This window comes from Hordeum vulgare, chromosome 3H (genome assembly GCF_904849725.1).
Source record: "Hordeum vulgare subsp. vulgare chromosome 3H, MorexV3_pseudomolecules_assembly, whole genome shotgun sequence".
NCBI lineage: Eukaryota > Viridiplantae > Streptophyta > Magnoliopsida > Poales > Poaceae > Hordeum > Hordeum vulgare.
The window spans coordinates 317,895,368-317,967,456 of record NC_058520.1 but is presented as its reverse complement, the minus strand read 5'-3'; the positions used below and the strand labels follow the sequence as shown (position 1 = coordinate 317,967,456).

At 45.0% G+C, this 72,089-nt stretch overlaps 1 protein-coding gene and 1 long non-coding RNA gene across 2 annotated transcripts; both read left to right on the top strand.

Moving 5' to 3' along the window:
* Nucleotides 1-49,112: 49,112 nt before the first annotated feature.
* LOC123443732 lies at nucleotides 49,113-50,632 on the top strand. Its single transcript, XR_006630803.1, has 3 exons — nucleotides 49,113-49,221; nucleotides 49,932-50,132; nucleotides 50,237-50,632. It is a non-coding gene; the product is annotated as an uncharacterized LOC123443732 (long non-coding RNA).
* Nucleotides 50,633-51,157: 525 nt separating this feature from the next.
* LOC123443731 (pentatricopeptide repeat-containing protein At4g38150-like) lies at nucleotides 51,158-52,532 on the top strand. The gene has a single exon (XM_045120244.1). It carries the CDS (start codon nucleotides 51,267-51,269, stop codon nucleotides 52,263-52,265), a length of 999 nt encoding a protein of 332 aa, XP_044976179.1. The 5' UTR covers nucleotides 51,158-51,266; the 3' UTR covers nucleotides 52,266-52,532.
* The last annotated feature ends 19,557 nt before the right edge of the window (nucleotides 52,533-72,089 follow it).

Below are 72,089 nucleotides of genomic sequence, written 5' to 3'. Positions count from 1 at the left end.
GTTGATACGTCCATTTTGCATCATGCTTTCATGTTGATATTTATTGCTTTTTGGGCTGTTATATTACTTGTGGTACCATATTTATGCCTTTTCTCTCTTATTTTGCAAGGTTTATTTGAAGAGGGAGAATTTAGGCAGCTGGAATTTTGGACTAGAAAAGGAGCAAATCCTAGTCCACTATTCTGCACATCTCCAAATGCCCTGAAAAGTTACGTGGATTTTTCTGGAATATATAAAAAATACTGGGCGAAAGAACTACCGGAGGGGGCCACCAGGGCTCCACAAGCCCCCACTCCGCCACCCCCCCTCGTGGCGCAGGGCAAGCTTGTGGGCTGCCTGGCGGCCCACTAGCTCCCCCTGTTGCTATATGAAGGGTTTTGGTCTGGAAAAAATCAATCGGGAGCTTTTTCGTGGTTTCGTCGCCGCCACGAGGCGGAACTTGAGCAGATCCAATCTAGAGCTCCGGCACGACGATCCTGCCGGGGAAACTTCCCTCTCGGAGGAGGAAATCGTCGCCATCGTCATCACCAACACTCCTCTCGTCGGAGAGGAGGCATCTTCATCAACATCTTCATCAGCACCATCTCCTCTCCAATCCCTAGTTCATCTTTTGTAACCAATCTTCGTCTCGCAACTCCGATTGGTACTTGTAAGGTTGCTAGTAGTGTTGATTACTCTTTGTAGTTGATGCTAGTTGGATTACTTGGTGGAAGAGTCTATGTTCAGATCCTTGATGCTATTCATTACACCTCTGGTCATGATTATGATTATGTCTTGTGAGTAGTTACTTTTGTTCCTAAGGATATGGGATAAGTCATGTTAATAATAGTCATGTGAATTTGATATTCGTTCGGTATTTTGATATGTTGTATGTTGTTTTTCCTCTAGTGGTGTTATGTGAACGTCGACTACATAACACTTCACCATATTTGGGCCTAGAAGAAGGCATTGGGAAGTAGTAAGTAGATGATGGGTTGCTGGAGTGACAGAAGCTTAAACCCAGTCTATGCGTTGCTTCGTGAGGGGCTGATTTGGATCCACTAGTTTAATGCTATGGTTAGACTTTGTCTTAATTCTTCTTTTGTAGTTGCGGATGCTTGCGAGAGAGGTTAATCATAAGTGGGATGCTTGTCCAAGTAAGTGCAGTACCCAAGCGCCGGTCCACCCACATATCAAACTATCAAAGTAACAAACGCGGATCATATGAAGATGATGAAACTAGCATGACAGAAATTCCCGTGTGTCCTCGGGAGCGTTTTTCCTCCTATAAGACTTTGTTCAGGCTTGTCCCTTTCTACCAAAGGGATTGGGCCACTTGCTGCACCGTGGCTACTACTTGTTACTTGTTACTCTTTGCTTGCTACGTTTCACGTCGCTACACAATCACTTGTTACCGCTTCTTTCATTGCTTGCACTTATTACCTTGCTGAAATCCGTTTATCGGAGCCTTCTGCTCCTCGTTGGGTTCGACACTCTTACTTATCGAAACGACTACGATTGATCTCCTATACTTGTGGGTCATCAGTTAACACCTACCAACCCTTCCCCTAGGAGTATGTGTTTAGCACTCTGTTTAGATTACTAATAAAACTTTCACAATAAGTATATGAGTTCTTCATGACCAACGTGATTCCATGGTATAGATGCACTTTCACCTTCCACCATTCCTGGGCTCTCTAATGCGGCGCAACTTTCGCCGGTGCACAAACTCACCATATACCTTCCTCAAAACAGCCACCATACCTACCTATTATGGCATTTGCATAGCCATTTCGAGATATATTGACATGCAACTCCCACCGTTCCGTCTCATGACTTGTGCCGTCACTTTCATATTGCCTTTGCATGATCATAAGATAGCTAGCGAGATGTTTCAACGTCATACGCTAAGCTAGATCATTGCACATCTCGGTACACTGTCGGAGGCATTTCCTATAGAGTCGTCATTATTCTAAGTATTGAGTTGTGAGTAAATAAAAGTGTGATGATCATCATTATCAGAGCATTGTCCCATGTGAGGAAATAAAAAAAAAGGGAGGCCAAAGATGCCCACCAAAAAAATGAAAAGAGGCCAAAGAGCCCAAACAAAAAAGAGGAGAGAGAAAAAGAGAGAAGGGACAATGCTACTATCTTTTCCACACTTGTGCTTCAAAATAGCACCACGTTCTTCATGATAGAGAGTCTCTTGTTTTGACACTTCCATATACTAGTGGGAATTTTCATTATATAACTTGGCTTGTATATTCCAATGATGGGCTTCCTCAAAATTGCCCTAGGTCTTCGTGAGCAAGCAAGTTGGGTGCACACCCACTAGTTTTCCTTTTGAGCTTTCACACACTTATAGCTCTCGTGCATCCATTGCATTGCAATCCCTACTCATTCACATTGATATCTATTGATGGGCATCTCCATAGCCCATTAATACGCCAAGCCAATGTGACCATCTCCTCCTTTTTGCCTCACAACCTCCACCACACTCTATTCCACCTATAGTGCTCTATCCATGGCTCGCGCTCATGTATTGCGTGAGACTTGAAAAAGTTTGAGAAAGTAAGAGTGCGAAAAAAATTACTTGGCCAATACCGGGGTTGTGCATGATTTAAATTCGTTGTGTTGGGACGATGGAGCATAGCCAGACTATATGATTTTGTAGGGATAACTTTCTTAGGCCTTGTTATTTCAAAATTTCATGATTACTTTGCTAGTTTGCTTGAAGTATTATTGTTTTCATGTCAATAGTAAACTATTGTTTTGAATCTTACGGATCTGAACATTCATGCCACAAGGAAGAAGTTACAAAGGACAAATATGTTAGGTAGCATTCCACATCAAAAATTCAGTCTTTATCACTTCCCTACTCGAGGACGAGCAGGAGTTAAGCTTGGGGATGCTTGATACGTCTCCAACGTATCTATAATTTTTGATGGTTCCATGCTATTATCTTGTCAACTTTTGATATTTTGCATGCATGAATATGCTATTTTATATCTTTTTTGCGACTAACCTATTAACTCAGTGCCAAGTGCCAGTTTCTGTTTTTTCCGTGTTTTGACCTTTTTCACAGGAGAATATTAGACGGAGTCCAAACAGAATAAAACTTGCGGAATGATTTTTTCCATAACAGAAGATACGCGGGAGACTTGAGAACCAAGGCAGGGGACCTCGGGGGAGGTCACAAGCCCCCTATCCCCGGCCTCGGGGGCAGGCCTAGTAGGCTTGTGGGGCCCCCGTGGCTCCTGTGCCCTACCTCTTTCGCCTATAAATTCTCTAAAAATCCAAAACCACTGGAGAGAGCCATGAAAATACTTTTCCACCGCCGCAAGCTTCTGTCTCCGCAAGATCCCATCTGGGGACCGTTCTGGTGCCCTGCCGGAGGGGAATTGGGACACGGAAGGCTTCTTCATCAATACCATTGCCTCTCCGATGATGCGTGAGTAGTTCACCACAGACCTTCGGGTCCATAGCTAGTAGCTAGATGGCTTCTTCTGTCTCTTGGATCTTCAATACAAAGTTCTCCATGATCTTCATGGAGATCTATCTGATGTAACTTTCTTTTGTGGTGTGTTTGTCGAGATCCGATGAATTGTGGATTTACGATGAGATTATCTATGAATATTATTTGAGTCTCCTCTGATCTCTCATATGCATGATTTTGTATCCTTGTAATTCTCTTTGAGTTTCGGGTTTCGTTTGGCCAACTTGATCTATAATTCTTGCAATGGGAGAAGTGCTTGGTTTTGGGTTCATGTCGTGCGGTGTCCTCACCTAGTGACAGAAGGGGTAGCGAGGCACGCATCATGTCGTTGCCATCAAGGGTAAAAAGATGGGGTTTATATCATATTGCATGAATTTATCCCTCTACATCATGTCATCTTGCTTAAAGCGTTACCATGTTTGTTATGAACTCAATACACTAGATGCATGCTGGATAGCGGTCGATGTGTGGAGTAATAGTAGTAGATGCAGAAAGTATCGGTCTACTTGTCTCGGACGTGATGCCTATATGTATGATCATTGCCTTAGATATCATCATGACTTTGCGTGATTCTATCAGTTGCTCGACAGTAATTCGTTCACCCACCGTAATACTTGCTATCATGAGAGAAGCCTCTAGTGAACACTATGCCCCCCTAGTCTACTTCACATCATATTTTCAGATCTACACTTTTACTTTGTTGCACTTTCCACCTTCAGTTCTCACCTTGCAAATAATCGTGAAGGAATTGACAACCCCTTTATAGCGTTGGGTGCAAGTTTGTTTGTTTTTGCCTAGGTACATTGGTGCCTCATCTTGACACTCCTACTGGATCGATGCCTTGGTTCTCAAACTGAGGAAAATACTTATCGCTACTATGTTGCATCACCCTTTCCTCTTCAAGGGAAAAACCAACGCAAGCGCAAGAGGTAGCACAGGTCGTCGAGGAGGCTGAAGTGTTGCTTGGTCTTGACGACAATGTCATCACATAGACGTGCATGTTTCTGCCACTCTGTGGTAGTAGGCACTGCTGCATGTAGCGTTGGAATGTCGCAACAGCGTTCTTCAGACCGAACGTCATGGTGGTGTAGCAATAGGCCCCGAAGGTCGTCATGAAGGAGGTCTTCAGGCGATCAGCTGGATCCAGCTTGATTTGATGGTAGCCTGAATAAGCATCCAGAAACGAGAGCATTTTGTAGCCGACAGTGGTGTCGATCACTTGATCTATCCGCGGCAACGCGAAAGGGTCTTTCGGACAGGCCTTATTCAGGCTTGTGTAGTCGATACACATTCCCCATGTGTTGTTTTTCTTCAGCACCAGGACTGGATTAGCTAACCAGTCCGGGTGAAAAACCTCCATGATGAAGCTGGCTGCAAGGAGTCGGGTAATCTCTTCTCCGATTGTACGCCGCTTCCCCTCAGTGAAGCGGCGCAAAGGTTGTTTTACCGGCTTTGCATCCGGTCGCACGTGAAGTTTGTGCTCGGCGTACTTCCTTGGAACACCCAACATGTCTTTGGGGGGCTATGCAAAGATGTCCCGATTCTCACGGAGGAAGTCGACGAGCTCGCCTTCCTATTTGGGGCTGATGCTAGCCCCGATGGTGACGCATTGCTTGGGGTTTGTAGGGTCGAGTGACACCTGCTTGGTTTCTGTAGCCGGCTTGAAGGAGCCTTCGCCAGCCGACTGGGATGGAGGAGAAGGGATCGCCGACTGCTCGGTAGCCTGAGCCACGAGCCGGTCAATCTGTCTCCTCTTCTCAGCAATAACCATGGCGTCGGTGAGGCAGCTGCTATCCTGTGCACACTCGAGCGACTTCTTGTAGTCGCCAGCAATGGTGATGATGCCCTTTGGCCCCGGCATCTTCATCTTCAGGTAGGTGTAGTGGGGGATAGCCATGAAATTGGCCAGAGTCGATCTGCCCAGCAACGCGTGATACGGGCTGCTGAGGTCCACCACCTCGAACCATATGGACTCGCGGCGGAAGTGAGCCTTGTCGCCGAAGAGGACATCCAGCTGGATTTCGCCGATGGGCGAGCAGGACTGCCCCGGCACGATGCCGTGGAAGAGAGTGTTGGTCGACAAGACGTCCGTCTCCTTGAGCCCGAACTTGAGGAGGGTGTCGAGGTAGAGGATGTTGATGCTACTACCGCCGTCGACCAACACCCGGGAGAACCGGCATGTGAGCCTCTTGGAGGCGAAGGTGGGTTCGAGGACGAGCACGTATGAGCCCGGGTTGGGCATCACCGCAGGATGGTCGACCCGGCTCCATGTGATGGGCTTTTCACACCAGTGCATGTATTGAGGAACCGAGGGGACCGTGGCATTCACCTCGCGCCGTCGCTGGTGCAGGCTATGATTATCATTGTCTTCACTGGTAAAGACGACGAATGCTCCGTCTTGATGAGGGTAGTCGTCGTGGAGGCAGCCATCGTCGCGAGACAGCGGCGGTGGAGCCGGAGCAGGACCAGGACCCGGAGCTTGAGGCGCAGCCTGTGCACCTGGGGCAGCCGGCAAGTCCTCCCCTTGCGACAGCCGTCGTGCAAAGCCGCACTGTCGAAGGGTGTGGGTAGAAGGTTGTGCCCCAGAATGTATTTTGTAGGGTGCGTCAAGCATCTGCTCGAAAGTCTAGCTCGGCAACCAATTGCTCTTGTTGGGCCGCTTCCGTTGAGAGCCGGCCTAAGTAGCCGACGCCTCACCCTCCACGCTGGCTACCAACTTGTTGTTGGAGCGCAAGTCTAGCTGATCCGCCTTGCGCTTGTTGTTGTTCTGGCCGCCTCGATTGTCTCCAGCTGGCTTAGGAATAGCCGGCGTGGGGATTGCCTTGTCTGAGGCGGTCACCTTGACTCGCATCGGGGAGTCGGCCATGGCGTACTTGTCCTCCTTGGCCATGAGAACCGCCAGAGAGGTGGGCTCGGAGCACATGAGCTCGTGCTTGAAGAGAGTGTCGTCTCGACAACCGTCGATGAAGTACTGGATGGCTTGTACCTCATGCACTCCCTCGCAGGAGTTGCGAAGCTCCGTCCAGCGAGTGATGTGGTCGCGAAGGGGTTCGTCGGGCCTCTGGACACACATGGCCAGCTCGCGAGGCCGGCCAGGGCGCTTGTAGGTGCCAGTGAAGTTGCGAACGAACGCCTCCTCAAACTCCACCCATGAGTTGACACTGTCGGCTGGAAGGCTGTTAAGCCAAGTCTGAGCCGAGCCGGCCAACATGAGTGGCACGTAGCGGACTTCTACGCGTTTGTTCCCGTGGCAATGCCAACGGCGGTGGTGTAGTCGATCAGCTAGTCCTCTGGCTTGGCGGTGTCGTTGTACTTGGGAGTGTCCCGAGGCAAGGTGAAGCCTCGGGGAAACGGCTCCCCGGGGATCTGGGGGCCGAAGCAGGCCGGACCGATGGGGTCGTCTTCCTCCAGAAGGGTTGACTGGGCCAGGGCGTTGAGACGCCTGCGGGCGTCCTGATCGCCCTCGGGAACGCCAGCGCCGATCCGAGCCGCGATCGGAAGGGCACCTTGCGAACCGGTGGCATGGGTCCTCCCCTGATGAGGAACCTCATACACCGAGTCACTCTCGTCACCTCCACGACGCCGGCTCGAAGTATGCTAGCTCTGGCGCTGGGAGCGCCTGTCGTGGCTTCCCTCGCCCTTCCAGCCGGAAGTGCGATGCGAGGAAGATCCCTCAGCGTGCTGATGACCGCTTGTGTTGCGACGCGCTCCAGGGTTGGGTCCCGGAGACTCTGATTGGGCTTGACCGGGGTCAAGCCATGTCTGCTGCTCATTGGCAGCGTCAAGGAGATCCTTGACCCGCTTCTCATGGAAGGCGCGCTCCTCGCCCTCCAAACTTGGCATTTCTGCCATGGTCGCCTGGACCGCGTGCTAGTTGGCTGAAGGAGTCTCGTAGATGGGCTGCTTTCCGCCTAGAATCTCGGCGATGACCCGGTCGTGGCCCCGGACCGAGCCAAGCCGGCTAGGGGCATCGAAAACTGGAGTGAGGCCGTATGCGGAGTTATACTCGCACTGCATGGTCTTCATCCGGAGTTTCGCGGAAGCGATGGCGATGTCCTTCTCCAAGATCTGCCTACGAGCCTCCTCCAGCGATGCCCGCGCGTCGTTATTGTTCGTAGAGGCGGCGATGGGCGTCTTCAGGATGGTAAGCGTAGCCTGAAGAGTGTCAGTGGTGACAGCAGCAGGCTCACCAGCGTCTGCTGACGCCTTGCCATGAGCCTGCTGGTGCCAGCGCCGATGACCATCACCTCCACGACGTTGGAGACGGTGGCAACATGGTATGGGGTGAAGAACCCCACAGACAGCGGAGGGCCGTCGAAGACGAGTACGTTGCTGGGCTATACGTCGTGCGTAGGCGTCTCAGCGATAGAGAGCCTACTGAAGCTGGCGCACAACACCTTGACATCGAAGTCCTCACCAAAGTAGCAAGGACTATCGTTGAGGCGCAGGTCGCTAAAGAGAATGCTGAGGTTCTCCATAGCAGCGACAACGACGCTGGGAGGCGCCTCGTCATCGGACTCCTCATCCGAATCCGAATGACGGACAGGGACGTCGATCATCATCGGTGTTGCCTCATCGAAGGCATGCTCCACAGGCATGCAGATCGATCCGGATGCGATGCATCCGGTGGTGTAGGTGCGGGGCCCCGCCCAGCGTGTAAAGCCAGCAGATGCCGCGCTCGGCCCCATGGTGGGTGCCAAATGTCGGTGAATACTCACAACATAAGCCATGGGTAGGCTAAAAAAGGTAGGAACCAAAGTGGCAATGGAGGGCGCTGGGGGCAAGGTTCGTACAAGCATGGAACGCACGATGTAACTAGGTTCACGGCTCTGTGTAGAGATAATACCCCTAGTCCTGCCGGAGTGTATGATATCTATGGATGGAATTACAAGGTTGCTCCTGGAGCTGTATTGCGGAGGAGGAAGAAGGAGTAGTCGGCTTGTCTCTGCCTCTCCAATGTGGTTGGTGTGTGTGTGTGTGTGTGATCAGTTGACCGACCCTATGCATGGAGGGGGGCCGGGTTTTTTATAGATGAACCCACCGGCCTACAATATGGATAAAGGGTACAAGAGTGGGACCCGGTTGGTAGCCTCGCCGGCTGGCCAGGGGGCCCACGGGGGTATTGTCTTGTTGCTTGAGGGGCCCGCCGGCTGCGAGGTCCCGTCTGGCCGTGGGACCCGCCGGCTAGCCAATGAGGTTCTCGCGTAAGGTTGACGCAGGACACGTGTGGTACGTCTGGCGTCATCCAGCGAGATTCTTCATGGGCAGACGGTACGGCCACCTCCACTGTTCCCACACCGAGTACAGTAATGGAGTGGGAGTTTGACGACCGACACTTTGCTGGGTGATGGATCAGAGCTGGGGGAGGTCAGCGGCGTGGCCACCGACGCTGGTACCCGCCATGCACTCTGATCTAGTACCTTTGCTGATGCGTAGACACCTTTAATCGTAGGGTCTCGTCATGACCTACGATCTAATGTGACTTGAGATCCCCGCCGGCTAGCCTGCTTGACTAGCCGGCTTGGGTACCGCCGCCTCGTCCCTAGCCGGCTGGCTTGGCCTAGGTGGCCAGGAAGAGGTAACCGTCTTTCTTCTAGCCGGCAGGTGCTGCGTGGCCGGCCAGAGAGTTGGCCGTCTCGCCCCCTAGCCGGTAGGTGTCGCCTAGCCGGCCAGAGAACTTGGGCCTTGTAAAATTGTTCTTGGTCATTCCTTTTGGGCCAGAGATAAAGGAGCAGGCTCGTTGAGCCTACCCCGGGGTTATCCCCCCGACAGCGCGGAGCTAACTTGCCCTTGATCCCAAAAGGGTGTTCACCTCTCATTAATGTGACGCAAAGATAAGCCCTTTTGCCAGGTTGATAGACCATATCTTGATGATGACGGTCATACTGACTCTTCTGACGAGACTGACCAGCCTTTAGATTCGCATGAATAATGCGGACTTGATCTTCGGCATGTTGGACAATACCCGGACCGAAGAGTGATCGATCCAATGAACGGTGGCTCTGGAATTCCATACGAAGCAAAGTGTAAGGATACTTTTAGAGTCAAAAACGTATAGGAGAGTCCAGTTTCAATCATGCGGAACTTTGGGTTACGGGTCCACCATGTGGGCCAAGAGTAGACAGAGGGGTGACATCTTGTACGGTATTGGTAGCAACACATGTCAGAGGATAACCTGTCAGTTATGTTGGCAACATCGTCGGTACCAAGTGCGGGGGACGAATAGAACCATTTCCTTCTCGTTGAAACGAGGCGGACCAATAGGCAAGGTCCTCGTCCACCGGCGGCTACCGGAATGTTATCCACAATAGTAGCAGGGTCTTACTGACAGAGTTGTATACCGATGTATTACCTAAGCAGGGAATTAACATTGTTTAGATAAGTTATGCCACAAGAAAAGTCAAACCGACAAATAGGAAGGAAAATGTCTTCACACTCGCAGGTATTAAAGTATACCATTCCCAAGGAGAAGATAGATTATGGTATACATGATAGGTCATCCGGTACATAACCATTTAGACAAAGAGGCAAGAAGAATCATGATGTTTACCCGTACCATACGGTTTGGATAAGTGACCAAGAACAATTTAGCATTGTGCTTCCAATGTTCCTGTTGAAAACTGAAGTACCACATTCGTGCTTCGAGGTAGCATTGAAATGGTCATCCGATAAGGGTTGGACTTATGGGCATTCAAAGAGGATTCATGAAGAACAACTTAAGAAATAAGTCATATAGTTTCCGCATGGAAGATGGCAAATCTTTCATATGGAAGAATTTATAACAATAGGTCCTTCGGCTAGGTGTGCCACACAAGACATCACCGTACCGGGTTACATAAGAACAAAGTTATAATTATTGGGAAATGTTTCAACCATCATATCTGCCCGAGATTCAGATCTGATTGGTGTCGGGACACCTCAGACTCAAGATGCCTGAAAAGAAAGATGAAGATACAAGAGTCTCATGATATGAGCTACACAAGCAATTCTTGAATCGTGAGTTCGATTGTAAGACATATGAACACAATGTCAAGACATTCGTTCCCTCATAGAATTCTTACGTCGAAATGCAATTGAGTCTCATTTGGAAACCATCATCGAGGATAACAAGGTTCCATGTCTAAACCTGGATTAGCTCTTATGAAGGAACTTCTTTTCCCTTGATCAAATCAGTCAGTGGCTTGTCGTGCTAAGAGAGGTTATATGAAGTGAAGGTAACAAATCTTCAAAACATATAACACTTCGCACATGCGTGGATGATTTGGTATTTCCCGAGAGGAAGCAAAACAAAACTTTCACATATTCACGGCGGAAAGAGTGAACGTGAACTTTGGGAAATACACTTCTTCTATCCAACATATTCTTCATGAGCTAGGCACAAGGATAATGCTTTCAAGAGATTCATCGTGGAACATGGAGAAGTTGAGGGTGTGGCTGATGGGCTCAGCAACAATCCCTCAAGATTTTGACAGGGATGAATTCCCAAAATTATAATATCAAGGAGATAGCATTTGTCAAATCAAAAGGTGTAATGTCGTATGCTCGAGGGAACAACAACAATTAGACACTAGTTGAATGGTGCGCTTGGAAATACGGACGGGGTAGCAAAACCAATGTCAAAAATGATGAGTCAACACACAACACACTAAGAATGAACCAATCAGTTGTTAACCTCAAGGCAATAGGGTTGCCAGAAGTATTGGAATCACACATCAGAGTTCACTGTTGGTAATCCGGTTTGAAACAACACGGGACCAAGAAATGAATGGTGATGTCGAGAAGTATCACTATATCAAGAATTTTTAAGAGGTGCAATGGTGCTTACAACATTCTTGACAGAAAAGATAGTAATACTCCAAGGTAGAAGATAACATAAGCTGGATAGTGAGGAACACAAAGGACAACACAAAACATGAACACGTTTGTGTTGGAGGGAAGGCAAACAAGGATGTCGATTATAATACAAATCATCAGCGGGGCAAGCATGGTATTTCTCATCACGCATTCGATTGAGACCCTAGAATAGCTCAGAATGTTGATGGTGACCACGACACATCAGTCAAGGAGCTTCACGAAGATGTAGTCAATCAGCAACGACATCAAGCAAAGGAATGGTGAAGCTAAAGGTTGTCGGAATCCACAGATAAGATTGCTAGCTCCGAATCGAGATTGCCTTTCAAGACAACCATCAAGATGTTGAAAGCTCGATATAACTTAGTGCACTGTTGGAATCTTGTTCCAGGGATGAAGGACATATTTAGCATGGTCAAGCTTTAGCATGAGTGCATGACGATGATGTTGTAGCTTAACAACTTGGAAAAACATGATCGAGTTCAAACTTATAAGCAAGGAATATTACTAAGAGTTGTTTAATCGTAATGCATACTCGAATCAGCTATCGATGTACTCGCATGTCCAACAACTCAAACACGAGGAAACTGGAATTAATGAAAATATCATAGTTGATGAGGAGCTCACAAGAAGTTATATAGCTCCGCGATATCCTCGAGCTACAAGGAATAATACTCGGAGGTAGATCAACATTAAGGCTTGGACCGGCGTATTGATCTGAAGAACACAAGTACTTTAACTCGTCTGAGAATGAAACCAAGGTAGGACAACATGGTCGAAACCACGATTGCAAAGAACAAGATCACAAATACCAAATTTAAACCACAGAAGGAATGATTATTGATACGAGAAGTTTCTATGATAGGATCAACGTTGTTTCCATGGGCATGAACACAAGTTCAAGGCCGACTCCAACTTCATCAATGCATCACCTGCCATTTACTCCTCGCCTTTGATCAGGTTGAAGCTTGGAAAGATTATCTGAAAAAACACCAGAAGAGTAAGACTCATGAAAACTCTTCGGGTCATATTAATTTAGGAAGGCATAGGTTCAACCCGTCGGGTCATCTTAGGAACATATACCATACACTCCAAGAGTAATTAACACATGCTTGAAGGGCATGGCTGACCAAAGCGTAGGGTACAACTTATCAGAGGGAGAAGACACAATTTACCAATGGCATCATGTGTCAGGGGAAGCAATGATAAGAATTTTCGAAAACAAAGGATGTCGTGGGATAATAACCCAGAATGAGTCTGACGGTCCACAAAAGATCTAATGTGAGTATCGGTACTCAATCGGAGGGGGCTAGAACGCAAGGCATCGGATTATAGAACATCTGAAAAATATCGATACTCAATTACCAAAGGAATTGCGATTTAGAGGTTGATTTGTTGAGAACCATCTCTACCTGGAAGGACGTCTGAGCCGGAAAGATACTTTATGAGTATCAACAGATGATTGTGTGCATTCACACAAAGGTATAATCAATAAGACACAGGAAAATCACAAAGGATTTTAATGAATGCTGCTAGAATTATGGATTTAACCATAATGCAAGCAGGTGAGAAAGTTCAAGAGCAATGGGTTATAGGGAATTCCGAAAGATCGAATAGCAATTCAAAGAACTTTCGAAACACATGACAACTGATGATGGACGAATCCCCGATAAGATAATTCGTTGCATCTCGTAAAACAAGAGCAATTTGAAAAGAAAGTATGGACGACATTTTTATGTCTTCATCCATAGGGGTTGATGAAGGAAGGGAAATCGCAAGAGCAATGGGCAAAAGTTCTCGAGCGAAACATCGAAGAGTATCTGCAGTTCTTTTGACGGATAAAGCCATCGCCTGGAATACTGGGCTCTTCGGGAGGAAGTATTTACGAGAACCTAATGTTAGAGTTAGCAAAATCTTTAACCCAAAAGAGAAGAGAGAGTAGAGCCCAGAGTATACGGAAGGAGTAAAAGATACTAATACCACCCGATTGAGATGTGGGCCCGTAAGCCACAACATCAGTGTTAGAAAAGTTTTTCAAACACTAGACTCAACTTCGGCCAAGGAGTTGGAAAGGGGGCTACCTACAGGCAGTCGGCTCTGATACCAACTTGTGACGCCCTCCGTTTAATCGTACGCTAATCATACACGCAAATGTGTACGATCAAACTCAAGGACTCATGGGAAGATATCACAACACAACTCTAGACACAAATAAAACAATATCAGCTTCATATTACAAGACAGGGGCCTCAAGGGCTAGAATACGGAAGCTCGATAAACAAACGAGTGAGTGGAAGCAACAAATACCTGAGTACATACATAAAACATGGGGTGCCTTAGAGAAGGCTAGCACAAAAGATACAACGATCGAATGAGGCGAGGCCTCCTGCCTGGGAACCTCCTAACTACTCCTCGTCTTCAGCGGCCTCCACATAGAAATCACCATCGGGGTGGCAGGCGTCGGCAGGAAACTCCATCTCCTGGGCTCCATCATCTGGTCGCAGCAATGGATCAAGGGGGCAAAGGGGAGCAAAGCAACGGTGAGTACTCATCCAAAGTACTCGCAAGTCTTACATCACATCTATTCTAAGTATGCATCAGTATCAAAGAAGGGGGTTTATATGTGGATTGACTGCAGCAATGCAAGAATAGAGAGAGAAGGCCAAGTCCTATCAAAGACTAACATCTTCAGGGGTCTTGCAGCAATAGATGAGAGTAGAACAGGGTAACACAATTAATAGTCATATTGTTGCAGCAATATTAATATGAGGTCATGCCCAGAAATCCTCCCTCGACTCCGTGTGAGGAAGCAATCTCGGGGCAACTAAATCCAGTTAAGTAACAGTTGTAGTTGTATAAGATCAGGGCACAACTCCAAGTCGTCCTCTAACCGTGGACACGGCTATTCGAATAGATAAGTTCTTCCCTGCAGGGGTGCAGAACATATTCCCCGACACGCTCAATAACACTCTGGCCATACACACTTTTTGGGTCATGCCCGGCCTCATAATATCGACACGTCGCAGCCCCACCTAAGCTCAGCAGAGAGGACAGCCCGCCGGTATAACTCCTAATCGCAAAGGGGTCGTGGGCCCACTTGCCCTCCGCGCTCCTGCATGATGCAAAGGCGGCCGATGTCAGTCCTACCACCCCTTAATACAAGAGCGATGCATCTCGGGACCACTCGGGCGTGCGCCGCTACATCGCTCACGTCTGAAGCGCTTCGGCTGATACCGCGATGTCGAGTACCCATAATTCTTACCACACAAACGGTTAGTACGTAATAAGGCCTAGCGACCAACCCAGATCAAATTACCCAAATCCATTAGAAATTTAATTAAGCCATCGACACAAACACGCGGGAATCCACCCGCCTAACAACTATTCAACAACGATCCCAGTAACATGGTCAAGTAACTGTGTGGTAGAAACATCAGGGGGAATACGAGGTATCACCCTTGTTGGATCCCGGTCGATGTAACCGTCAAGGTGGAACTAGAGGAATCACCCTCGAGGGTCCCACACTTGAGGGGTTGCACGACAGAGCCATCGTCGGGAATGGTGAAAGATGAATCACCCTCGATAACCACTATCGACTAGCTATACTACACATATATCATCAGGAGTACTTCGCAAGGTGTCACCCTCGGTACCCGATATTATCTTTGTAGCGTCGCACAACTAAGGGGTGTAAGTGATCTGCCGGGTCTGGCTCGTCGATCCGGGATCAAGATTTGAAAGCAAAGCGGGGCAACTGGACTACGGGGTCAGAGGGGAAGACTGCTCCACCTATACTAAGCAGTTTAAAAGTACAGTACTAAAAGTAGCAGTTCATCAAAAATAGGCTATGCATCAGATATAGGAGCTAACTACAACAATAGAAAAATACTAATGCAAGCATGAGGGAGAAAGACATAGGCGATATAGGGATGATCAAGGGGGGGTTTGGTTGCCTTGCTGCTCTACAGCAAAGGGCTGGTCGGCAGGGTCGTAGATGTACCCGGCAGCAGCGTCAGTCTTGGGGTCTACCGGTAAGAAGAGGGGGGAGAAACAATAAATAATAGCAACAGGTGCAACACTAAGCATGACATGGAAATATGCAGACTAGGCATGAGCTAACACAGTAACATCGGTCATAGACAGGTCGGAAGAATATCTAATGATATTTTCCGGGTCTCAGGCTACTATCGGTGAGACGGAAAACGATAGAAAAGTTCCATGTTTGCTATGCTAGGGACACGTGACACACGAATGGACCGCGTATCCGGGTTCGTCTCGTTGTGCTGATCAACTTTCATGTTGAAAAAAATTTGATATGACTTACGGATTATTTTATATTAATTTTTAAATTTTTATTCAATATTTAGGAATTAAAAATAGATTTAATTAATTTGATTAAATGCAATTATGACATCAGCATGATGTCATGCTGACATCAGCAGTTGACTGGTCAACTGACCAATGGGTCCCGTGCGTCATACACTCAGTTTTTAATTAGGTTTAATATTAATTAATCAGATTAATTTAGTGGGGGACCCACGTGTCATACTCTAATAAGTTAATTATTTATTTATATCAACAGATTACTAATTTATCTATTTAATTAGTTAACTAGTTAATTAAACAATATATCTATTTATTTATTTATTTACTTTATTAAAAAACATATATATATTTTTTCTCTACATACATGCATACATACCCAATACATACATACATACATACATACATACACATATACATTATTTTTCTTCTTATTTTCTTTTCTCTCATCTCTAACCTCTGTGCTAACTCTCTATGTTTCACACACAACTCTCAACAGAGAGAGAGAGGAGGCTATCTCCACCTCCTCCTACCGGAGCCAAACGGCGCCGGAACGCAACGGTGATCGCCGAAATGGAAACGGGGGAGGGAGAGGGGTGTTCTCACCCACGTTGTAGGGGGCGGGTTCGAGGAGGCTGGGTGGAGCCATTGAGGAGGAGGACGGGGAAGCCGGCGACGTCGACGGGGTGGTTCCGGTGATGTGGGGCGCTGTGGCCGGAGGGGCCCCGGGCCGTTGGTGGTGACCGACGAGGGGAAGGCCGGGGCCGGCCGGATCCGGCCCGGAGGAGGGGCGGCGCCCGGATGGGGGTGAGGTGGGGGCGACGGGAGATGGGGAGGGCCGGTGGCACTGGTGGCTGGAGACGGGGCGGCGACGAGGTAGCCGGCGGCACGGTGAAGGGGGGCCCGGTGGCGGAGGCGCCCGAAGGGCGCCGGCATCGGTAGTGTTCGTCGACGTGGAGGCTCGACGGCGGGGCGGAGAGGGGCCAGCGTGGAGGCGATGCGGGGGTGCGCCCCGACGGGGAGGTCGCGGAGGGGGCGCGGGGGGTTCGAGCGGTGGTACTTGTTGCCCGGGAAGTGACGACGGGAGCAGAGGGTGCGCGAGGGAGAGGGAGGTCGGGGCGAGCGATCTAGGGGCGAGCGCAGGGGCTCGGGGGTGAGAAGACGAGGGGAGGTGAGGCGCTAGTGGGGTCTGGGGAGAGGCGGCACGTGAGGGAGAGGAGGGATAGGGGCTATGGGATATGTGGGGAGGAGGCGCTGTAGGTGGGGTGACGAGGGAGTTGCTCCCTCGTCCCTGGTGGCGACGGTGGAGGGACTTGGGGAGCGGCGGGTGCGCCCTAGGGTTTGCTCGGGGCCTGGCCGGCTGGGCCAATTTCGCCTAGTTGGGCCAGGGATTTTCTTTTTTTTATTATTATTATTTATTTTTATTTCATTATATCTTTTACTATTATTATTTTTAATTACTTTCTTTTTTATTTTTATTTTTTTATTTTTGTTTCATATTTTCTCTTTTAAATATATAGGGTTTTAACAATTTCTCAAAATACCCGATTTACAATTATAATCTATTAGGGAATTTTTATAAATCACGAGACATCTTTATTTTCGCATTCGACAATTTTCCCCGTTTGATTTTATTTTTAAAATTTCAAATTCGAATTGTTTTGAACTAACGCGAGATCAACACTCGGAAATCTCGGTGACGTGGCATCATTAGCGTGTGATCACTGTAGCTTAATTACATTCAATATTGTAGCAAAAGCTGAGGATGTCACAGGGTATCTATAGGCATCTCCCAAAATCCAACCATTACAACATTTGGGTAGTACCGATATAGGAATCTCGGTGGTATCGATATGATGACCTAGACCAGTTTCCACATCTCGGTGAGACCTATTTCAAACTCGGAAATTCTGATTCTTGAATTCTTATCAACATAAAGTTGGTCACTAAATATCAGTGGCAACGATATGAATGTTGGTGGTACCGAGATGGTAGGGTTTGGCATAGGATCTGTCAAGTGTAAAATTGGTACGGGCGAGTGGAAATTATTGGTGGCACTGATTTTGCTGATATGGGTTTGGACAGATATATTTCGTGGGAGAATGGCTGAATATTTTGGTGGCTACCTCTAAGCACTTGAGCAACAAATTCCTCATAATACCTCATCCCCTTTTAATAGTATTGGCTTTCCAATGGACTCGAAGTGATTTCTCAAAAAGTATAAAATGAAGAGTCTTCTTGCTTAAAGCTTGAGCCAATCATATTCCTTCCTTCATCAAGGGGCATCTAATCAGAATCCTATAGCCAAGGCATCTTTGAAATTTTCTGAAATATACTTGAATAAACTCATTAGTCCAATGATGCATATGTTGTGATTAATTACCAAAACCACCTTAGGGAGCAATTGTGCTTTCAATCTCCCCCTTTTTGGTAATTGATGACAACATATAGATCAAAGCTTCGACAAAAGATATAATCAATGATTAGCATCAACGCTTTGAGAAGTATGTGAAAAGAAAGAGCTCCCCATAAATTTTTGCATTATTATAAATTTGCGTTTGAATGCAAATGCACAATCGATTAAGATCATGGGTTACTCTTCCATGTCACATACAACTTGGTGGTGCGCATAAATGATATGAAAAAATAGTAATGCACATAACACCAAACAAGACGTGAATGATCAACATGTAGATAGCTCAAAGGTAATAATGTGGTAGCATCAAACATCCATAGCGTATGATCAAACACACTTTTAAACGGATAAATTCATCCGAAAGACCAAAAGTTTTGAAAAACCAAAAGAGAGCAAAGAAAATGCAAAGCTCTCTCTCTCAGCCCTATTTGATCTATACACTTCTTCCCCTTTGGCAACAAGTTACCAAAAAGGTCAAAGGTCTAGAACTAAGTGTATCTTTGAGTGCGATATCCTCTTGTAGTAGAAGATGGAGTGGACAAGAGAGCATCGACGAAGGCTTCTACAGATGTCGCTCGAGCTAGAGGTGTAGACACTAGAGGAGCAGGAGCAGGAGCTCAAACTTGAGCCGACGAAGATGGTCATGCTTCCGGAACTGCCACAGCTACTAACCTAGTCTGGGTCTTGAACTGAGTGGTAGTGGGAAGAGGCGACTCATCATCATCATCACTGTTGGAGCGAGGAATCTTCACTGAGTCAACTTCATGGTGAAGTTGCTGAAAAGTGGTGGTCAACCCCGTCACCTTAACATCCAGGTCATGGAATTTTGTCTCCACGATCCTCTCTAGGCTCTTCTAGTTTAGCAAAATTTCAGAAACTTTCTTCTCCATCCCTTGAATGGTGCTGCCCAAAAAGGACATCTGCTCATCTTTGGTTTTGAGTTGTGGGGGTTGAGCTGGAGCATTCCTTGCAGCCTCTGCACCTGCTGCCTCTCTAGCAGTAGCTAAGCTGGGATGGGTATCATCCACCACAACTTCATTGTCCTCAAAATCAGGCTGAAGTGGCAGGTGGGGATGATGAAGTAGTTATGCATGCTTGCCAACTTAGCACTGATGAGCATTTGAATGTGTGGAGCATATCCACAAGATCTCTTTTGATCTGCAACAGTCCTCTTGATAGTCTCAACTATCAAGTCCAGCACTCAAAACCGGGTGTGGATGTCTAGATGATGCAGCATATTGATGGAATGACCCCTAATCATCTTGTCATCACCTGATTTGGGCATTAGGGTGTATCTCATAATGGTGTTTGTAGTGGGTATTCCTGCTTGCAAAAAGTAGGCAGATCCAAATTTGTGATACGACAGATAATCATTGGGCACAACCTTGTACATGTTGGCCATGGAGTTGTGATTCATCTTGAGCTGTGAATACACATCAAAGTCCTCTTCTCATGCTTTAGGGGCACCAATGAGAGTGTCCCATTCATCAATAGTGCCTTCATACCAGTGACCATCAGTCATCCAAACAATTCTTATGTCGGAATAGAAATGAGCGGTGGAATAGAATTGCATGATCATCTCATCATTCCATGCAGTTATCTCTTTGCCAACAAAATCTTCAATATCAACCATCCTGAAATTTTCTCTCACATCAGGAAAATAGTGTTCATTGGCTTTGATGTATTCCTAATCGACTATCTCATGTCGTTGACTGTAGGACTCTTGTCAAGCAACACCGTCTCATAAAAATCTTGTTGTTCCCTTGTTTGAAAGCGGGGATCAACAGGAGTTCTCCTTCTCACAGCATATGGATCAATAGATCTCCACTTCCTCAGACCTGCATCTTTCATCTTCTTCATGTCCTCAGCAATTAGGTGAGAACCATCATGGGTTGGGATAAGAGGTCTCAACTTCATAAGGACAAGGGCATCCTCATCTTTCTCTACAAAAAAAATCTCTGGACTCAGGGCCTTTGTTTTTCTCAGTTGTAGGAATATCTTTTGTAGTCCTTTTGGGATCTACAAGCTTCTTAGGAGCCAAAGACTTCTTGGGTGCAGAAGGATTTTTTGGCATAGCATCAGCCATTAACTTTATCTTCTTTGGAGGAGGAACCTCAGCTGGAATTTCTTCCTCATCATCAGCATCAGCAGTTTTTATTGGATCTTCATTCATAGAGGTTGGCCTTCCAACAACAAGAATAGTTATCTTCCGGCCTCTCTTCACACCTGGCTTCTTGGTAAGCCTAGCTTCGAAAGATCTAGCATACTCCTTCCTCACAGTCTTACTGACTCTGGTCTTCTCCTTCTGTTTTTGTGGAGAAGATTCGTCGGGAATGAAGTCAGCATCTTCTTCATCAGAATTAAGCTTCCTTCTAGACCTGATAGCTACCTTCGGCATGCCATGGGAGCTGGGAGTACCTAGGTCAGAAGGGGTCCTCTCAGGACTAGTGCCTGAGTCAGTTTCAACATGGGGCTCACTAAAGTTTTTCTGACTATCCTCTACACCTAACATCTTGCAGGACCAAGCAGACAAGCAGACTAGCACACTGGCACACAAGCAGAAAAGCTAACCCTGTGAAAAGATATAGAAGAGCTAGAAAAGATAAGCATCACAAAATTGCAGAAGTTTTGTCAAATTTGAACTCTGAAAAATTTAGTTTATTTTTCAGCAAAATAGGATTTCGGTTCACCGAGTCAGAAATTTTGGAGCCACCGAGACACATGTCCTCTTTAACAGAAACTTAGCACGCTTTTTGGTTTCATTGAAAAAGAGAACTCGGTTCCACCGAGAACATTCTGAGTAACCCTAAAACCAAAATCAGTAAGACTGACTTTTGCAACTCGGTGACACCGAGATTCAATCTTGCGGACAGCTAACCCTGAAATTTTCTTTGTTCTCTAGACTAATAGATTTCTCTACTAGACTGAACTTGTAGTAATAGTGGGAAGATAATGGCAGTGCCTAATTGCGCAAAGAATCAGGTTGGAGCATGAAAAGGAAATTGAATCCATACCCTAATTCAGCGTGGATTCGCTACAGCAGCATGGGATGTGAAGAATCCATCAGCAGCGAGGACTCATAGCGAAGGCGCGCGGGAGGATCAAGTGGACATTCCGGAGACTAGGGCGTGGCAGCAAAGGGGTGTGGCTATTCAGTGTTTGAAGAAATTTTTCAACCATCGGGTTCCGCTAGCATATGTATCCCTTTGTTGTCGGTGACACCGAGATGAGATTTTGGTGCCACCGAGTTCCTCAACTGTCAACTGACAAAGAAACTCAGTGAGGCCAAAAATCAACACTCGGTTGCACCGAGATAATAAAACTAGATCAACCATGGGCTTCGATGGGACTGATATTTTGAGGTTAGTCACACCGAGATGCACTTTGGGAAGTTTTTGGAATTCAGCCCTTGTCGAGACGGATCTCTGAGTGCTCCTCACGCAGAGTGCCCCTAAAGTGCTTGCTCAAATTTTCTGATGAAGGATGAATAGAATTTGAGACGAGAAAACATAGATAGCTAGAAAAGGGTACTTAGGCATTCTTGTATATCCAATTGGCCAAAAGAAATAGAAAGCCAAATAACAACAATTGGATATCCTCGAATGAGCGAAATATGCATACCAACATGCTCACACAATAAGATGTCAAATAAATATGGTGAACATGCACAATCATTCTAGCATGTATCAAGCACTTTGGCGATGACGGAGACATCTATATATGAGCATATTGACTTAGGAGCCAAGTAAGAATACTTGATCATAGGTCATACTCTTCGATTAAGCACAAGTGGGGTTACCAGTTTTACATAATGGATTAATGTGTTCACATTGTTTAGGAGATGCTTATACTCAAGTCTTAGAGTAAAGCTCCCCCTAGATGTGACATCCCCCCTAAGAGGGATAAACTAACCTTGCGTTTTATCGTACAAAACTTCAAGTAGGTGTAGTAGTGGTGGATGCTCATTGTTGATGACGGTCATCTTAAGTTGGGAGCAATCATTGTTGTTTCTTACTATTCTCACCTACATGGGTTACTCCCATTGCAAAAGGAAGAAATGCAAGGATATCTATGGACACGGAGTGAAATATATGGAAGGTGATGTCCAAAGATGCATTAATTACCTTGTCCCTTGCTCATCTTTGAGGGAATGTGTGACTCCTTGAACTAATGCATATAATTGGAGTTGATTGCATATAGTTGTTGCCAAAATGAATGAGTGAATTTCATTAGCAGAGTCACCCCTAAAGAACTTTCTAGTTCTTCCTCTTGGGGACCCACATCACCTTGATGGCGATCCTTGGAGTTGTTGTAACACTAGATGAGGTAGTACTAGAAGTGTCCTTGGGAACCCACTCGGCCTTGGCTTGGGTTTCTTCCTCAAATGAGTCAATCTCCTCTTGAAGCTTTTCATTGACCTTGTGGTCTTGTGGTAGAAGGCCATCTTGAGAGATTGTTCCCTTAGGAGGAGTAGGATCATAATTCTCCTCTTGAGGAACAAATTGTAAATGGGATATGGACTTTCTTCCCAAACATCTCCGTTGACGTTGAAGTAGACAACACCTTGCTTCTTCTGATGTCCACCTTGCTTGTGCACAATTTCTTCTAATTGCTTACTTCCGGCAAGATTCTTGGAGACACCTCTCTCTATAATCCCTTTCAATAAATTGTTTTCTAGCTCAAGTGTAACTTGGCTAAGAGAATCATTAGTGGAATCAAGAGAGCTACTAGCAACAATATCATTTTATCTAGCTTTAGCATTATTGTTACTAGATGAAGAAACTTTCTTTCCTTTGTTACTAGTGTTCTTAGGTTTAACTTGTGGAACAAAATTGGACAAGAGTAATTGTTTGGCTAGATAAATGGAACTCTTCTTTCGAAGATCGTCATTGATTGATTTTAGAAACTCATGCTCTTGCTCTAAATTTAGCTTCTCGAAGCGTAGCTTCTCATGAGTCTTGCAAGCTCTCTATGATCTTCTAGAGTAGTTTCATGAGCTAACTTAAGAGTGTTTAATTCTTTCGTTAGTCGTTCAATCTCTTTCTTATCATCAGCATTCTATTTCTCTTGACTAGCATGAATATTTTTAAGTTCATTTTCAATGTTATCACTAGTCTTATCAAAGAACAAGTCATCGTCTCCTAACAAGTCATCCTCATCACTATCATAGTCAAAGTACTCGGGGTGATACCTTGGGGCCTTTTTCCATGAAGAAATTTCCAATCCCTTCATTTGGTGAATCAAAAAGTCGTAGGAGTTGGAGGAAACGAGTGCAATACCAGCAACACCTTCATCTTGACTATAGTCGGAGTTGGAGTGGTAGCTTCTCTCGGATTGGTTGTCACACTCCGATCCAGAAACCCATTGACAAACTGAGCTTGATGGCTTCTTCTTGAACTGCTCTTGGTGTACTTTTCCTTCTTCTCCGGTTCTTTGCCTCTCCAGGAGTGTCTTCGTTCATAATGATCTTCTCTACTCCTTCTCTCTATGTGAGGTGACTCATCTCTCGAGCTTCATCTTTCTGGTGACTCTTCTGTTCGTTTGTGGGGAGCCGAGCACTCATTGAAATAATGTTCGGGCTTTCCGCAGCTGGAGCAGTTTCAGTCATGACTAGACGAACGCTTCTCATCATATCTTGAGCTTGAGCTTCTCTCTTTGCATCTACTCTTGTAGAACTTGTTGAATTTTCTGACCATGAGGCCGATCTCTTCATTGGTAACAAGGTTATCACTTGAAGTAGCGGGAGTATCACTTGAAGCTTTGTAAGCACCGCTTGACTTGTTGTGCAACTCATATTTGTCCTTGAGAGACATTTCATCAGCAACAATCCTTCCAATGACTTCAGTTGGCTTGAGATCCTTGTAGTTGGGCATCAATTGGATTAATGTGCACACGGTGTCATATCTTCCATCCAAGGCTATAAGTATCCTCTTGATGATGAACTTGTCGGCCATCTCTTTGCGTCCTCAGCCGACAATCTCATTTGTGATGAGAGCTAGCCTAGAATACATCTCAGCGACTCCTTCACCATCCTTCATGTTGAACTTGTCAAGCTGTCTCTGAAGCACATCCAACATAGATTCACTGACAACATCAGTTCCTTCGTGCATATCAATCAAAGAATCCAAATTTTCTTTGCATTCTCAAGGCGACTGATTTTGTTGAATTCTTCGGGACACAAGAAGTTGAACAGTATATCACAGGCTTGAGCATTGAATTGTGACATCTTTAGTTCTACCGTTGTCGCATCACGATCCGGTTCTTTTCCTTCTCCGAAGAAATCACCTTGCACACCAACATGAACAATAACCCAAACGGCAAGATTATGACCAAGAATATGCATTTTCATCTTATGCTTCCAACTAGCAAAATTATTGCCATCGAAATGTGGACCTCTACGGTGATACTTTCCCTCACTAGACGCCATTCTCTCCTAGGTTGTTAAACCAATGCAATGGGGACAGAGCTCTGATACCACTTGTAGGGTCGAAATTATGTCTACAGGGGGGGTGATTAGACTACTTGACAAGATAAACACTTAGCCTTTTCCCCGATTTTAAGTGTGGACCAGTTTTAGCAATTATGACTAGTTAAGTGCACCCTACACATGCACATCTAAGAGTATAGCAGCGGAAAGTAAAACATGCAAGTGTAAAGTAGAGGGTAAGGTAGGGAGATCAAACGCAAAGGTTGGCACAGTGATTTTTGGCATGGTTTCGATAGGTGGCACTGTTGTACGTCCATGTTAGTGGAGACTTCAGCCCACGGAGGGTAACGAATGCGAGAGTCCACAAAGGGCTCCACCCACAAGGGGTCCATGAAGAAGCGGCCTTGTCTATTCCACCATGTCTTTCGTCCACACAGGACTAGCCTTATTCGTGGTAGATCTTCATGAAGTAGGCGATCTCCTTGCCCTTATAAACATCTTGGTTCAACTCCACAATATGAAGTAGGAGGCTCCAAAGTGACACCTAACCAATCTAGGAGGCACCACCCTTCAAAAGGTAATAGATGTGGTAGAACGATGAACTCATTCACAAGGGGGTTGAAAGTATGATTTGAATACATGGATGTGTAAAAAAGCTTTGGAGTGAAGGGCTTATTAGTGCCATGCCAGGACCAAACATCCTTCAAATCAGGTTGTCTCTCATGAGACTGAAGAAGAGCTTGCAAGGACTCCCAAGTGTGCACCGTTGCGAAAATCCATGGTTTCGAAGCACCTCATGATGATCGGGTGTGATAGACTCTTTGTTCGCATACACCGGGTGTAAGCCAGTTTTGCACATGCAGAATAGTTGGGTTAAACTTGATGAGCCTATCATGTGCATACATGGCCTCGGAACACAGGAGACCGAAAGGTTGAACATGAGTCATATATATAGTAGATATGATCAACATGGAGATGTTCATAATTGAAACCATCTCATCTCATGTGATGATCGGACTTCGGTTGGTGGATTTGGATCATATCACACTTAGACAACTTGAGGGTTGTTGATTTGGGTGCGAGTTCATTAGTAATTTGATTAATTGAACTAATTATCGTGAACGTGTCGGAAGTTGTCTTTGCGAAATTATGTTGTAGATCAATGGCCCACGTAGTAGCTCCCCTTAACTTTAATGCATTCCTAGAGAAAGCTAAGTTGAAATATTATGGAAGTAATTATGAGGATTGGGTTGGTAATCTGAGGATTATCCTCAAGGAATCACAAAAGGCTTATGTCCTTGATGCACTGCTTGAGGTGCCATCCCCTCTAGTGTCGTGTGCAGATGTTGTGAACGTCTGGCACGCACGTTTGATGACTACTCAATGTTCAATGTGCCGTGTTGTTCGGCTTAGAATCAGTACTTCAAAAGCATTTTGAACGCCATGGAGCATATGAGATGTTCCAGGAGTTGAAATTAGTATTCCAAGCCAATGCTCAGATTGAGAGGTATGAGACATCTGATAAGTTCTTCGCTTGCAAGATGGAGGAGAATAGTTGTGCAAGTGAGCACATACTCAAAATGTTTGGGCACTACAACCGCTTGAATCAGTTGGGAGCTGAGCTTACGCGTGACACGGTCAATGATAGAGTTCTCCAGAAACTGTCACCTAGATATAAGGGCATTGTGATGAACTATAATATACAAGGGATGAACAAGTCAATCTTCGAGCTATTCGCGACACTGAAGGTCACGGGAGTAGAAATCAAGAAGGAGCATCAAGTGTTGATGGTGAATAAAATCACTAGTTTCAGAAAAGGCTAGGATAAGGAGGTAAACTTCAAAAAGAATGGCAAGACAGTTGTCTCTCCCTTGAAGAAACCCAAGGTTGTACCCAAGCCTGAGACTGAGTGCTTCTACTCCAAGGGGACTCACCACTAGAAGCAGAACTACCCCAAGTACCTGACTGATAAGAAGGTTGGCAAAGTCAACAGAGGTGTGTTTTATATACATGTTATTGATGTGTACCTAACTAGCTCTCATAGTAGTGCCTAGCTATTTGATATCGGTTCAGTTGCTCATATTTTTAACTCAAAACAGGAACTACGGAATAAATGGAGGTTGGCAAAGGACGAGGTGATGATGCGCATCAGAAATGGTTCCAAGGTTGATGTGATTGCCGTCGACATGCTCGCTCTTAGATTACCGTACGGATTTGTGTTAAACCGAAATAATTGTTATTTGTTGCCTACTTTGAGCATGAACATTAAATCTGGATCTTGTTTCTTGTGAGACAGTTATTCATTTAAGTCAGAGAATAATGGTTCTTCTATTTATATGAGTAATATCTTTCATGGTCATGCACCCAATGTGAACCATTTATTCTTATTGAATCTCGATCGTAGTGATACATATGTTCATAACATTGATGCCAAAAGATGAAAAATTAATAATGATAGTACCACTTTCTTACGGCACCGCCGCTTAGGTCATATTGATGTAAAGCGCATGAAGAAGCTCTATGCTAATGGACTTATGGAATCACTCAATTTTGAATCGCTTGATACATGCGAACCATGCGTCATGGGCAAGATGACAAAACCAAGTTTTCCGAAACAATGGACCAGGCAAGTGACTTGTTGGAAATCATACATACTGATGTGTGCGGTCTAATGAGTGTTAATCCACACGGTAGATATCATTATTTTGTTAACTTCACTTATGATTTGAGAAGATATGAGTATATTTACTTAACGAAACACAAGTCTGAAACATTTGAAAATTTCAAGCAATTTCACTGTGAAGTTGAGAATCATCGTAACAAGAAGATAAAGTTACTACGATCGGATAGTGGTTGAGAACATCTAAGTTATGAGTTTGGTATGAACTTAAGACATTGTGGAATTGTTTCATAGCTTGCGCCACCTGGAACACCACAGTGTAATGGCATGTTCGAACATCGTAATCCTACATTATTAGATATGTTGCATTCTATGATGTCTCTTAGCGACTTGCTACTATCATTTTGGGTTTATCCATTAGAGACTTGATGCATTCACTTTAAATAGGGCACCATCTAAATTTGTTGAGATGACACCATATGAATTATGGTTTGGGAAGAAACCTAAGCTATCACTTCTTAAAGTTTGGGCTACAACGCTTATGCCAAGAGGCTTCAGCCTTATAAGCTCGAACCCAACGCGAAAAAGTGCGTCTTCATAGGATACCCTAAGGAAACAGTTGGGTATACCTTCTATCTCATATCCGAAGGCAATGCCTTTGTTGCCAAGAATGGGTCCTTTCTAGAGAAAGAGTTTCTCTTGAAAGAATTGAGTGGGAGGAAGGTAGAACTTGTCAAGGTTGTTGAACCTTGACTTAAATTAGAGGGTAGCACTACACAGAAAGATGTTTCTGTGATACCTACACCAATCAAATAGGAAGCTAATAATGATGACCATGAAGCTTCGGATGAAGTAACTACCAAACCTCGTAGGTCAACAAGGACATGTATTGCCCCTAAGTGGTATGGTAATCCTATCTTGGAGGTCATGTTGTTGGACAACAATGAACCTACGAGCTATGGAGAGGCAATGGTGGGTCCAGATTCCGACAAATGGCTAGAGGCCATGAAATACAAGAGTATAGCAGTGGAAACAAAGTATGGAGTTTGGAGGACTTCTGTGATGATCGTAAGGCCATTCAGAACAAATAGATCTTTAAAAGGAAGTTGGACGTGGACGGTAATCTCATAGTCTATAAAGCACGACTTGTTGCAAAAGGGTTTTCACAAGTTCAAGGATTTGACTACAATGAGACTTTCTCTCCCGTAGCGATGCTTAAATCCGTCGGTATTATGTTAGCAGTAGTTGCATTTTTGGATTATGAAATCTAGCAAATGGATGTCAAAATAGTGTTCCTTAATAGCTTACTTAAGGAAGGAGTTGTATATAATGCAACTAAAAGGTTTTGTTGATCTTGAAAACACTAACAAAGTATGCAAGCTCCAGCTATCCATTAATGGACTGGTCCAAGCATCTCGTAGTTGGAATATTTGATTTGATGAGGTGATTAAATTGTCTGGGTTCATACAAGTTTATGGAGAAGCTTGTATTTACAAGAAAGTGAGTGCGAGCTCTATAGCTTTCTAATATTATATGTGTATGACATATTGATGATTGGAAACAATATAGAAATTTTGGAAAGCATGAAGATATATTTGAACAAGACTTTTCCAATGAAAGACCTCGGAGAAGATGCTTACATATTAGGCATTAAGATCTATAGAGATAAACCGAGATGCTTAATAGGACTTTCACAAAGCACAAACCTTGATAAGGTTTTGAAGAAGTTCAAAATGGATCGGCCCAAGAAAGGGTTCTTGCCTGTCCTGCAAGCTATGAATTTGAGTAATACTCAATGCCCAACATCTACAGAGGATAGAGAAAAGATGAGTGTCATCCCCTATGCCCCAGCCATAGGTTCTATCACGTATGAAATGGTGTGCACGAAACCAGATGTCAGCCTTGCCATAAGTATGGCGAGAAGGTTTCAAATTGATCCACGAATGGAACATTGGACAGCGGTCAAAAATATACTTAAGTGCCTAAAGATGACGAATGAGATGTTTCTCGTTTATGTAGGTGATCAAGAGCTCATAGTAAAGGGTTACGTTGATGCTAGCTTTGACACAGATCCGAATAAGTCTAAGTCTCAACCGGATATGTATTTATTCTGAATGGTGGAGCACTCAGTTGGTGTAGTTCCAACCAAAGCATTGTAGTAGATTCTACGTGTGAAATGGAGTACATAGCTGCTCCATAAGCAACGAAGGAAGGAGACTGGATGAAACAATTCATGACAGATCTTGGAGTTGTGCTCAATGCACTGGATCCAATGACTCTCCTTTGTGACAACACTTGTGCCATTGCTCTGGCCAAGGAGCCTAGGTTTCACAAGAGGACCATACATATAAAACGCCATTTCAATTCCATCCACGATTACATCAAGGAGGAGGACATAAACATTTGCAAAGTACACATAGATCTGAATGTTGCACACTCATTGACTAAACCTCTCTCACGAGCAAAACATGATCAGCACCAGAACTCTATGGCTGTAAGATTCATTACCAAGTAAAGCTAGATTATTGACTCTAGTGCAAGTGGGAGACTCTTGGAAATATGCCCTAGAGGCAAAAATAAAGTGGTTATTATTATATTTGCTTGTTCATGATGATCGTTTATTATCCATACTATAATTGTATTGACCGGAAACTTAAATACATGTGTGGATGTATAAAAAACACTGAGTCCCTAGTGAGCCTCTACTAGACTAGCCCATTGATCAAAGATGGTTAAGGTTCCCTAACTATCGACATGAGTTGTAATTTGATAACTAGATCACATCATTAGGAGAATGATGTGATGGACAAGACCCAATCGTAAGCATAGCATTTGATCGTATCACTAAGTTTATTTCTACTGCTTTCTACATGTTAAATATATATTCATAAGACCATCAGATCATGCAACTTCCTGACACCATAGGAATGCCTTGTGTGTATCAAATGTCACTTCGTAATTGGGTTATCATAAAGGTACTCTACAGGTATCTCTGAGGGTGTCTGTTGGGTTGGCATGGATCAAGACTGGGATTCGTCACTCCTTAGGATGGAGAGGTATCTCTAGGTCGTCTCGGTAATACAACATGACAAGAATCTTGCAAGAAATGTTACTAAGAAGTTTGTCACAGGACGAGTAAAGAGACTTGTAGATAATGAGATTGAACTAGGTATGGAGATACCGACGATTGAATCTCGGGAAAGTAACATACCACTTAACAAAAGGAACTACATACGGGATTGATTGAATCTTAATCGTGGTTCGACCGATAAAGATCTTCATAGAATATGTAGGAACCAATATGAGCATCCAGATCCCGCTATTGGTTATTGATCGAAGAGTTGTCTCGGTCATGTCTACATGATTCTCGAACCCGTACGCTTAACATTCGATGATGATATATTATTGTTGAGTTATATACGTTGCTGACCGAATGTTGTTCGGGGTCTCGGATGATATCTCAGACATCACGATTAGTTCCGAAATGGTTTGTAGGTAAATATTTATATATAGGAAAGTGGTATTCGGGTTCTGGAAAGTTTTGGGTTTTTCCGATATTGTACCAGGAGTGCCAAAAGGGTTCCGGGGGTCCACCCACCCCAAGCGGGCACATGGGCTGAAGAGGGAGGCGCACGAGCCCCTGGTAGGCTGGGTGCCTTGCCCCTAAAGGCCCATGCGCCCAAAGTGGTAGCCCTTGTGGGAGGTGGACTCCTCACCCTTGTCCGACCAACCCTCCCTTGGAGGAGGGCCTAGGGCCGACACCCTACCTACCCCTTCCTCCTATAAATCGAGAGGGAGAGGGAGGGCAGCCATGCCTAAGCCATAGGCGTAGCCCTCCCTCTCTCCCTATCATGTTTCACCCCCGATCGCATATGCGGCAGCGCTTGGCAAAGCCCTATTGAGATTGCTCCACGGCCACCGTCACCATGTTGTTATGCTGCCGGAGAACTCATCTACTCCTTCTACCTTGCACGCTAGATTCAGGAGGCGGAGACGTCATCGATCTACATGTGTGCTGAACGCATAGATGTCATCCGTTCAGTGCTAGATCGGGACGGATCGTGATTGGATCATGAAGACGTACGACTACATCAACCGGGTTATACATGCTTTTGCTTACGGATCTACAAGGCTATGTAGATACACTCAGCCTCTCGTAGCTATGCATCTTCATAGATAGATCTTGGGTGTTCATAGTAATTTTTTTGTTTCCCATGCAACGTTCCGCAACAATGAAAATGCCGCAAGTCCTGCTAGTAGGCGGTCAACCTGATGAGTGCCAACTCATACTCCTCCTTGAAGAGGTTGAGGCCATCCTGACGTGCTTCCTCGGCTTATGCTTCTGAATACAACTCTAGTCGGGGGAAGTTGTTATCTAAATCATTCGGTACGACACCTTTCGAACCATACACCATGAAGAAAGGAGTGCAATTCATGGATCAATTCGGGGTTGTCTGCAAGACCACAGGACTTACTGCAATTCGGTCATCCAGTGTGCCGAAGTTGTTTCAAGTTGCACATGAACCGTGGTTTCAACCCTTGGAGCATCATCCCATTTTTGTTATTCTTAGTCGTTCGATTATGGGTGATCCACACACGCATAGTCAACCCGAGTGCCTTGAGAGTAGTAGAACTCATGAAACTCATCCAAGTCAAAGTTCGACATGTTATCTATGAAGATGCTATGGGGGGCTTCGAACCTAAAAAATATCTCTTTGATGAACTTTATAACATCCAACGAGTCCAATTTATTTGTAGTATTAGCTTCGATCCACTTTGTAAAAAAAAATCCACTACCACGAACAAATGAGTGAACCTGCTCGCACCAGTCCAGAGGGGTCCGACCATGTCAAGCCCCTAGATGGAAAACATCCATGATAGAGGAATCGTCTTCAGTGCACACGCTCGCTTGTGCGACTGATTCACATAGAACTCGCATCCGATATAATGCTCCACAATGTCCTTGCTTGCTTCATTGGCACAGGGCCAATTGAAATCCTCTCGGAATGCCTTGGCAACCAGCATGTGAGAGGATGCATGGTGCCCACTGATACGTTCCCAATGTATCAATAGTTTTTGATTTTTCCTTGCTATTATATTATCTATCTTGGATACTTATATGCAATAATATGCTATTTTATATCATTTCGGGAACTAACCTATTAACCTAGTGCCATTAGAAAATATAAGTATCCAAGATAGAAAATCAATACCAAACGAAGTCGAAACATGATGAACCTTTTTTGTAATGTTTCTCGAATATTTTGGGCCCACAAAGCTTCGGGAGGAGGCTAGATGCTGCACGAGGCAGCGATAAGCTCACAGGGCATGCATTGTGGGTAGGGCATTCCCCTAGGGCTGTGGCCCCCTAGTAAGCCCCCTAACCTAAATTGACTTTTGTAAATCCTGAAATATTTCAAAATCCCCAAAGACGAATAAGAAACACTTTTTCTATCACCGCAATTCGTAGTTCCGTCGTGATCCCATCTGGAGACCTTCTGCGGTGCCCTGTCGGTGGGGAATCTATCACACAGGCCATCTACATCAACCTTGCTACCTCCATGATGATGTGTGAGTAGTCCACCACAGACCTATGGGTCCATAGCTAGAACCTAGATGGCTTATTCTCTCCCTACGATGTTCCGTACAATGTTTGGGGTGACTCCCACGATGATCTATCCAATGTAACCGTGTTTTGCGATGTGTTTCTTGGGATATGATCAATTATGGGTTTATAATCAGATTATTCACTCAAAGTAATCGAGTCTCTTGTGAATTCTATTATGCATGATTATTATAGCTTCGTATTTCTCTCGGGTCTATATGTTTGGTTTGGCCAATTAGACTGATTAATCTTCAGTGGGAGTGGTGTGTTGTAGTGGGTTCAATCTTGCAGTACTCTATGCCCAGTGACAGAAGGGGACTAGACACATATTTGTATTGTTGCCACTAAGAAATAAATTATGGGGCGTGAACATATTGCTTGTCTTACTTTGTCTACATCATATCTTCTAGCTCCAAGCATTACTATGTTTGTCATGAACTTAATACCTAGCGAGGCAATCATAGAAGCACTCTTGAATTGGAGTAATAGTAGTAGATGCAGGATCATTTCGGTCTACTTGTTTATGGGCGTGATGCCTATATAAACATAATCATTATCGTGAATAACATGTCATCACTATGCGCTATTCTGTCAATTGCCCAACAATAATTTGTTTACACACCGTGTGCTATGTTCGGGAGAGAAGCATCTAGTGAAAACTATGGCCCCTGGGTCTACTTAATACCATTGTTAAAAACTCTATTTACCTTGTTGTAGTTTATTTCCTTTTGCATTGATTTCATCTCTATCTACGAGAATTAATCCATGCAAGTAATGAGTTAAAGGGGCTTGACAACCCTCTTGCATGCGTTAGGTGAAAGTGTTTGGTTTTGTGTGTGTAGGTTCTTACGACGAGGGTTTGCCAAGTTATCCTATTGGTTCGATAACCTCCGTTCTCACTCAGGTAAATACTTATCTCTACTATACTGCATCACTGCTCCTGTTCAGGGAAAACCCCGACGGAGTTTACAAGTAGCAGGAAGAATTTCTTGCGCCATTGCCATGGAGACATCATCAAATTTTCATCGTGTTCCTTCATACAAATTGTCATTCATTTTTTCCACTTTTTATTTGATTTTATATTTGCTTGCTCAAAAATATCAAAAACACAAAAATATTTACCTTCTCTACTTTATCTGTTTTGCTTGTTGGATCTCTTACTTATTACAATGTTTCGACCACCCGTTAATGTTTCCCCAGATTTGAAGTACTTTATTTTAAACAAAAACAGGGGAGAACCTGAAGGATGCATGGTATCATATAATAGAGTCCCACTGTAACGCAACTATAAGACTTATATGAAGATCATGACTCAATATCCAATAGGCAAATCCTACTAAACAAAATTTTATTGAGATCGATTATAATGCTGCCCACGAGATAATAGAAGGGATGGTAGGAGCTCCTCCATTTCCTCAAATTACTCCTTTTACACATAAATGGATTCAAATATTAGAGAATCTAGGTGATCTATAGAAAAATTTGAGCACAATACAAAAAAATAATGAACCTATCAAAACCATACGGGCTAGCCTTCATCACATCAATTCTTTCCTCACTACTTCCAATAAAAGGCTTGATTCCCTATAGAAATTGGTGACATCGTTTTAAGAGGTTACAGGTAAATAGAAGGAACCTTGAGGGTTTGAAAAAGTCCCCGCTAAGGTAGCAAAGGTGGATCGTAAGGATGACAACAATTGATAATATGAATTATGCCTACCTAGGGGCAAAAAACAATAGCGCTTGTTGGGAGGCAACCCAATAGTTTCCTAAATTTCTTGTTTTACTTTCTATTTTGGTGCGTTGAAATGATTATTTCTACTATAATGATTGTATTTTTATGTTTTAATTATTGCTTGTGCCAAATAAAACCTTTGGGATGATTTGGATGATAGTAGAATTGATCCCGTGCAAAAACAAAAACTTTTACGTCCAGTGAAGAATTTCTCTGATCTTATGGAACATATTTTTGATATGTGTTTTGACACAGTATTGGTATATAGATTTCCTAGGTTTTCCTAGCTTTTCAGAATTTTGGAGTCACACAAGTATGTTTTGGTTCCGATCATTACAGATTGTTCTGTTTTAGACATATTCTATTTTTTCTTCCAAAGTTTGCTTTTTTGACGATGCTATGGATTATATCGGAGGGTATAAGTCATGGAGAATTTAGAATACAATACCTTATTCCATAATTAAATATGAATCAATTTATGACGGTACCTAAACTTTATGATTTAGCTATTATACTAACGGATCTCATGAGGTTTCTGTTGATTTTTGTGTGGTGAAGTTTTCAGTTTTGGGTGAGAAAACGACGGATAAAGGAATAAGGAGTGACAAAAAACCTAAGCTTGGGGATTACAAAGGTACATGTAATGCCCCAAGTGTGTAATTGCCATATTTGGAACCTATTGCAAGTGGGTCCACCTTGTCTTGGATATGATGATGTCATTTTGAGCCATGATTTCATGTGTGTCCCTTATTACTTGCTTCCCTTGCATGCATGCATAACATATCATTCCTTGCCATACCTTATGATTGCATGTCATGATCATGTTTGCATATGTTCTTACTAGGAGTAAATATTGTGGTGTTACATTTCATGTGATCATGTGATGTGTGACTTGTGTGGAGTGTAGCATGTGTTAGCAAGTGCTTATTTTTTTCAAAACCAACCACCTTCTCCCCCTCTCTATTTTCCCCTATGTAAAATTTCACCTCTTCCTTTCCCTTTTAAAATAATGCCCATGTTTTAGCTAAAATTGTGGTGGATGAGAGATGTGAGTTGCTGGTTTTGAATGGGTGTTTATAGGTGCATATAAAATTACAAAACAGATCAAACTAATGTTGTTTTGTAAAATATCTACTTGCTCCTAAATTCTTGTTCTTATTTTTTTAAATAGGATTTATTTTTCCAAGTCCAGGGATGTGTTTGTGATATTTTTATCACTTGTATATACCCATGTGCATTTCTTTGTTCCCTATTATTATCTTTGTTAATAGGAAATCAAAGGAAAAAAAATTCCCTTATCTGCCGCCACAGGTGGGCTCTCTCCCTCCTTGGTCGGCCCATCTTCTCTCTCTCACGTGCACAGAGCCCACAAGTGCGACCCTCTCTTCCTCCTCTCGATGTCAGCATTGTACGACCATAGCTCGACCTCCCGATCGCCTCCCCTTCGATCATGCGGCTCATGCGCGTTCCCCGAGGTGTTATAAGCTGCAGGAACCCTCCTCCGTACCTAGGGTTCCCTCTCCTTCCTCCATCGCCGCCGCCTTCTCCTTTCTTCTTCCTCCCCTCTCTCGTAAGTACAGTAGGTAGCCAGAGAACCCTCCGCCGTTGAACGTCGTCCTCCCGTCGTCTCCGGCACCAGCGGCCATGTCCAGGAGCACGGGAGTTCACCCCGCACTCCATTCCCGCCATCGCTGAGGTCGAGGAGCGACCTCAACGATGGCCAGGACCTCGTCATCGCCTCGGTCCAGGAGCTCTTCTTCCTCTTCTTCGGTTCGACAACAGCAGTTCGTCTCCTTCTTCTTCATCGTCTCGTCGCCGTGGGGTCCTCTCCTTCCTTCCCCAAGGTGAGGTGCCTTCCCTCCTTCCTTCTTCCTCCCCTCTCCCTCGTTGGCTCCGGCTAGCCGTAGTTGCTGCACATCCGTGCCCGAGTTGTGAAGTGTGTGCGTTGATGGTTGTGTGAGGCGTGGCCGTGCATCAGAGAAGATCGTGGCTAGCACCACGCAGCAGCAGAGAGGTGGCGTCGTGGTAGACCTTCAGTGGCGCAGTAGCAGCAGCAGCACGACGAGCAGCCGGCGATCTCCCTGTCGCCGTGCTACTCTGTCAAGCAGAGCAGCAGCAGTTTTCCCTCGTTTGCATGTGTGGTGTGTGGTGCAGTACAGGGGGATGTGGTGCCTGTATGTTGTGCAGCAGGGACGTCCTTCTCCTCGTTCTGATTCGGCCCCTCCGGTAGCACAGCAGCAGCAACAACCCCGTCGAGTCAGCCCGTCGTTCTCCCTAACATCGGTGCGCCCCTGTAGACAGGTGGTCAGTAGCAGTACCATTTCTTGATTCAGTTTTCCTTCTCTATCAGTCGTCGATGCACTAGTGCAGTGGTGTTGTCTCTGTTTGTTTGCCGGCAGGTGCAGGGTTCAAGTCCCATTTGGCGCACCACCCCTTTTGCAGTATTTTTCCCAACGATTTGATAGTAGTAGCTCCAGCAGGCAGCCTTAACTTGCCTGATCCCCTCTGTTCTGCCGATAATATGACAGTAGCAGAGTGGTATGGGGAGGATTTGTGCACCAGTGGGTTCTGGGTTCGAAACCCAGGGTGCCCCTTTTATTTTTTTTCCTTCATGTTATTTTCTTTCTTGTCTCTTTGCTTGATGCCTTACTTGTGCCACAATCCATAGATGGCTTGGCATTTAATTTTTCATCCTATGCTGCAATAAGAGGTGCCATATCAGGTTTGCATGTGTGTGTTCATATGAGAAGAGCATATATGCATGTGTGTGTGAGGACATACATATGGGATTAGTGGCACTAGATTGTGTGTATGGTGGTGCTTCCTAGTAGTTGATCCTAAGATATGATAGCAAGTGTAGTGGTAACATGTGTAGGTACTTCTTTGCTGTAGGTGCTTGCATTTGATGTTGCACTAGGTGGTGTGTGTATAAGTATAGTAGATCTTGTTCTAGTGATTGTTGCTTTGATTACATGAGTAAGAGTGTGGATTTGATCTTGAGCATGATGTGCTTGAGAGTGATGTGGACTAGGTGTGTGTGTGAGTAGCATCCCACCTTGGCAGGCAAGCCTTGCACCTCCACATGACCATATGTGAGAGGGCATGGTATATTGTTTGTGTGGGAGACTTAGAGAGAAGTAGTTGTGAAGTTGATGTGCATGACACAAACATGGGGTTCAAACCCCCATGTCACTTTTACATTGTGCACATGAACTCTACCTTGGTAGTGGTGGTCTTAGTAGGGTGCTTTATGGAGTTGCATATTCAGTTTTGTTGCAAGTTTGGTCTTTGATTCCATGGAATAGGTGGAGCCCAAGGGCATGAGTTTTTGTGTGATAGTAGTAGGAGTTTTGCTCTACACCATAGTGGTGTCATTTATCACTTGGTGTTATTTGTGAGCAAACTATGCCTAGACAAAGTGGGCATGTGGCTGAAAAATTCCAGACTAGTGAACTCTGAAATTTCACTAAGTCTGGGATTCTGGAAACATTTGCTTCCCCTATAGATGAGGATGTGCTGGTCATTCTGTTGAGAACTAGCCCTAGTTCAGTTCTAAGATTGTGAACCTGATATGTTTGTGAAGCTCCCTGTCAATTTTCAAGTCATTTGGAGCCCAGTAGGTTGTGTTTTGATTGCTGTCAAAAAGCTTCAGAACAGAAACAGAAACTCAGGTGGAGGAATTTTCACTAAGTCCCTGAGATCTGATGGTTTTGGGAAAGTTTGTGGCCTTGTATCTTCTAGAGTTTAATTCCTTTTGCTGCGATTCTTGCTGGTGCTTGTAGTGTTCTTGGTTGGCAACAGCCACATATAGTATTTGTCATGTTTGAAGACCTGTAGCTATGTTGCATGTTGCTTCCAAACAGCTAAGATGCAGATTATGGCAGATTATGAAGTTTTGTCATTTTGAACAAAGTATGTGCTTAATTGATATTGTGGTATTCTACCTTGCTCCAATTCATTCATGTTGGGTTGTTACATGTCTTGGCAACCTGGGAATACCAGATTTGTGCCAATTGGGAGTGTGGTGTTGATTCTTTCACGTAGAGCCTCATATCTTGTTTCGTTGATTCCCGTTGATCCGTAGCTCTGTTTGCAATGTTCTTTATATGGTTTTGCACCGTTTTCACGAGCCGCATCTGTTCATGTCATTCCCATGCATGTAAAAATAGCTTAGTGCACAGTTCTGTCCAGAAACTTGTTGTAGTTTATTTTGCTTGTGCTAGTGATAGAAATAGTGGTGCATGCTCAACTTTCATCTCATGCATCATATGATTGTTGCATCTTGTGGTGCTGCTGTTCATTGGCTGTTATTCTTATGTTGGGTAGCACCGGGATCGGAGAACGAATACGTGGAGTCAGGAGAGTACGTGCAGGACGATCCAGAACCATTCCAAGCTGAGGATATCACAGGCAAGATGACATGACCTTGATTCCATCTCTAGACTTGTTATGTTAGTTTCGTTTCCATGTCATATTGCTCGCTGCCTACCACTGAAATTAAATTGCCTCTTCATATGCCATGAGCCCAAACTCTGTACCCCTTCCTAGCAAAACTTGTGTGGCTAAGTAGGCTTGCTCAGCTACTAATGTTAGCTTTGATAGTTGCAGGTGTTTTAAACTCATGTGATGACATGAGCTTAATATCATTATATTAAGTTCTGTTATTTAATTAATGCACCTATATACTTGGTAAATGACGGGAGGCCTAGCCTTTTGCCGGGTGCTTTGTTCCGTTATTGCCGCCTTAGTTACCGGTTACCGGTGTTTGATTCCATAATGATCGCTCCTAACACGTTCGGGGTTGTTATGGGGACCCCCTTGATAAATCGCGTAGTGCTAAGGCTTGTCCGGCAGGACCCAACTTTGGTGTTAATTTGCTAATCACTTAATAATAAACTGCATAGGGAATAGCTACCCCGAGGATTCTAATCAACAACCCGGGCCAGTGCTCCTCATGAGCGTTGGTCCAAACTTGAGTCGTGTGCGGGGCCAACCCGGGGCAACTCGGGAGATGTCTATCAGGCCATCGTACGCTGTGCTCATCCGACGTGTCCTGAGACTGAGATACGCGGCTCTTATCAGGATCGTCGACACGTCGGGAGGTCCTGCTAGCCTTGTCTTACCTTAGCGGTATATCTTGCGTATAGGAATCCCAGTGAAGCTTTGGGTTCCCCCAGGGTTGAGGTTTTCCTCTAAGGAATCCGACAAGATCACGAGATTCGTGATAGAGGATGCCTTTGCGGCGTGTGTTCGTTTGTGATGGACTAGTTGGAGCACCCCTGCAGGGTTTAATCTTTCGGAAAGCCGTGCCCGCGGTTATGTGGCAACTTGGAATATTTTGTTAACATCCGGTATTAGAGAACTTAAACATAAATTAATAAAACTGTCAACTGTGTGCGTAACCGTGACTGTCCCTTCGAAGATCTCTCTTCGATCGGGAACACGGTGGGGTTATGAATGTCGTAGGTAGGTGTTCAGGATCACTTATGATCAAGTTAATCCGACCGTTAGTGTAGACCACCTTTACTTCTATTTTGCGTAAGTTAGCCACTTATTCAAGCATAGGGTGCTGCAGCCGGATACACTTCATCCTTACCCTACCCAATAACATGACTAGTTCTGGCACCAAGGTCTTAGATTGCTGAGTCCCCGTGGCTCACGGATTCCTCCGAAACTCCCAGCAGGTACAGGTACCCCAGAGGCAGATGATCCCGACGTCACCCAGCTGGCGTGGCAGTACGACGAGGAGACAGACCGCCTTTACGTGAACTATCCAGAGGACTAAGCCGTGGTCGTGATCGTGGGCCTGCAGCGGGTAGAATAGCATTTTCCTTGTTTTGTAGTCCGTACCGGAACTACCTTGTTTGTATCTGCGTTGTACTCTGAGTTTTTAATAAGAAGACAGTTGAATCCCAAATTGTCTACTTGTAATATTATTTAGTGCTATGTTACTTGCTTGTGAAACGCTTAGATGCGCTTCTTTCCTATTCGGGGGCCTCGACCCCCAGATCGGAAAGGACCGCATCTTGGTCGTTACAGCACACCAAGGTAATATTCAAGGAAGACCCCACAAGCTTCGGGATGCCCTGGATGACATCCCCTCTTTCGCCTCCATACTATCGGTATGTCACTTGGAGCTATATTTTTATTCATCAAGTTTTGCTTGGAACATCATGTATTATAGTGTTATTTTATTTTAGTTTTCCATAATTATTGATATTTGGACTCACATATTTGGGAGAGACACGCGTTCATCATAATTTGTTAGAATACTCTATATGCTTCACTTATATCTTTTGAGCTAGGCAGTTGCTCTAGTGCTTCACTTACATCTTTTAGAGCAGGGCGGTGTTCAGATTTTTGGGAAATAATTGTACTCTAATGCTTCACTTAAATATTTTTGAGAGTATGAGCACAAGGATAGCTAGTTACAAGAGATCCATCATGGAGAAGGCACAACAATTCAAGGGGGTGTAGAATCTTGAGGTTCCAAATGAACATGGTAAGAAACGTTTGCCCTTCTCTCTTTACAAAAACCCCACATTTATTTCTATTGCTACTGGAATTGTTATAGACGTTGAACCCCAAAAAGATAGTCAAAATTTACCCAAAAGTGTTGCTAATATGACCCAAGACAAAACTGTCGATTCTTCTCTAGGGTCTAAATCACCATGTAGCGCCACTAGTGATACCTTTTCTGACCTACCCCGCAAGCCCTAATGCGGGATTATGCTCTCTAGTTTGTAAACATGGAGGGACAAGCACCCCAGGACTAGGGCTCCCCCATGAATGTTTTTTCCAGAATGTTAAGGGGATTTTTGCCTACGGGAGAAAACCTGTGATCATTGTCACTATTCTTAAAACCCATGCTACTATTTTGGGTTTTCAAGAAACCAAAAATGAGGATTCTTCTACCTCTTACTTAAAATCCCTTATTGGAGTGAGATAATTTTCTTGGCACTACTTACCATCTAAAGGCTGTGCTGGAGGCATCCTGATGGGAGTAGACGTGGATATTTTTTATGTTATTTCCTGGTCTCATGTACATTTTTTATTAGTTATTTTTTGATATGAAGTCTAATGGTCATACTTTTAGAGTTATTACTGTTTATGGCCCCCCCTGTGATGAAGGCAAAGATGCTTTTATCTCTGAACTCCATAACTTTCTTGTAGATGTTGACACCCCTACTCTTACCAGGGGAGATTTCAACCTTGTTAGGAATGCTAGAGATAAAAGTAATGCACTAATCAATCACAATTGGTGTGTTAACTTTAATGCTTTGATTGAGATCTGGAGTTTTTTAGAAATCAAACTTTCTAGTAGAAAAAATACTCAAGCTAATAATCATGTAGATCTCATCATGTCCACCATAGATAGGCTTTTCTATGACACTGGCACGGATAAGTTTGCACCCCTGTCCAGATGTAAAACACTGCCTAGATGTGGTAGTGATCACACAAATATTCTTTGGGACTCTCGTGAACCACCTACCTAGAAAAAATAATTATAAGTTCGAAATGTCATGGCTCTTGAGGGAAGATTTCTCTGATTTTGTTCGGGAAATTTATCGAGAACCCACGAGCTGTGCATTGGATAACTGGCAAGTAAAAATTAGGGAACTTAGGAAAAGTATAGGATGGAGCTCCAATGAAGAGGCCTGCCTTAGGAGATACCAAAAGAATGTTCTTGAATTTTTTGACACCCTAGACATCAAATCATAGTCCTCTCATCTTTCTGAAGTTGAGTTTGCAAGAAGAAAATTCATTGATGTTGAACTCTAGAAAATGTGGCTCCAGGAGGAAATCAAAGATAAACAGAGCTCTAAATATAAATATATTAAGGAGGGAGATATGAATATTGCATACTTACATGAAGTTGCTACTCAAAGGAGGAAAACCCTCATTCACTCCCTTGATGACCCTGTTACTCACATCAAATACACGCTGAACATAGCTAGTGAATTTTGTAAGGATCTCTTTAAGAAAGAAGAGAATAATGGTTTTAGTCTTAGAACTGACTTTTTCTATGCCGCAAAAAAAGTTTCTCATTCTGAGAATGACTTGTTAGAAGTAACTTTTTCACAATAAGAAATTTTAAAAGTTGTTTTTAGTTCTTACCCAGATGCCCTCTGGCCCTGATGGTATTCCCTTCCTTTTGTACCAACATTTCTAGGAATTGATTAAACCTGATTCGATTCTATGTTTGAAGATTTTCATAAAGGGGATATATATATATATATATATATATATATATATATATATATATATATATATATATGCTTAACTTTTCTATGCTCTCTCTCATCCCTAAAGAAGCCAAAGCTACTTAAGTGAAGAAATTCAGACTGAGTAGTTTGATTAAATATAGCTTTAAGTTTTTTTCCAAAGTTCTTACCAATAGACTCTCTAATGTCTTGTAGAGATTGAATGCTAATAATCAATGTGCTTTCCTTAAAGGCGGGTATATACTAGAAAGTGTAGGTACTGCTCATGAGGTTCTGCATTTAGTCCATTCTTGTAAAGGCCAAGGCCTAGTTCTCAAGCTAGACTATGAGAAAAAAATTGATAAGGTTGACCTAGATTTCCCGATTAATCTTTTAAAATTAAGTTTTTTTAGATAAGTGGTTACTCTAGATTCAACACCTTACCTATGGTGGTTCCGTTGTCCAACTTAATTAAGGTAGAGAGGAATTTCTTTCTCACTCGTAAAGGGCTTAGGCAAGGCGACCCCATTTCTCCACTCTTCTATAATATAATAGTAGATGTCCTTACTAAATGCTAGCCAAGGCTGGTGATGAGAACTTGATTGTTGGTCTTTATACTGGGGTTTGCTCTAGGGGTCATGTGCCTCCTATATGCATATGGTACCATCTTGTTTTTATACAATAACCCTTCACATGACCATAATCTCTAAATAGCCATGACTTGTTTTGAGCAAGTGTCTCGCATGAGAATCAACTATTCTAAGTGTGAACTCATCCCTATCAATATTGATGGCCTTGAGTTTCAAAACTTCATCCCTGTCTTAGCTTGTAGTGGTGGTAGCTTCCCCATTAAATATGTGGGCATCCCTCTCCATCATGACAAATTGAGAAGCAAAGATATACAACCTATTCTAGACAATTTTCTAAAAAGGATTGCTGGGTGGAGAGGGCAGCTCCTCTCATATAAAGTCATGCTTGTCCTCACACAAGCATGCCTTGCCAACATCCTCATCTACTTACTATCTTTCTTCAAATTCCCCAAATAGGTTGTAGAGATGATCAACTCACACATGGATAACTATGTGCGGAATGACTTTGAAGGACGCATGAAACTTCACTTGGCCAATTGGGGAATGGATTCTATGAAAAAGCGATTTAGAGCATTGGAAATTCCCAACCTACAGGAAATTAATTTGTGCCCTTTGGGATCTTGGATCAAGATATACTATGACGGGGAATGAAAACCTTGGAATATGATTATTGACCACAAGTACATGGCTAGGAGACCTAACCGCTTTGCTCCCAACCCTAACCAGAAAACTTCTAGATTTTGGGAAGGTATTAGATCAATTGTACAAGCTCTAAAATCTTGCTATAGATGGAAAATTGGAGTAGGTGACAAGATTAGATTTTGGGAAGATATTTCGTTTGGTACTTCTCCCCTGGCAGTGCAGTCTTGGCATGTCTACTCTATCTGCAATGAGTAAACTAGGTGTACTAATGAGGTCTGGGATGTCCACCAACTGAAACTTTCTTTTAGAAGAAATTTTGATGACGAACTTATGGATCAGTGGTACCAGCTAGTGGAGATAGTTGGGAGCATTGAGTTTTCCTCTACCCCTGCCACCCTTGTTTGGCAGTTTGAAACCAAAGGGTGGTACACTCCAAGCTCATTGTACCACGTGATTAATTTTATGGGGATTCAACCTATGATTGTGGCAGGAGTGTGGAAACTTATGACCCCCCCCCCCCCCCCCAAATACATGTTTTTCATGTCGCCACTTTTACATAATAAAGTAATGACTAGGGATAACCCAAGGAAAAACACATTATAAAACCTCTTGTATTTTGTTTTGCTCTCAATGAGAATCCACTAATCATCTATTGTTTGGTTATGTAGTGGCTAAAAATGTGTGGCCTTTTATTAAAGGTCACTTTAATATACATATTGGGGAAGATTTTGAGTCTGTAGCTAGACTCTTGGTCTCCAATAATAAGAACTCTGCTTTAGATACAATTAGCTTGTTGTAGTCTAGTGTCTTTGGAAATATAAAAATTATATGATTTTCAAGAACACCACTTGTGTGTCCATTAATCATGTATTGAGCTTGATTTTGAAAACCATCCAAATCTGGGCTATCCTGTCCCCACATCAGTACAAGGAGAAACTCTTGGCCTTCTGAGTGCATCTAGCAAGATTCCTATGGAAATTGCTGATGGCTACAATGACAGAATTCAAGTCTTGCTGCAAAGGACGGGCTGGCATTTGATCCGTGAGGTAAGATCAAGATCTATGATGAAGTGGGGGGCTTCCTCTCGCCTATGAAGAAAAGGGAATCCAGTGACAAGATTGCTGCAACCAGTCCGGTGTTGACACTCGTCGCTTGCTGGTCTCCTCAGCACCCGCGGCGGCACCCCTGAAGACAAAGAAAAAATTCTTTGGAAATCTCTTGCAAGCAGTAAATTTAGCTCCATTGCTTTACCAATATGTGTGTGTGGCTCATGTAAAAAGTCTATTTGATTTTGTTCTTAACTTTTTGTTTGTTAATTTAAATTGCCCCTCTTAGTGAGTTGGTGTATGAACGACTATTTTTGTTTCATTCGCGCAATGGAAACGGGGGATCATCCTTGTTCTTCTAAAAATAAACCCAAATACTTAAAAGTGCAGCTGCACTTTTTAACTGCCCCGAGCGCACCCATATCATGACCAACCGACCAATCTAGTAGCGCTCACGTGGTAGACAAATTTATTTGGGGCTTCAAATTTTTCTAAAATCCATAACTTTTGACTCTAGCATCGAATTTCAAATCAATTTTCACGATTATGTTTGTCGCGATGCGTACTTCAAAACTCGATCCCATTTGAATAGGTTCCGACAAATTTTTTTTGAGGAACTTTGGGTGATATTGAGACAACTTTAGTGCTAAAAAAGCAACTTCTTATTAGTGTGCGTAGCATGATCGCCTATCAACAAAAATTCATTCAAAGTTGTTTATGAGGACTAGAAGGTTAACTAACTTCACTTTTTAGCAACCACATGGAAATGTCGTGAGATATTTACAAACTAAAATGGTTAAATTATGTGTCGGATGTGCATGCTCGGCTCCACATGCGTTGGATGTGCATTAACTCCTGTATGAAAAAAATTTCAAAAAGCTATAACTATCAAACCGTGTGTCAGAATTATGATATGTTTTCATCGTTGGGTTCCTCGTGATGAACTCTTCAAAACAAGATCCCATATGAATATGTTTTAAAGAATTTTTTAGAGGCAACTTCGATGCTAGATGAGGCAACTTTAGTGCTAAACAGAAGAACCTTTGATGCTAGATAAATTGCATCGTGTGTATATGCATGAGTTGCTTGTTGAATGCACCGGAGTTGCGAAAAAACACACTAAAAGTCGCTGACTTTTTCGTTATACTCGAGTGCAATTATGGAAACTGTTCACGAATAGCAGGCAACTAGGCATCAATGATAGGCAACTAAACATCAACCGTAGACAATTAACCTTCAATAATAGGCAACTGAGCATCAAAATTGAGCAATTTCACAGTATTTGTAGGCAACTGAGCATTAATCATAGGCAACTGATCATCATTGACTAATATATAAAGCTTTTAGAGGTGAATCTTGTCAACTCTTAGTCGTGGTAACCTATTTCGAAGAATTCCACGGCAGATAGGTAGTGGGGGAAAGGAGTTGCTTGCATATAGCACTAAAGTTGCCTCTATAGCACACAAAATTGCTCGGAAAAAAGTTCGGAAAAACCTATTCATATGAGATCTTGTTTTGAAGAACTTGTCGCGAGAAACCCAATAGTGAAAACGGATCTAAATTCAGACACTCGAATCAAAAGTTAAGACTTTTTGAATTTTTTGAAATGCCAATAAATACACGTGGTTTGCTTTTTGACCGTCCTCACGAAGAACGTGGGTGGTGTTACCTTTAGGCTACTCATATTCGGGAGTAACATATAGTAGTATGATGCATATGATACTATTGTATGATACTTCCTCCATAGTGCATAATATTATAAAATAGTATCATAGGTGATCTCATTTATTGACATGCATGACAAATAGTACCATATCATTTGACATGATACACTATCTACCTATGTTACTCTAACCATCTCTCTCTTCTTTAGTTATTTTCCACATTAGCATATGATACTAGCTATGATACCCCACTGTGGAGATCCTTATGAAAGGTGCGCTCGCTATCGAGAACGAGCGCCGATGCGCTCGCTAACCACGTCCAAAAGTAAGGACACGGCTAGCGAGCGCTAGTGCGCTCGTTCGTTGTCGCGGGCGCATTCTCAAAAGGAGCCCCCACGCGTACGTGATAGCCAAAACAAGAGCACGTGCATTTATTTAGGTTTCCAATTTTTTTTAAATGTCATAACTTTTGATTCGAGTGTCGGAATTTAGATTCGTTTTCACTATTGGATTTCTTGCGATGAGTTCTTCAAAAGTACATACAATATGATAGGTTTCGACAAGCTTTTTTGGGCAACTTTAGATGATATTGAGGCAACTTAAGTGTTATAGGAAAGCAACTTATTTTTTGGCCTAGTTGGACTACTTATTTGGTTGATTTTTGTAAAAAAGAAAAAACACACAAAACATAAGACACATTTAGTGCTACGTACAAGTAATTGCACGCAGTTGATGCTTAGTTGCCTACAAAAAGTATGAAATTGCCAAACATTGATGCCTAGTTGCCTATGAATGATGACCAGTTGCCTATGGTTGATGCTTAGTTGCTGACAAATAGTGTGAAATTGCTCAATTTTGATACTCAGTTGCTTATTATTGATGATCAATTGGCTACGGTTGATGTTCACTTGCCTACCATTGATGCTGAGTTGCCTGCTATTCGTAAATAGTTGCCACAATTGCATTCGAGTATCACAAAAAAGTTAACTTTTAGTGTGTTTTTGTGTAACTTCAATGCATTCAACAAGCAACTCATACGTATACACACGATGCAATTCATCTAGCATTAAAGTTGCTTTTGTTTAGCACTAAGGTTATCTCATCTAGCATCAAAGTTGCTTTTGAAAAAAAAAATTCTTCAAACATATTCATATGTGATCTCGTTTTCAAGAGTTCGTGATGATGAACCCAACGATGAAAACATATGATAATTCCGACACATGGTTTAACTTTTTGATTTTTTCGTACAGGAATTAATGCACATCCAACGCATAAGGAGCTGAGCATGCACATCCAACGCATAATTTAATCCTTTCAGCTTGGAAATAACGCATAATTTAACCATTTCAGGTTGAAAAATAGCGCATGTGGTTGCTAAAGGGTTAAATTAGTTAACCTTCTAGTCATGGTAGATAACTTTGAAGGAATTTTCGTTAATATACATCATACTACACACACTACTAAGAATTTGCTTTTATTACACTAAAGTTGTCTCAATATCACCCCAAAGTTGATCAACAAAAGTTGTGTCGGAACCTATCCATATGAGATCTAGTTTTAAAGTACTCATCGTGATAAACACAATGATAAAAACGGATTTGAAATTTGATGCTAGAGTCAAAAGTTATGAATTTTGAATTTTTTTTAAAGTCTTAAATAAATGCATGCGTGTGGAATCAGAGATCGGTCCGCACGATCGGACAACTACGAGGTATGCGCTCGAAAAGATGAAATAGTGTGGCTGCATTTTTAAGTATATGAAAAAAATAAATATTCGAAGTTCGCGTATCATTGCATAGTTGATAGAGGAGTGTTTATTTTTTAATATCGACGGAATGCGCGACACGGCCTTGGACATGCCCTTGGGAGTTAATTGCAGAAGACTACCACAATTCAGGCCGTATTCACAAGTTGATGCCATCTTTCAAATTTTTTTCTAAATACATACCAAGATACATGCCGTATTTTGCAGATCCTGTATTTCTACGTATAGATGCTCTTTCTGACACACATGACCCACGGGTCAGTCTCTTACACGGAAAACCGGCTCGGACCGCTTCGATCCGGGAAAAATCGACTCTCTCTCTCCAGCTGGACCGGACCGGACAGGCAAAAAAAAAAAACCTTCTTCTCCTCCACACCTAGCCCACCCTGCTCTCCTCTCGGCCGCCCCGCCCCGCCCATCTCTGACCTGCAGCCGGCGGTCGACGAGCTCGCCGCGCTGGTCCGCTCCGGCCTCGTCGGCCTGGCCTCCGCCTTCCGCCGCGTCGCGCAGGGACAGCCGGGGGTCCGACCGCGTCTTGGCCTGCCTCGCCGCCGCCGCGCTGCTCGTCGCCGCCTCGCTGCCCGCCGGCGCCCGCGCGGCGGACCTCGTCGCCCACGGCCGCCGCGCAGAGCCCGCAGACCGTGCCCGTGCCCGTGCACGCAGTCGTAGCACCCGGACGACAGAAGAAGCGCTCCGACCAGCAGCTCCAGCCAATGGAGCTCGCGACGCCGTTTCAGGCCCGGCGGCGTCGGTCTGCTGTTCCCGGACAGGTCAGAGCAAGAAATAACATCAATAAGAGCAGCTTTTTCACAAGAAGTCTCCGTCTGGCATAAGCTTGATCATCCAAATGTAACTAAGGTACTGTTTGGTTTGACATGTTATTGCGCTTTCTTCAATTCTATTTGGTTAATCTGTTCTGCTTGTTGACATGCATCATTTGTTGCATTTATCGATTCTTGAAAAAAGGATGATAAAAATGAAATGTATCTTCAGTGTTGGGACTGATGACCGATACCTGCGGTCTAAATGCAATACAAGCGCTAAAGTTGTTAACTGTCGCTGTATAAACATTAGCTTGCTTAGTCAGGCCTCTAACAAGTTAAGAAGTTTTCGGTAAGTTCTGTGTAAGCCACTAGAATAGAAGCTGTGATACATTGTCTGCTTAGACGAAATATTAGTTCTCAGTAGCAAAAGATGAAGTGTTCACATATATCAAATGCTGTTATAATGGAACCAGGGGAGCTGCGGCTTGCCATATCATAATCGGATTAAACCATCTAATAGTTGGCCGTATCTTAGCAAGCCTATCTAGTACATTCTTTCGGTTATGACATTATTTAAACCTAGATCCATTTGTTTCAAGTATTAATATACTCCGTACCAAAATTCTTGTATTAGATTTGTTTAGATATGAAAGTATCTAGTCATGCTTTAGTATTTAGATACATTCATTTTTAGTAAATTTAAGACAAGAATTTTAGGACGGAGGGAGTACTTCACAAGTATCGATTTTTACCATATTAAACATGACAGTCTGTCCTAACAACAGCTTCAATTTTCCTGTACAGTTTATAGGGGCTATAATGGGTGCTGGGGATCTGAATATTCAGACAGAAGATGGAAATATTGGCATGCCAAGTAATGTCTGCTGTGTCATTGTGGAGTACCTTGCTGGAGGTGCACTGAAAACATTTCTGATAAAGAACAGGAGAAGGAAGTTGGCTTTCAAAGTTGTGGTGCAGATAGCTCTCGACCTTGCCAGGGGATAAGTAGGCACTGCATTCTCATCAGTCTTGTTGTTCAGTCTTTGGCTCCCTGTAGCCCCCAAAGTTCTCACTGATTTGAGGAATGCTGACCTTTAAATTTTTGACAGATTAAGCTATTTTCACTTGAAGAAAATCGTGCACCGTGACGTGAAGACTGAAAACATGCTTCTTGACAAAACAAGAACTGTCAAAATAGCCGACTTTGGTGTTGCTCGCCATGAGGCTGCAAACCCCAGCGACATGACAGGCGAAACAGGCACCCTTGGCTACATGGCCCCTGAGGTATCTATCTTATCTTGGATGGTATCCTTGTGTCCTCACAGTTTCCCACGGCCGCCAACGAGTGGATCGTCACCCGCAAGTCCGGGAACAGCAGACCGACGCCGCCGGGCCTGAAACGGCGGCGCGAGCTCCATTGGCTGGAGCTGCTGGTTGGAGCGCTTCTTCTGTCGTCCGGGTGCTACGACTGCGTGCACGGGCACGTTCTGCGGGCTCTGCGCGGCGGCCGTGGGCGACGAGGTCCGCCGCGCGGGCGCCGGCGGGCAGCGAGGCAGGCCATGACGCGGCCGGACCCCGGCTGTCCCTGCGCGTCGCGGCGGAAGGCGGAGGCCGGAGCGGACCAGCGCGGCGAGCTCGTCGACCGCCGTCTGCAGGTCGGAGATGGGCGGGGCGGGGCGGCCTAGAGGAGAGCAGGGTGGGCTAGGTGTGGAGGAGAAGAAGGTTTTTTTTTGCCTGTCCGGTCCAGCTGGAGAGAGAAAGTCGGTTTTTCCCGAATCGAAGCGGGCCGGGCCGGTTTTTCGTATAAGAGACTGACCGGTGGCTCATGTGTGTCAGAAAGAGCATCTATACGTAGAAATACAGGATTTGCAAAATACGATCTGTATCTTGATACTTATTTGAAAAAAATTGAAAGATGACACAAGTTATAAATACGGAATTGTGATAGTCTTTTTCAATTAACTGGCCCCCTGGGCCTGGCATTGGACGACGTACTTCAAACCGAACGAAACCCTCCGACGCAGCGTCCGTCCATAAACCCACACACCACATTTCCGTTTTCCCCTGAATCGCCGCCACCAGAGAAAGGGAGGTAGTCGTCTAAAAAAACAGAGAAAGAGAGGGACAAGGTAGGGAGAGATGAGCCTGCAAATTCCGGCTAGGTCACGCGGCCTCCGCCGCCTCCTCCTGCTGGGTGGAGAATCTGGGATCCGGCGGCCGTACTCCACCGGTGACCGTCGCCGCCGGGTGATCCGCGAGGCACGGGATGAGGAGGAGGACGAGGCCTTCCTCCGCACCCTCAACTTTGGGGCTGACCCAGACAACAACCCCCTGCCCCCACCGCCGAGACGCGCAGGGGGAGCCCCTGACTCCTCCGCCGCCAGCTCCTTCCCTGGTGACATCCTCCGACGCGCCGCCGGGAAGCAGCAGCAGCAGGGTCCGGAAAGGAGCGCTCAGAAAGCCATCGGGGAGTCGCTGATGGAGAAGCTTAAGCTGGGCGACGCCGGTGCCTCCACGGGAAGCAACATCGAGGCCCAGCAGCCTGAGCACGAATCGGGGCAGCCACCGCAGACGGAGGACGTGGACGAGATCTTCCGAAAGATGAAAGAGACGGGGCTGATACCTAACGCCGTCGCCATGCTCGACAGCCTCTGCAAGAACGGATTGGTGCCGGAGGCCATGAAGCTGTTCGGTCTGATGCGCGAGAAGGGCGCCATCCCAGATGTCGTCATCTACACAGCTGTTGTCGAGGCCTTCTGCAAAGGAGCCAAGTTGGACGATGCCGTCAGGATCTTCAGGAAGATGCAGGGCAACGGGGTCATTCCAAATGCCTTCAGTTACTGGTTGATTATACAGGGTCTGTGCAAGGGCGACAGACTGGATGAGGCGGTTGCTTTCTGTGTGGAGATGTTCGAGGCTGGGCATTCACCGAATGCTGCTACATTTGTGGGTTTGGTTGATGCTGTATGCAAGATGAAGGGGGTAGAGGAGGGTGAGAACCTTGTGAGGAGCTTCCAGGAGAGGAACTTTGCCATTGATGAGAAGTCCATCAGGGAACATTTGGACAAGAAAGGGCCATTCTCACCGATTGTTTGGGAGGTGATCTTTGGGAAGAAGAAAACAAGCCGCCCCTTTTAATCTAACTAGTATGTGCTCATCCTCTCAATATTTGAAGCTCCTTCCGTGGTTAAATCAAAATGGCTAGCATGTTGCTTTTACATGATGTCCACGCACTAGTGATTTGTATTTCTTTGTGTTTACATGCAATTCACCAACATTTACTTGCTGCTTGGGACCTTGCTGGCTGATATTTTTACTAACCATAAGCCAGGTGGTTGTTATTTGGAGGTTTCATGTATGGAATAACATTGCACCCATGAATACACACCTGCTGCTCAAAGACTATATCTTTGTCATATTGTTGTTAATTGAAACTATTGAGTTGTATTCAAAATTCAAAAAAGCGCTAGGTGTTAATTATGCGTTGGGCCACCAACTCGCGCTTTTTCTAGCTTAGACGCGATTAGGCGAAATTAGGCGTTACTACTGTAAGATAAAGAAATAAGCTAGATGGGCCGGCCTAGCCCATTAAACCATAGACCCATCTTCATATCCTCCTACTAAACCACATGCGCAATTAGGTTTCCTCCTCAAGCCGCCTCTTCCCCTGGTCCTTTCTTCCTTGCTACACGAGGCTGCTTCTCTCCCTCTTTCTCTATCCCTTGCCAGAGAAGCTCGATCCCTCGCCGGAGCAGCCTGATCCCTTGCCGGAATCAGTCAATTTGTCGTCGGAGTAGCTGAATCCCTCGTCGGCTAGGATGAATCCTCACAGGGGAGGTAGAATCCTCGTCGGGGAAATTGATTTCTTCTTTGAGAAACATGTTTCCTCGTCGGATAGACTGATTTCTCGCCGAAGGACCTCGCCGGCCGCTTCGCCCTGGGCCAAAGCGAGGCGCTAGGCCAACGCCCAGAGCGCCTAATAGTGCTTTTTTAATCAGGGTTGTATTTCATCACTATGAGTTTTCTACATGATGAACAATCTTGAGCGAACTAATAGGAAACAGGTTGTTTCTGAATTATAGGTGTTGAGTATATTGATTATTAGGAAAGATGAGATAGATTAGGATTTGTCCTACCTTTCTTGTACTCCAAGTTGATCTTTGTACTTCTATATATATATGCTATATATATGCCCATGATGCTCAAGCAATACAATAACTATTTCATCAATCATTCTCTCCCTTCTAATCACATCCAAGAGGTCTTGAGTACGATTATGAGGGGATGACCGTCGGCTTACCTTCGGATTCCTCTCCAGTCTCACCGTCTGCCTCGTTACTGCTGTGACTGCGGGGGATATTGATTATTAGGAAATATGAGATGGACTAGGATTTGTCCTACCTTGTCTTGTACTTCAAGTTGGTTTTTATACTCCTATATATATATATATATATATATATATATATATATATATATATATATATATGCCCATGAGGCTCAATCAATACAATAAATATTCCACCAATCGTTCTCTTCCTTGTAACACTAGGTATATAGTTAAATGAAGTCGACATCCTCTGGCATCAGTCCCTGTCTAGCATACAGAAAGAGCTGTGAACTTATCATCACCTCTTGTTAATCCTCCAACCAGATTATCCTTGCTCACCGGCATGATAGTATGTCTTACTCTCCGCTGTTAAGTTGCACGGGATGATAAAAAATTGACATCATATTTTTACTAATTCGTGTGAACGCGTTAGTGGCTGTCAGATTTTTTGCACGAATCTTGATGCATGGGCGTTGACATGTCAGGCGCAGCAAAACGTTCATTCGCTTTTGTCCCTTCCATGAACGACCTCCCTCAAAGCAACTCTAGCATACCCGTAAACTGATTAATCCCGTAAAAAACCGAGATAGTTACAATTTCGGTCGGAAAAACGAGGCCTATCAGACACCTGAAAACTTATTCGACACTTAAAATATTGAAGGGGCACGATAAATCTATCCGTGAAAACCTGATATGTACAGTTTCAAAGGCAATATGCAGTTCAACTCGTAAACCGGTCAAACCTCGTCGGAGCAGATGCGCCGCTGCGGAACTGGCGGGAATATACCTAGAACTCATTGGAATCCATCGCCACATGTCGGAAGAAGCCGATGCACGTGGAAATTTGTCGTTGCCGGTCCAAATTGCAGTCGGATCGACCTCCACTTCGGAGGCGAGGCCATCCAAGGGCAGGGCGGAGCAGGCCACCGGCGGCCCGAATCAGGGCGGGGCGGCACCGAAGAAGAGCGAGGCAGGGGTGGGGGAGCTCACGCAACCATGTCTGGGAACGCGCGTGCGGCGACAGACAGTGCCGGGCTTAAATCGTGGACGGGCGGGCGCGCCAAGAAGCGTGCGGTCGGGGCGGGTGGCGCAGGGCTCCTGCACTGCATACGTGGCTTGGAACGGGCGATGTAGGGGCGAGGCGGACAACGTCGGGGTGAGCCGGGGCGCCAGGGCGAGGCTTGCCGTGGCCGGAGCCGGCCTCGCCATGAGAGGGAAAAAAAGAAAAAAAATGGGCTATAGTGGGATGCAGTTTTAGTTACGGGGTCTGTTCTGTCCGTGACAATTTCTGTGACAGCCCGAAACCGACATTCTAGAAGATTTCCCCTTTATTCCGTTTTCGTCGCGTGTCTATTTTTATTTGTCGCATCATCATTGCATCATGCACATCATCAGCATTGCATCGGCATTCCGTTGCCGCCGGTTTTCAAACTTGCATCCGTTAGTAGTTGTCGGTTCTCGTCGTTGTCCGTTCTGAGTCCGACCACACACGCACGCGCCCGCGGTATTGTCAAAACCCTGTTTTAAAAGTGTGTGTAAAACTTTCTCTGATAGGGTGGGTTGGAATTTGACGTGCGGTCTTATTTTAATATAGCTAGGCCGTCTGCTCGAATTTCGTCGCAATCGGAGTCCGTCTGGTACACGAACGATCGACCGCAGCGGCACCGTATTCGGTCTATCGTCGGAAGTCTTTCGGTGTTTTAAATCTTGTTGCCGGGCCGCCCGTTTTCCCTCTCGTCTCCGGATACCCACTCTAAACGGTCATTTAGTCTATCCCGAGTTCGGAATTATTCGAATCCGACCGCGCGGTTGAAACCGGGGCGGAATTTCGCTAAACCTAGCCCCCCGTTTGTCTACAAATAGACCCCCGTGCATTTTAGACAGCCCCTCTCCTCCCACCTCGGGATCCGTGCCCCTAACCCTAATCCCACTTCACTCTCTCTCCTCCCCTCAGCCTTCAGCCGCCGGGCCCACAAAGCCCGCGTTGGGCCCGCTCGAGCCCATCTTGGCCTGAGCTCCCCACAGCAGCAGCCCCGCCGAGCCGAGGCACAGCCGCCGCTGCTCCCATGCGCGCCGCCCCTGTGCGTCGCTGCCCAGACCGGCCGGCAGTCGTGCCCGCCGCCTCCGGCCATCAGCTCCTCGCCGTCCTCCGCCACTGCGCGTAGCACGCAGCTCCTGGCGCAGCCCGCCATGGCGAGCTCCCGAGCTATTCCCCGCCTCAGGTCGCCTTCCTCCAGCAGTCATGGGGACGTCGATGCGAGATCCACCCAGCCCCGCGCCGGAACCGACGCCCTGCGGCCTCCCCGCCGGTCCCGAGTCCCACCGGCGCCTCCTGCCGCTGCCTTTGTCCTCTGCTCGACCACGAGCACGAGGAGGATGACGAGAAGTTCGCCCGCTCGAGCTGCCCCTTCGCCTCGCCCCGTGGGCCTCAACCTCGCCCCTGCCCAGCAGGAGCAACAGCCGCCCGAGGCCAGCCTCCAACTGCCTCCGCCTCCAGGCCCACCTCCATGTGAGGCCCATCTTCGCCCCAAGCCCATGGTGAGTCCAGTTATCCCTCGCCCCCGTTGCAATATTGATATCCCGCGCCATGCCTGTTTCGGCCTGTTAGTAGTTTAGGCCCGTTAGTTTTTTTTAGGAATTCAGTTTAGTTAATTTAAGGATTTAGACGTATAATCAAATGCCCGTATCTTTTTAACCGTAAGTCGGATCGCAGTGAATTAGATATGGTTCTTGTGTAGCTTTTTGCGTAAATCACAAATTTACAACTTGCATAATTGTTTGAAGTAGTTTGAACCGCCGAATGCCTAGTTTTGCGTGCTGTCTTAATATGTTAGTGTCCCGTATTAATTTTTCGTGCGTGTCCGTATTGGCCGAACCCCGTAGGTAAAATGTTCATGTTTTAGGAACCCTTTTGCCACGCATTTTAGAGTAGTCGTTGGTATTTTTGCTTGTAGAATTCCGTAGCTAGTTTGCTATACCGTGTTTAGGATATTATCTGACATATACGTGTGGCGATATTATTGTTGCACAACCCCTCATGTTATATATGTTTTTGGGGTAGAAAAATCCATAGGATTTAACTGTGTAGTTAGTTTTGGCTTTTGAGCAAGTTAGTTCGCGCGATATTTTGCCATGTTGCCCTCTTGTCTATTTTGTGTGATTTAATCTGTGCTTCGTTTGAAGAAGTTGTCAACTAGAGAGTTGCCCTTGGATGTTTAGTCTAGCCCCTGGTAATTTTGGTTGCAATAGAAATCCATGTTTAGGTGTGGTTTGCTTGCTCTCAACTTGCTAGGAAATAGCGTTGTTTAGAGATGGTGAAATATTTCTAAGTCTGAATCTGTTATATTTTGTTGCTGTCTTTGCATGAGTTTATCTTGTGTTCTGTAGCTCTTTTGAGGTTGATGCAATGGAGTTAGTTGTAGACTTTAGGATTCTCTAGCATTCTATGAATTTTCATGCCAATTGGAGTTCTGGAGCTTATGGTTTTGCTACTGTCAATATGCCTTCAGATCGAAAACTGCAGTTTCATAAACTGTCATTTTCACTAAGTCTGAAACTGTGTGTGAGAAGCCATTTTGTGACTTCTTTTCCTAGTGATCCATGCTTCCATGCTAGATGTTATTAGTTGTATGTTGTAGTGCTTCTTGCCCTCTATCGTCTCATGCCTTGGTTGAGCATATTGGTTTTGTGTAGCTCGTAGTTGTGGGGTGTAGAAAATGCTATGTGGCTGATTTTGGCAGATTGTAGGAATTTCTTGTTTAGCTCGTAGTTGTTGAACCGTTGCTCCGTTTTGATCGTGTCCTATATGAAACTTGCTTAGAATCTCGTGTAGTTTCATATTATCTTGCTGGTTGTATGTGTTGAAGTGCTTGTGACTATCGTTGCACACATTTTGCATTCATGTCATCATATCTTGCGGTGCTTGTATCTTTTGATCCGTAGCTCCGTTGGAGATGTTCTCTATGTGTAAATTGTTTGTAACGACGCGTAGAATCACGTGAACCTATTTGTTTTGCTGTTTAACAACTAATTAAATGTGTTAGTTCAGATCTGGACAGAATTATAAATTAACATGTGAGGTCGTCTCGGAGGTGCTATATGTCATTTCTGACCTCATTTAAAATGCCTAGGTAGGTAGTTTAGTTACGCTTCACCTCTTGCCATGTTTAACCACATTTAATATTGCCGAGTACCTAATCGGGATGGAACTAAATAATTAAACGTGGAGTTTCGTCAATATGCAACTTGTTGCATATTAAACTTCACTTAATGTGTAGTATTTGGTTGTTGTGAATTGACTTGCCGTGACTTGCATGTATTCAGCTGTTCATACATCCTTTGTGTTGTGCATCGTGTGGTGAATATCGTATGTTGATTCTTGTTTCCGGTTTCCTTCGTCTCGATAGAGTTCCGCAAGCGTGTCGGATTGTGAGGACCCGTTCGACTACATCGGTTCGTCAGCTTCACGGAGTCATTCTTCTTCCAAGCGGGATCTTAGGCAAAATGGCCATTTCCCCAGATGCCATTACTACCATTGCCATGCTAGTATTACTGTTTCTATCGATTATGTCTCGTTGCCTACCACATGTTAAATATCAGCCTCTCAACAATGCCATGAAAACCTTCAACCTGTTCAACCTAGCAAACCACTGATTGGCTATATTACCGCTTGCTTAACCCTGTGTTAGCGTTGCTAGTTGCAGGTGCATTGCTTTCATGTGAAAACATGGGTTCCTTGTTATATCACCATATTAATGCTATTTAATTTAATGCACCTATATACTTGGTAAAAGGTGGGAGGCTCGGCCTTTCTAGCCTGGTGTTTTGTTCCACCTTTGCCCCCTTAGTTTCGGCTACCGGTGTTATGTTCCATAATTGAGAGCTCCTAACACGATCGGGGTTGTTATGGGGACCCCCTTGATAATTCGTTTTAGATTAAAGCTGGTCTGGCAAGGCCCAACATTGATACTACATTTTCCCAACATAATAATTTGGTTAATACTGAAAGCATAGGGCGTCATGAACCCGAGCAGTAATTTACAAAATACAGGGGGCAGTGCTGATGGTGCTGGTCCAAAACAGAGCACCGTGCGGGGCCAACCCGGGGCAACTCGAGAAATTTCTATCAGGCCACCGTACGCTTCGCTTATCCGTCGTGTCCCGAAAACGAGATACGTGGCTCCTATTGGGATCGTCGACACGTCGGGTGGCCTTGCTGGATAAATTTACCTTTGACGAGATATCTTGTGCATCGGGATTCTGGTGATGCTTTGGGTAATCTCAGACTTGAGGTTTTCCACTAAGGAGTCCGACGAGATCGCGAGCTTCGTGATCCAGGATTTCTATGCGGCTTGTGGTAATTTGTGATGGATTAGTTGGAGCACCCCTGCAGGGTTAAATCTTTCGGAAAGTTGTGCCCGCGGTTATGTGGCAACGTGGAAACTTTGTTTAACACTCTTTCTAGATAACTTGAACATAACTTAATTAAAACTTGTCAACTGAGTGCGTAACTGTGACTGTCTTTTTCGTGAGTTCCTTCTCCGATCGAGGACACGGTGCGGTTATGTCTGACGTAGGTAGGTGTTCAGGACCATTCTTTTGGTCATCAGTAGTCACATCCGCTATGCGTACATCTTCCCCCTCTTAATTCTTGTACTCGTAAGTTTAGCCACCAAATAAATGCTTAGCCGCTGCTGCAACCTCACCACTTAACCTTACCTCACCTATTAAGCTTTGCTAGTCTTGATACCTTTGGAAATGAGATTGCTGAGTCCCCTGTGGCTCACAGATTACTACAACACCAGTTGCAGGTACATGTAAAGGTTACTAGACGCGGGCGCGTTGATTGTTCATTTGGAGTTGCTTCTTCTTCTTCGTTGATCTTGGATGGGTTCCAGGCCGGCAGCCCGAGATAGCAAGGATGGACGTCGTTCTTCTTTTCTCGTTTGTTTTCGTCCGTAGTCGGAACCTGCTCTTCTTCATGGTGATTATGTATTGTACTGATGAGACTCTGATGTAACTTATGGCGAGTGTAAGCCAATTCTATATATATCTCATGTTTTCAGAACATGTACTTGTAATGATATCGATTCTTGCGAAACGACGAGATGCGCTTGTATCCCTGACAAGGCCCTCGTGCCAAATTAAGGATAGGGTCGCATCTTGGGCGTGACAATTTCGCATCGTAAAAACGGTTTAGAGTGACCCTTATACGTGTTTTTAAGAGCATCTCTAGCAGACCCTGTAAAAGTCGGACACGTAAACGCGTTTACAGTTTGTTGCAAATTAGATTTGCGGGGCAAATTCGTGCGCTGCCGATCTGTTCCGTATATGGAACTGTCAAATTAAAAAAACATTCATGGGAGAAACTTGCAACAACATTCATCATACATAGTTGATCATCATATACGTCATAAATAGTTGTTCATCAAACTACATCATGGTACTACATAGGGGGATCTCTGGCCGTGCAACGTACCCGAGCCTAGGCTACCAAAATCGACGGGTGCATCGGCGACAACTCGACCGAGGAGCCAGAGGAGCTCAGTCTTCGTTGGAGTCGAGGTCGATCCAGACCTTGGCCTGCTCGACCTTCATGACGCCCAGGTTCGCCTCCTTGGACACGTGCACCTGCGACGTTGTGACACCCGGCTCGAGGAAGATGCCCTCGACCTCGAGCTCGCGACGAAGGCGCGCGTCAGCCTCGTCCGCCTCCCTCACCGAGCGCTCCATGATGGCGCGCTCGAGGTGGTCCTCCTGTCCCGGGGGTAGGTAGTCCTCGGGGCTGATGACGCCTCGATGTGGCGGGTACGCGTCGGCCTCGAGCTTGACGACGAGCGCCCCGAGCTCCTCCGGCTCTCTCTTGACCAGAGTAAGTCGCGAGCTTGAGGCGCCTGCAGATGCGCTCCCAGCGGCAGAGGAGTTGAAGAAGGTGCGACTGCGGACCGCGAGCTCGCGCTTGTACTCGTCGAGCTCACGCGTTCGAAAGCCGACAGCGGACGGCTCCCATAGTTGAGCCACCTCCGCGCCCCCCGCTTGTGTGCGGCGTCGGAGATGCAGCGACGGCGGCGCTCCGGGCCATCCCCACCATTTCCATAGACGACCATGGGTAGGGACGGGTCGCTAGTTCTTTCTGGGCTTGCCGGCAACAATAAATTGGGGCGGAGTGGGAGAGGAATCGCGACGGAGCGACGACAGGGTTTCACCTGTATCCAAGCGGGGTGACCGCGTAAATAGCGATGGAGAGGGTCTTTTTCGGGCCAAGATATTTTCTTTTACGGGCCGGACCCAGGATATGCATACTGTTTTGGCAAAAAAGTGCCAAATTCGTATACTCATCGAAATTATACAGGTTCGACCTTTTTACGGGATCTAGTATGCGTTAAGGGTCGACTTTTACAAGGTAGATGCTCTCACTCTGCCTTATCTTAACACTCCCTTATCCAGTTTCTTTCTCCCTTTCCCTCTCTCTCGTGCACATTTTGGGGAGGGTAGTGCTTGGTCAGCGGAGTAGTAGGAAGATATGGAAGAGACCAGGTTGTTGGCGAGGCTTCGCGCGCGCCTGGGTGTCAGCGCGTCGGGCGGGTTGTGTCTGGAGAGCGAAATCATGGTGGCGTTGCTGGTCGGAGATGGCAGGGTGCTTCTAGGGCGGCGGGGGTTGAGCTGTGGCGGCGCCATGGTTGTGCGACACCATCTACACCAGGGTCCTGGGTTTGTCGCTCGCGCAAGCAGACCCGTAAGCTCCTCGACGGCAATTCCACCGCTTCTGCGGCAAACCCTATTTAGCGCCACACGCGCCGGTTAAAGGCAAAATGTGCTAACCAGCGCCTACAGCGCACCGCAATGGGCCGACGCATCTAGTAACTTTTTATACTTTTTTAGCCCATAAACTGTTTTAGTCCGTGAATTTTTTTGAAAATCGTTGAACTTTTTTTTGAAATCGATGAAGTTTTTCTAAAATTTATGAACATAATTTAAAATTGATGAACTTTTTTCGAAATCACTGAACTATTTTTAAAAATGATGAACTTTTTTTTAAAATCGATGATATTTTTTCTGGATTCTGTGAACTTTTTGAAAATACATGAACATGTTTCCAAAAATCGGTGAACTTTTGTTCATAATCATTGAATTTTTTTTGTAAATCTGAATTTTTTTGATTTTTTAATAATCAACGAATTTAATATGGGTCGGTCCATGAAAAGGGCCGCTGTAGGCATCTGTTTTCCCTAGTGGCGCCCCCTAATGGCACCTGAAGCGCCACATAGGAGGTCCCCGCTTCGGCTGCCAAGCAGGCGCTTCACGGGGCTGTAGGAGGCCGTCGTGCTCCCCGTCAGGGTGCTACTAGCAGCTTCGGTGATGTCACCTCAATTCATCATGTATCGTTTTTGTTTGTCATCGATCAAAATCTGTTGGAGAATCAAGTTGCAGTCAAGTGGTGGCCAGAAAGGGCGTTTCTCTTGTACAGGTCACCGGGGACTGGGAAGTTTTGCTTGGCCAAAGTCTTGCAACAGTGACAGACTTCACATTCTTCAGGCCTTGTTTGGTACTAGTGTTTTTGAGGAGATTGGTGGGGATAATCCTCCAAGGGATTGGGTGAAACCCCAACCTTCACCCAATCCCTTCAAATCCCCATTTATCCCCAATACACTAGGTAGGGGTAGTGTATTGTGTATTGAGAAAAATGCACTATAATTTGAGGATTTGAGGGGAATTGTTGAGATGAAACATGTCAAATACACTAGAACCAAATGGTGTTATGGGATGTGTGGGGATTGAGGGGTTTGACCGGGATAATCCCCATAAATTCCCTAAAATACACTAGTACCAAACAAGGCCTCAGGTGATTGGTTCTCACTACCCGCCATCTAATTCTCTTCATTTTCAGTTTTATATTCCAATTGAACAACAAAATGACAATGATTGGAAGTTACATCCCACAGTAATTGTTAGGAGTCCTCCTAACCTTTACACCTACATGGGCTTCCTCTTGGGCCAGCCCACGATGATGAACTCGGCGGCTACCTTCCTCTCTTCTCCTATATCTGCTCTTCTATGTTCATTCTTGTTCTTCCTGATACTTGTATCCAATTGTAATCGCTACATCCAATTGTTCCTCTGTGAGTGATTGCTACCTAAGGCTTTGTTTGGTAGAAGTGGATTGGGGAGGTTTGGAGAGGAGGGGATTTGAGGGGATTTGGTGAATCCCTTCCTTGCACCCAATCCTCTCAAATCCTCGGGGATTTGCTACCACCAGTCCATGGAGGAGGGTCCTGAAACACATGAATAGAAAGGGATTGAAGGGGAATGGAGGGTATTCGGCTAAGAAAACCCCTTCTATCAAATGGGCGCCCGGGGTTTTGTGGGGTTTCTAACCCTCCCAGGGATTTTCCTCTCGAGACCTCTTGAATCCCCCCGTGTCAAACGAGGCCTAAGGAAGAGCGATCCCCCAACTATACTCTTACATCTGGTATCAATCAAAGACTAGACACCACTCCTTCCTTGGTGATTCATCAAGCTCCTTCTCGTTGGGAAGCCATGGATCTGTACTTCTCGTATAAGAGACTAGACACCACTCCTTCCTTGGTGATTTATCAAGCACCTTCTCATTGGGAAGCCATGGATCTATCCATCCAGGAGTATCTCGAGCGGCTCGACTCCAGACTCGACGCTTACACCACCGCCATCAGGTCCCTCACCGAGAAACTCCGTGGGGCCACCAGCACGCCCGCAGTCGTCCAAACTCCACAATCACCAACCATCCACCGGAGAGCATAAAAGACGCATCGACGGCCATCCCTGACGTTTCCTGCTCCAGCACCAAGCCCCAGGAGGTCCTAGAGGTCATCCACAACGTATTCCTTGATTGCATAGCGATGGCACCCACCACCCTGTTCGATGGATTTTTCCAACCAAGTTGGTGCCCTTTCCAACGTCAAAGAGGCCCGTGCCGCTGCCATCACCATCCCCATCTATCCCGACCCCGTGCCCTGTGTGATAATGCGGAAACGTCTTAACCATCTAGGCCGACGTGCTGCCTGTTATATAGTTGGGTTACGAGCCCTCATACCGCGTACAGGAGGTTAGGATTACAATCTTGGAGATCAAGGAAAGCAAGAGATAGATAAGAGTTTAAACATTACATGAGTACTATCTAACTTAAACCTCCTAGATTGGAGATAGAGATAAACCTCTCCTGGCTCGGTTGAGATCCTTAGCCGCAACATATATGTTCAACACCCTCCCTTAATCACAACTTTATCAAGTTGAGATTATGCTTGAAGTCCTCAAAACTTCTTGTAGGAAGAGGCTTGGTAAAACCATCTGCAACCTGGTCCTTTGAGTGAATAAACCTAATGTCTAGAAGTTTATTAGCAACTCTTTCTCGAACAAAGTGAAAATCTATCTCAATGTGTTTAGTTCTGGCATGAAAAATTGGATTTGTTGATAGATAAGTAGCACCTAGATTGTCACACCATAAACATGGAGCTTTAGTGCTTCTCATACCTAGTTCCTTGAGAATGGACTGCACCCATATTATTTCTGCTATTGCATTGGCCAATGCTTTATATTCTGCTTCTGTGCTAGACCTAGAGACAGTTGCTTGTTTTCTTGCACACCATGATATCAAGTTAGGTCCAAAAAACTGCAAATCCACCAGTTGAGCGTCTATCATCCACACAACCTGCCCAGTCTGAGTCAGAGAATGCACTAACAAGTGTAGATGGAGACTTGCAGAAATTTAAACCAATGCTCAAAGTATTTTTCACATATCTCACAATACGTTTTGCAGCAGTGAAGTGAACTGTAGTAGGTGCATGAAGAAACTGACAGACCTTATTTACAACAAATGATATGTCAGGTCTAGTAAGTGTTAAGTACTGGAGTGCACCTACTAAACTTCTGTATCTTGTGCTATCATCTGGGTTCAGAAGTTCTCCTTCAAAAAGAGATAGTTTTTCTATGCTAGATAAAGGAGTGGGTACTGGCTTGCAATTTTGTAGACCAACCTTCTTTACTAGATCTGTTGCATACTTAGCTTGGGAAAGATGAAGACCGTCCTTGTGCCTTTTTACCTCAATGCCAAGAAAGTAGTGTAGATCTCCCAAATCCTTAAGGGCAAACTCTGCACTTAAATCTCTTAACAATCCTGTTATAGCTTCATTAGGTGAGCTTGTCACAATGATATCATCAACATATATGAGAACAAATATGGATGTATTTGATTTGTTATAAATAAATAATGAAGTGTCAGATTTGGAAGGAATGAACCCAAGTGCTTGCATCTTTTTGCTGAGACGAGAATACGATGCTCTTGGAGCCTGTTTTAATCCATACATGGCTTTGTCAAGTTTGCACACATAAGAGGGCGCATGTGGATTTTTAAAACCACGAGGTTGTTTCATGTAAACCTCTTCCTCAAGAACACCATGTATGTAATACCCCAAGTGTGTAATTGCCATATTTGGAACCTATTGCAAGTGGGTCCATCTTGTCAGGGTTATGATGATATCATTTGTGCCATGACTTCATGTGATGTTCCTTTTTGTTTCCTTCCCTTGCATGCATGCATAACATATCATTTCATGCCATGTCTTGTCTTCAGTTTGATTGTGTTCTCATGTGGTGTGGTTATCTTGTGATTTTATGTGACTAGTAGTAATAGTATTGTGGTGGCACTAGTTTTCAAAAGAAGACCCTCTCTCTCAATTTATCTCTATCTCCTTACGCCAACTATTCCTTCCCTGATTTTAAAATGTCCAATGTTTAAGGAATATTGTGGGTGTTAAGTTGTGCAAGTTTGGTGATTGTAAAAGTGTTTTAAACAGGTGCAATAAATACAAAACAGAGGCATTAATTCTGTTTTGTGAAATATTGCTTGCTCCTAAAAATCTTGTTCTTGTTTTATTTAAATAGGTCATATTTTTCTATGACGAGGGGGTATTTTCTTTTGATTTTATCCACACTAGTTTGCCTTGTTTATTTCTTTTTCCTTCTAGCCTTTCTTTAAATAGAAAATGCCAAAGGCTTTCTTTTCTTCTAAGTGGCGCCAGTGGCTACCTCTCTCTCACAGGCCGGCCCATACTCCCTCACCCACGCGCACGACACCTTTCTTCCTCCCCTTTCCAGCGAGGCAGATGGCCCCACCTGTCATCCCCTCTCTTCGATCCCCTCTGCTCCACCGAGAGAGAGCGCGCACATGGCCGACGACACGCCCCACGCTCCCCCTCGCGCTATATAGGCCCCCTTGGCATCCGTGCCTTGGCTAGGGTTCCCTCTTCCGCCGCTGCTCCACCCAGATCTCTTCCCCCTCCTCTCTGTAACGTCGCAGAAAGGTAAGAGCAACGGATCCGCCATGGCCGACGGGTGAAGGAGGTCGTCGCGTCGCTGTGGTGCCCCTTCCTCCTCGTCGAAGGGTCCATGAGCTCGCAGACCTCTCCAGGAGCTCATTCCCGTCGCTGGATCACCCTCATCGCCGCTGCTTCCTCTTCTTCCCGACGGCGTGCCTTCTCCGATGAGCCGCTTCGCCGGCGCCCTTCTTCCTCTAGTTCCTCTACGGGGCACTTCCTCCTCGACCCGTGCGTGAGGTAGCACTCCTCCTCCTTCCTTCCTGTCCCAGATCGAGGGATGTAGCCGTATAATCGTCGGCGTGAAGCTCTCTGCCGCCGGAACTGCCGCTCTCCGTGGCCACGATGATGTAGAGCCTCTCGGGTAGTAATCGCGGTAGAAATGGAACCGTGGTTGCCCAAGCAACCTTCCATATAGGAGTCGTAGACCAATTCGTAGCACATCGCCAGCAAGATCCCTCCCCTTTTCCGGCTAGCCGTCGGCAGCAGATAAGCAGAGAGGGGCTCTTTTTCTGTTTCGATGTGCTTATATGTTCAGACGCCGTATCGTAGCCAAGTGGTAGCAAGTGTTGTGTGCCTGATGGAGGGCGCGGGTTCGATTCCCCCCTCGGCACCTTTTATTTGTTTCGCTTGCTCCTGCACAGTAGCACACAGGGACTAGTTAACCTGTTTGGGCATCCTTCTCTGTCGAGCAGAAGGAAGTAGCGCAGTTGTTGTGCAGTGGTGTTGCACCAGGGGCACAGGGGTTCAAATCCCAGGCTGCCCCTTTTTCTTTTTTTCCTTCTTGCTATTTTTTACCCTTTGCATTGTTTGCTACACTTGTGCCTAATTTAATAGGTGACAAGTGGCATTGTATTTCTCTTTTGCTGGCTAGAGAGGTGGCAGATTGTATATGTGTATGTGTGTTCATATGTGAGGTGTAGGTGTGTGTGTGTGTGCACACACATGTGGTGATGCTCACATAGGTAGTGTGTGTGGTGCTTACCATGTATAGTAGTATGTGTAGGTGGCTTGTTTCATTGTGCTTATGTGGCTAGTTATATGGCAGTAGGTGTGTGCATGTGTGTGTATGTGTTGCACACACATGTGGTGATGCTAGTGTATGCATGTATGTGTGTGTTTGAGTCATATGCATGTGTTAGTAATATTTTGCTATGCTAGCATGTGTAGGAGGTTTGGTGGCTACTAGGTGGTTTGCACATGAGTAGGTGTGTGTGTGTGTTGAGATGATGTGTGTGTAGGTGATGCACACACATGGGGTTCCTAGTAAGTGCATGTTAGTGATGCTTCCATATTACTTGCATGGTAGTTTTCCCCCTCATGTTGTTCTTAGGGTCTTAGGGGCTTGTGATGAGGTGGTGGTGATGATGACATGTGTGTGGTGAAAACAGCCCCATTTGCAACTTGTGCACCTCGTCATGTTAAATATGAGAGAAGGCATGATGTGTGTGTGTGTGGGTGATTTAGTGAGAGATGTGCATGTGTTGTTGATGTGCCTGACACCAACATGGGGTCCAAACCCTCATGTCCATATTGTCTTTGTGCACATGATCATAGCTATGTGATAGTGGTTCTAGTGAGAGTTGCATGAAATGTTGCACTATTCACTATGTAGGAATCTATGTAGCTTTTCCTTCCTAGTTTGTGGCCACTTGCTCTAAACAAGAGTATGCATATTATATATGATTTTGTGGTAGAATCTCCCAAGGAACCCATTGGTGAACTCAGTTTTGCTATTGGAAGATTTTCTGGAGATGACATATTTTCATTTTCTTCTATGTTTAGATCTTGGTTGCATGAGTTGTGGCGTGCTCTTGTGTTTGTTTCTTGGTTGTGCTAGTAGAGGGTCACCCCCTCTACATCTTGTTGGTTTCATCTCATGATTAGGATTCCATATGTGCAAGTTATGCCCACTCAAAGTAGGCATGTGGCTGAAATTCCAGATTAGTGAAAATCTGAGATTTTCACTATGTCTGAGAATCTGTTTATATTTTCTTCTCCTGTAGATGAGGTTGTGCTGGTCATTGTGTTGTGGTCTAGCCCTAGCTTTCAACTGGACAGTTGGACCTGTTATGTTTGTCTAGCTCCCTGTAAAATTTCATTTCATTTGGAGCCATGTAGCTATTGTTTTGGCTGCTGTCAAAATGCTTCAGAGCATAGACAGAAAGTGAGAATCTGGAATTTTCATGAAGTCCCTGAAAACGGATGTTTTTGGGCAAGTTTGCAGCCTTATAACTTTCTGTGTTTAATTCCTTTTTGTGTGATTCTTGCTTGTGCTTGTAGTATTTTTGGCTAGCTACAGCCACATATATTATTTGTCATAGTTGGGTGGCTGTAGGTGCTTTGCATGTAGCTCACAAAGTGCTATGATGCAGTTTATGGCAGATTGTGTAGTTTTCACATTTTGAAGTTTGTGAGTGCTTAGTTGATGTTGTGGTGTTCTTCCTTGCTTCACCCCATCCATGATGGTTTTTTTATGTCTTGGCAACATGGGAATACCAGATTTGTGCCATTTGAGTGTGTGGTGATGATTTTGACACGTACGGCTTCATATCTTGTTTCGTTGATTCCCATTGATCCGTAGCTCCGATTGTAATATTCTTTATATGGTTTTGCATCATTTTCACGAGACGCATCTGATCATGTCATTCTCATGCATGTCAAAATAGGTTAGCATGCAGTTCTGTCCAGGATCATGTATTCACTCCTTATGCTTGTGTTAGTGATAGAAATAGTGATGCATGCTCATTTTCATCTCATGCATCATGTGCTTGTTGCATCTTGAGGTGATGTTGTTCATTGGATGTTATTCTTATGTTGGGTAGCACCGGGATCGGGGAATGAATACGTGGAGTCAGGAGAGAACGTGCAGGACGATCAAGAACCATTCCAAGCTGAGGATATCACAGGCAAGATGATATGACCTTGATTCCATCTCTAGACTTGTTATGCTAGATTACGTTTCCTTGTCATGTACTCGCTGCCTACCACTAAAATATTTGCCTCTTGATATGCCATGAACCCATACACTGATCCCTCCCTAGCAAACTTGAATGGCTAAGTAGGCTTTGCTCAGCTACTAATGTTAGCGTTGCTAGATGCAGGTGCTTTGAATCATGTGATAACATGAGCTTGATATCATTATCTTAAATTCTGTTATTTAATTAATACACCTATATACCTGGTAAATGACGGAAGGCCTAGCCTTTTGCCGGGTGCTTTGTTCCGTTATTGCCGCCATAGTTACCGGTTACCGGTGTTTGATTCCATAATGATCGCTCCTAACACGTTCGGGGTTGTTATGGGGACCCCCTCGATAAATCGCGTAGTGCTAAGGCTTGTCCGGCAGGACCCAACATTGATGTTAATTTGCTAATCACATAATAATAATTTGCATAGGGAATGGCCTACCCGAGGAATTTAATCAACAACCCGGGCCAGTGCTCCTCATGAGTGTTGGTCCAAACTAGAGCACCGTGCGGGGCCATCCCGGGGCAACTCGGGAGATTTCTGTGGCCACTGTACGTTTCGCTTCTCCGGCGTGTCCTAAGACTGAGATACGCGGCTCTTATCAGGGTCGTCGACACGTCGTGAGGTCCTGCTAGTCTTGCCTTACCTTAGCGACATATCTTGCGTATAGGAATCCCAGTGAAGCTTTGGTTCTCCCTAGAGTTGAGGTTTTTCCTCTAAGGAATCCGACGAGATCACGAGATTCATGATAGAGGATTGCTTTGCGGCCCGTGTACGTTTGTGATGGACTAGTTGGAGCACCCCTGCAGGGTTTAATCTTTCGAAAAGCCATGCCCGCGGTTATGTGGCAACTTGGAATATTTTGTTAACATCCGATACTAGATAACTTAAACAAAAGCTAATAAAATTGCCAACCGTGTGCCTAACCGTGACTGTCCCCTCGAAGATCTCTCTTCGATCGGAAACACGGTGGGGTTATGATTGACGTAGGTAGGTGTTCAGGAACACTTAGTGATCAAGTATTCACGACCGCTAGTATAGTCCACCTTCATAAATGCTCTACGTAAGTTAGCCACCAAATTAAGCTTAGGATGCTGCAACCTTAAACACTTCACCTTATCCTTCGTAATAACTTGACTAGTTCTAGCACCAAGGTCTTAGATTGCTGAGTCCCCGTGGCTCACGGATTCCTCCGCAATACCAACAGGTTCAGGTACACCAGAGACAGATGATCCCGACGACACACAGCTGGCGTGGCAGTACGATGAGGAGACCGACCGCCTATACGTGAACTATCCAGAAGATTGAGGCGTGGTCGTGATCGTGGGCCAGCAGGCAGGGTAGCATATCCTTTTCTCTTGTTTTGTAGTCCGTAGCGGAACTACTTTGGTTGTATGCATGATGTACTCTGTTATATTTATGAGAAGGCAATTGTGTTGGGGAACGTCGCATGGGAAACAAAAATTTTCCTACGCGCACGAAGACCTATCATGGTGATGTCCATCTACGAGAGGGGATATTCGATCTACGTACCCTTGTAGATCGCACAGCAGAAGCGTTAGTGAACGCGGTTGATGTAGTGGAACGTCCTCACGTCCCTCGATCCGCCCCGTGAACCGTCCCGCGATCAGTCCCACGATCTAGTGACGAACGGACGGCACCTCCGCGTTCAGCACACGTACAGCTCGACGATGATCTTGGCCTTCTTGATCCAGCAAGAGAGATGGAGAGGTAGATGAGTTCTCCGGCAGCGTGACGGCGCTCCAGAGGTTGGTGATGATCTTATCTCGGCAGGGCTCCGCCCGAGCTCCGCAGGAACGCGATCTAGAGGTAAAACCGTGGAGATATGTGGTCGGGCTGCCATGGCAAAGTTGTCTCAAATCAGCCCTAAAACCTCCGTATATATAGGGGGAAGAGGGGGAGCCTTGCCTTGGGGTCCAAGGACCCCCAAGGGGTTCGGCCGAGCTAAGGGGGGAGTCCTCCCCTTCCAAACCGAATCCAACTAGGTTTGGAAGGAGGAGTCCTTCCCCTTTTTCCCACCTCCTCTTTTTTTTTCTTTTCTCTTTGATTTTCTTCCTATGGCGCATAGGGCCTTCTTGGGCTGTCCAACCAGCCCACTAAGGGCTGGTGCCCCACCCCCAAGGCCTATGGGCTTCCCCGGGGTGGGTTGCCCCCCGATGAACACCCGGAACCCATTCGTCATTCCCGGTACATTCCCGGTAACTCCGAAAACCTTCCGGTAATCAAATGAGGTCATCCTATATATCAATCTTCGTTTCCGGACCATTCCGGAAACCCTCGTGACGTCCGTGATCTCATCCGGGACTACGAACAACATTCGGTAACCAACCATATAACTCAAATACGCATAAAACAACGTCGAACCTTAAGTGTGTAGACCCTGCTGGTTCGAGAACTATGTAGACATGACCCGAGTGACTCCTCGGTCAGTATCCAATAGCGGGACCTGGATGCCCATATTGGATCCTACATATTCTACGAAGATCTTATCGTTCGAACCTCAGTGCCAAGGATTCATATAATCCCGTATGTCATTCCCTTTGTCCTTCGGTATGTTACTTGCCCGAGATTCGATCGTCAGTATCCGCATACCTATTTCAATATCGTTTACCGGCAAGTCTCTTTACTCGTTCCGTAATACAAGATCCCGCAACTTACACTAAGTCACATTGCTTGCAAGGCTTGTGTGTGATGTTGTATTACCGAGTGGGCCCCGAGATACCTCTCCGTCATACGGAGTGACAAATCCCAGTCTCGATCCGTACTAACTCAACGAACACCTTTGGAGATACCTGTAGAGCATCTTTATAGTCGCCCAGTTACGTTGCGACGTTTGATACACACAAAGCATTCCTCCGGTGTCAGTGAGTTATATGATCTCATGGTCATAGGAACAAATACTTGACACGCAGAAAACAGTAGCAACAAAATGACATGATCAATATGCTGCGTCTATTAGTTTGGGTCTAGTCCATCACGTGATTCTCCTAATGACGTGATCCAGTTATCAAGCAACAACACCTTGTTCATAATCAGAAGACCCTGACTATCTTTGATCAACTGGCCAGCCAACTAGAGGCTTGCTAGGGACAGTGTTTTGTCTATGTATCCACACATGTATATAAGTCTTCATTCAATACAATCATAGCATGGATAATAAACGATTATCTTGATACAGGAATTATAATAATAACTATATTTATTATTGCCTCTAGGGCATAATTTCAACAAATTGAACCCCTGATTGTCTATCTTTAATTCTTATGTATGTGCTGTGTTACCTATCTGCGAGACGCT

Coding starts and splice junctions, on each gene's coding strand:
- LOC123443731 (XM_045120244.1), top strand. CDS start 51,267: ATGAGCCTGCAAATTCCGGCTAGGTCACGCGGCCTCCGCCGCCTCCTC.